Source organism: Magnolia sinica, chromosome 4 (assembly GCF_029962835.1).
Source record: "Magnolia sinica isolate HGM2019 chromosome 4, MsV1, whole genome shotgun sequence".
NCBI classification, from domain to species: Eukaryota; Viridiplantae; Streptophyta; class Magnoliopsida; order Magnoliales; family Magnoliaceae; genus Magnolia; species Magnolia sinica.
Window position 1 is genome coordinate 103,680,351 of NC_080576.1, and position 72,089 is coordinate 103,752,439.

The 72,089-nt window shown below is 39.1% G+C and overlaps 4 protein-coding genes and 1 long non-coding RNA gene across 6 annotated transcripts in view; 2 read left to right on the forward strand and 3 right to left on the reverse strand.

The window, feature by feature from the left end:
- The window catches only part of LOC131243589 (uncharacterized), a 2,692-nt gene extending 1,505 nt beyond the window's left edge, over positions 1–1,187 (forward strand). The window contains exon 2 of the mRNA XM_058243054.1: positions 795–1,187. Coding sequence (XP_058099037.1) covers positions 795–914 — 120 coding nt within the window. The 3' untranslated portion in view covers positions 915–1,187. The remainder of the gene's footprint in view (positions 1–794) is intronic.
- Positions 1,188–18,773: 17,586 nt separating this feature from the next.
- Positions 18,774–21,949, forward strand: LOC131244246 (uncharacterized). Its single transcript, XM_058243882.1, has 2 exons — positions 18,774–19,388; positions 21,827–21,949. Exons 1-2 carry the CDS (start codon positions 18,774–18,776, stop codon positions 21,947–21,949), a joined length of 738 nt encoding a protein of 245 aa, XP_058099865.1.
- Positions 21,950–30,610: 8,661 nt separating this feature from the next.
- LOC131244247 (F-box/LRR-repeat protein At1g67190-like) lies at positions 30,611–44,183 on the reverse strand. The gene is made up of 2 exons (XM_058243883.1): positions 44,099–44,183; positions 30,611–31,859 (listed from the first exon to the last, which is right to left on the reverse strand). The coding sequence occupies exon 2, from the start codon at positions 31,844–31,846 to the stop codon at positions 30,611–30,613; it is 1,236 nt and encodes a 411-aa protein (XP_058099866.1). The 5' UTR covers positions 31,847–31,859; positions 44,099–44,183.
- Positions 44,184–49,873: 5,690 nt separating this feature from the next.
- On the reverse strand, positions 49,874–52,461 carry LOC131244248 (mitogen-activated protein kinase 14-like). Its single transcript, XM_058243884.1, has 3 exons — positions 52,433–52,461; positions 52,027–52,171; positions 49,874–50,116 (listed from the first exon to the last, which is right to left on the reverse strand). Exons 1-3 carry the CDS (start codon positions 52,459–52,461, stop codon positions 49,874–49,876), a joined length of 417 nt encoding a protein of 138 aa, XP_058099867.1.
- A 496-nt stretch (positions 52,462–52,957) lies between these two features.
- LOC131243590 (uncharacterized) lies at positions 52,958–60,277 on the reverse strand. Of its 2 annotated transcripts, XR_009170137.1 has the most exons (4): positions 60,098–60,277; positions 59,861–59,928; positions 58,481–58,570; positions 52,958–53,425 (listed from the first exon to the last, which is right to left on the reverse strand). It is a non-coding gene; the product is annotated as an uncharacterized LOC131243590 (long non-coding RNA). The 2 variants fall into 2 exon arrangements; XR_009170136.1 differs by lacking the exon at positions 52,958–53,425 and having other exon boundaries at positions 58,127–58,570; positions 60,098–60,276.
- Positions 60,278–72,089: the final 11,812 nt, after the last annotated feature.

The window sequence follows — 72,089 nt, forward strand, 5'->3', positions numbered from 1 at the left end:
AATTGGGGAAGAAGAACTTGCCCAAGATGCTGGTTAATGTTGTTTGGACAAAAATTCTAGAGTTCTATGGATGATAGAATTGAGGAATTCCCCTTACATGGCTACAAAGCAGTTGGGAGATTGCACATGCTAAAAGTCTCACATGGTTGCTCCACTTAAACACGTTGGCCCACTTAATTGGACTCATATGTGGGCAACACATGTAAGATGAATATTTGAATTTGATATAAACCGTTCACCATATGGTTTTCACTATTAATTTTCCAATGTCTTCATCTGTTTATGATCATTGATATGAATTGGTGGTACGGAAGAATGAATGGTCCAAATTAGAGTCTGGATGTCCATGTGTCGCTTAAGTTTTTTTCAAATCCCAACAGCATCGTCTTATTTTTTTTTAGTGACACCTACCATGAAATTCATGAAATTGGATGATCCTAACCCTTTTACAGTAGGCTTTTGTTTTTTTCTTTTTTACACAGGCACTTACACCCCCACATGCACCCACGCCCCCACACCACTGTCGATTTTTACCACAATGGGTACTTGAACCCGTGATCTCGTGTTGAAACTCTTGCGGTTCTACTATTGAAGCATGAGTAGGCTATTTTGTTACTTCTACCCATTTTTACGAGCCATAGATCAGAGGGTTAGCATCATCAAACTAAACTTAGGTCCCACTTCTACCCACTAATACCCCTATAATATTGATCATATCATGTGAGATTCAATATTTTTTATTTAATTTTATCTTATTATATTTGATGCATGATTTATTTTTAATTATTTGTTAGGCTTTGGCCCTCCTCAAGGCTTCTTTGGAGTCGAAGACAGTACTCAACGACGTCTTTGGAGCAAAGTTGAAATTGGAGAAAGTGAACTATGATGATTCAGAATTGGTATGGAATTTATAGTAGGGAAGAGCTTGCCGAGGTGCATTGTTGGCATCCGTTGAGCATCTCCCACCGTAAATCAGTGTTATGTGGGAATCCCATGCGCATTTTCTGCTTTGAAATTTCCCAACTAGGAGATGTTAGTTACAAAATATCATCGTTTTTATATATATATGTTTCTAAGCATGTGGGGTTGGAAATGTTTAGGTGTTTGATATCTTTACAAAGAACTATTGCAGTGTGACTCCTTTATTGTAAGAACTTCAATGGAATAGTGGTTGTAAATGTTTCATCTACATGTTGTGGTGATTCCTTCTGCCTATATTAAGGGAAAAAAAAAACAAAAAAAACTTAGGTGTTGTTGGCACTACGGATTTGGGGGGTTTGAGGGGATTCCAAATCCTCCGGCATTAAAGTAATTGGGGTTTCAAGAAGTCCCCTCAAAGAGGGGGTTTGAAATCCAAGGCCAAAGCTCGGATTACATCTAAAATCTTTTCAGGATTTGCATTTATAACATATCTGGCACATTGCCCACTGTTGATATCTCAAAACAATTAGATTTTCAATTGCATCACTATAATTACTTTAATACGAATAATCTGGGTCGTTCAAAAATTGTCCATGCAAGTCAACGGTTAAAAATAGTTGGTTGGTGACTCGGATGTGATCTTGTGCTTGTGGCTCATCTGATACTTTGGAATTTCATCATTTTCAAGCAAAGTATATATTTCAATGTGCTTATTACAACCATTGTGTCAAATATTATATATATATATATATATATATATATATATATATATATATATTAAAGTTGATTTAATAGTTAAATTCAAACCCGTAGATATACTATGCATGCATAGCTATATATATTAAAGTTGATTTAATAGTTAAATTCAAACCCGTAGATATACTATGCATGCATAGCTACTTTTGATTTAGAGGGATACTTTTGATTTAGAGGGGATCCTGAGTCTATGGTATCAAACACAACAGGAGGATTTCAAATCTAGGAAATTTCAATTCGGGGGTTCCAAATCCAACATACCCTTATAGTTGCTCGCACCCAAGCGCACTTTGCAAATCCCGAAAATATTGTAATTCCTTTTCACTGATGCGACCTGGAACAAAACATCTGATTTGGGCCACTTCAACTTACAAGTGTCAATTCATGGATCACGGACTAATAGCCATGGTGTAGGATTAGATAAATCTTCATCATTTATCTCTCTCTTCATGGTGGGGCCGATCATACCACTTGCAAAAACTGAAATCCAGAGGAAATTACAATGGAGCTTTTAATTTGTTTGTTCCTTTGCAAGTGCTTGCAGAAGAAGCTTATTTTACAAATTCTGTCCGTGGGTCCACAAGTCCTTTCACATTTAACCTCTTCTCAACTCCCCCAAAATGAGGCTGATACAACTGCTAGTCATGACGTGGATTTGGACGGTTGTACCTTGTTTTCTATGATCTGGTTCACTGAATAATTTTATAGGCCTAATCTCTTGGAAATCTCATTATCAAGCTCACATACTACACGAGTGAGATGAAATGTAGACATCATGGAGGCTGTACGGTAGGAAAAAAATGGACGGTTATCCAAAAGCCTCCAAATTCATGGAGGTGATCCACATGGTTGGATCAACCTGATTTTGAGGCAGCCAACTTTTATGGTGGGTATATCCTGATGGACAGCTTGGATTCCATACAAAAGCCCTGAAGGGGTCCACGTAGAGCACTTTTGAAATATGTTGTATTCGTATCCCCAATACGTAGCCAAATGATACGGTAGATCAAGGAATCGCCAGAAACTGTCTTACGCAGCGCGATAAAACACACGGAAGCGGCTAGCGTACTGCGTAACTCAGTATGCTAGTGTACTGAGTAAACTATGTGAAGTTCACCATAATTTATATATTTTATCCACTCCCTCCATTCATTTTAATAGATAATTTTAGGACATTAGTCCAAAAATGAAGCACATCCAAAGCTCAAATGGACCACACCAATAATTAAACATATACCATTGAATTTTTTTTGGGGCCACAAGTTTGGATCAAGCTTATATTTATATTTTCCTTTCATCTGTAAACCGAGAGGAGCTGAAAGCTTTTTGTGTATTTGAGACAACCCGAAGAGATTGAATATATAGAGATTACAGCATCTATACAAGGAAGGAAATAAAATCAGAATCATCTACCTATGGGAAACCCAACTATATAAGATATGCTAGCTATACAAGGTATGTTGCAGCCTGTCTAACATCCCCCCTCAAACTAATGCGGGTCATCGACAAGTAATAGTTTGCCAACGAGAAATGAGTGACGTGCAGAAGTTAGGGACTTGGTAAAAATGTCTGCAATTTGATCATGAGATGCAACATGTGGTAGAGAAATGAGCCCAGACTAAAATTTCTCACGGATAAAGTGACAGTCAACTTCAATATGCTTCGTCCGTTCATGAAAAACCGGGTTAGAGGCAATCTGAATGGTACTGAGATTATCAACATGGAGTGGAGTAGGATTCTGCACAGGAATGTCCAAGTCGGAAAGAAGTCCACGTAACCAAACAAGCTCACTACACGCAGCAGACATCGCTCGATACTCGGCTTCTGTGCTTGATTTGGAAACAGTGGCCTGCTTCTTACACTTCCAAGAGATGAGAGAAGTGCCGAGAAAAACACAGTAGCCAGTGGTAGATCTTTGTGTGAGAGCGCAACCAGCCCAATCAGCATCCGAATAAGCACGAAGGTCCAGAGTCGCCGTGGAGGAGAAGAACAGTGATCGATCTAGAGTTCCACGTAGGTACCGTATGATGCGTAACACTGCAGTCATATGAAGAGTCCGAAGAGCAGAAACAAATTGACTGACGACTTGGACAACATAGGCAATATCAGGGCGAGTCATAGTTAAGTAAACCAGACTCCTAACCAAACGACGGTATAAGTCGGGCTGTGCAAGTAGGTCACCATCGTCGCGGCCATAATGAATGTTAAGTTCTAAGGGAGTTTGAACTGTTTTCTGATCTGTCAATGATGCCAAAGCAAGAAGATCCTTGGTATATTTACGCTGGCTGACCAGGATCCCACGTTTAGAACGTGAAATTTCAAGCCCAAGAAAGTATGTGAGATGGCCGAGGTCTTTCATCTTGAAGGAGGATTGCAGAACTTCCTTTAAAGCCGAGATGCCAGCAGTATCGCTACCAGTCAGTAGGAGGTCGTCAACATAGACCAGAATAATGACAATTCCGTGAGCAGTGATGCGCAAAAATAAGGATGGGTCATGACCACTTTGAGTAAAGCCATCACCCGTAACAACATCGTGAAAGTGTTGGAACCATGCCCGAGGTACCTGTTTGAGGCCGTACAGGGCTTTCTTTAGGCGACATACTTTATTGTCAGGGATTAAGGAGCCAGGAGGAGGTTTCAAGTACACGGTTTCTTGAAGATCTCCATGAAGAAAGGCATTTTTCACATCCATCTGAGCGAGTGGCCATGAGCGAATAGAAGATATAGCCAGAAGAGTACGAACAGTTTTCATTTTGGCCACGGGAGCGAAAGTCTCATCATAATCAATTCCGTATTCCTGTTTGTATCCCTGAGCGACAAGTCGAGCCTTGTATCGATCCAATGATCCATCAGACTTGAGTTTGACCGAATAAATCCATTTGCTACCAATTAGCTGTTGGTCTAACAATATCCCACGTATGATTATCTTCCAATGCTGCAATTTCTTCTGCCATAGCCTTCTTCCAACAATCATGAGTGGCTGCCTGAGAGTATGAAGTAGGGATAGAAACGGTATCCAGAGTAGCATTCATGACAGACATAGAGCATATCAACCGATCAGGCGCTCGATGTTCACGAGCGGAACGACGGATCGATGAAAGTTCGGGATCAGCAACGGGTACAGTAGGTTCGGGTTGAGTAATAGGTGGTGGATCTGTACGTGGTCGACGTGAGTAAACCTGCAACGGACAAGGAAGAGTACTTGAGGCAAACGAAATTTCTGGAAAGGCAGTTAGACCAGGAGAGTTGGGAGTGTGCGGAGGAGGAAGAGATGAATGAAAAGCAATGTGCTCAAGGAAAACAACATGTCGTGAAACCCGAACACGACGAGAAACCGGATCATAACATCGAAAACCCTTCCGAGTTTCTCCAAATCCCAAGTACATACATTTGATCGATTTTGGAGATAATTTGTTATGCTCACGTGAAGCCAGGTGAGCATAACAGACATAGCCAAAAACATGAAATGTGGAATATGCAGGAGATAAGCCATTGAGAATAAAGTATGGAGATTTACTGTTCAGAGCGTTGGTTGGCATCTGGTGAATCAAATAGACTGAATGTAACGTTGCTTCCGCCCAGAAAGAACGAGGAACACTCATAGTTGTCATCAGGGTGTTGGTAGTTTCAATAATATGACGATTTTTTCGTTCAGCCACCCCGTTCTGTTGTGGAGTATCAGAACAGGTGGTTTGATGAATAATTCCATGCCCTTGAAAAAATGTACGAAAATCAGTTGAGAGATATTCCCCCCCTGAGTCAGAGCGGAGAGTTTGAACTGAAACCCGAAATTAAGTCTTCACCATACAGTGAAATAACTTGAATTTTTCAAAAACCTGTGACTTCGATTGCAGAAAGTAAATCCAAGTGTAGTGTGTGAAATCATCAATGAATATAACATAGTATCGTAACCCAGAGAGAGACATGATTGGTGAATGTTCATATAGGCTGATACAGCCGGCTGACTGTTCTTGTAGTACTTAGAAAAAATGGAACACACTTACTTTTTGAAAGACAACAGGAAGAACAAGAATAATCCAACTCATTTTTATTAAGAGAAATATTCTCTAACATGCCAGATGAAATTAACTGAAGTAACCGATCGGAATGTGGATGACCCAAGCGAAAGTGCCATAGTTTCTACAATTTATTTGCCGAAGAAATATCTGATGAAGAAGGAGAAAAGAAACAACGAGCCGGAGTGACAGATGGATCAAAATCCAGCACGTACAGACGACCATGCCGCCTACACCTCCCAAGTACCTTCCCCGTCACCAGATCCTGCACAAAACAACAGTTGGGAAGAAATATGACTAAGCAGTTATTTGATGTGAGTTGACCAACTGAAATTAAATTGGAGGACAGGTTAGGGACGTGAAACACATCACGAAGGGTGAACTGGCGATGAGAAGAAGGAGAGAAAGTCAATGATCCAACAGACTGAATAGGGAGTCTAGTGCCATCCGCAGTAGAAATAGCCTGATTGCCGGTGTAGGGACGAATGTCACGAAGATGGGATACAGCACCAGTCATATGGTTGGAAGCACCCGAATCGAAGAACCATGTAGAAGATGGGGATATACCTGACATACCGGCCGCAGAAAGGGCCTGAACGATTTGCTGGAGCATCGCAGGAGTCAACGGAGATAAAAGACCTTCAGCAGAAATAGTAGATGTAGAATCAGTAATAGTCGACTCGAAAGAAATAGTGGCAGCAGTAGCAGAAAGAGCACGACCACGGCCACGACCACGACCACCACGTCCACGGACGGAAGAAGATGCATATGCACGTGTACGGCAGTCTTGAATACCATGACCAGTTCGTCGACAATAAACGCACCATTCTTTGCAGTGAGTGACAACATGACCCACCTTGTTGCAGCCACGACAGGTTAAAGAAGAGGAGCCACGTGTTGGTGCAGTGGTGGACACAGCAAGCACCATATCAGATGATCCCGGAGTCGAGGAAGGAAGTGATAGAACTTTCAGTCATTGTTCCTCAGCCAATAGGTCATTAATAACCGAATTCAATGAAGGAGTAGGGCTACAGTTCAAGAGAGCAGCTCGACAATGCTCGAATTCCGGACGCAGTTTCATAAGAAATTGGCGAACTTACGCACTATCGCGCATAGTTTGGAAAATCCTAAAGTCATTAGAAAATATTGGATCCATCATGGCCATCTCAGTCCAAATTGTGACAATTTTAGAATAAAATAATTGAATACTGTCATCACCCTGAGTAAGATTAACGAGATCCTGTTCCAGACGATATGATCGGGCCGCATTACTTTGTTGATAAATTGTCTGAAGATGGTCTCACATTGCCTTAGCCGTGCGATGAGGTGTGAGGCCAACAGCAATGGATCGATCAACCGAATCGAGAATCCAGGTAATAATCCGTCCATTATTCATTTCCCAATCAGCCAATTTATCGGCATCCGTGGAAGTGGGAATAGTAACAGATCCATCAATTAGTCCCCACAAACCACGACCTTTCAGGAAGTTCTGAAAATAGATGGCCCATAGTGAATAGTTGGTACCGTCAAAACTACACCTTGGGGCCTCTGTACGTGATGAGTTCTTGTCCATTGAGCGAAATTAATATAAAGAACGCAAAGAGTTGTGGCAGAAGAATGTTTTAGGTGTACCGTACAGCAGGAGATATCCAACACGTAGCAGTATCTGGATCTTGGCTGAATAGGATCTTGGCGAAATAGGAACAGCAACAGAAATAGGTCTAGATGGGAGCAACAGCTCTGGACGAGCAACAGATCTGGATGAGCAGAGGTTGTTGGAACAGATCTGGATGAGAAGAGGAGCAACAAATATGGATGAGCAGAGGAGCAACAGATCTGGACGAGTAGAGGTTGCTGGAACTCGAAGAGAACGAGTGACCGGGCGACGTTGGACGATCAGAGGGGCGACGCTGGACGAGCAGGGGTGGTCGGACGGGTGGTCGGACGGGCAGGGGGTGGTCGGATCGTCAACAGGGGATGGTCGGACGCGCAGGGGTGGTCGAATTTTCAACAGGGGACGGTCGGACGACGCAGCAGGGGTGGCCGAAAGACGCAGGGGTGGCCGGACGACGCAACAGGGGTGGCCGGACGCGCAGGGGTTGTCGGATCTTCAACAGGGGACGGTCGGACGAGCAGCAGATGGTGCTAGACGAGCAAAGGGATGATCGGACGACGCAGCAGGGGTGGCCGGACGACGCAGGGGTGGTCGGATCTGATAGGTGGTGTCAGATTTGGATCAGTGAGGCTTTGATATCATATAAACCGAGAGGAGCTGAAAGCTTTTTGTGTATTTGAGACAACCCAAAGGGGTTGAATATATAGAGATTACAGCATCTATACAAGGAAGGAAATAAAATCAGAATCATCTACCTATGAGAAACCCAACTATATAAGGTATGCTAGCTATACAAGGTATGTTGCAGCCTGTCTAACATCATCCATGTCTTTATGATCTTATGAACAAGTTTTAGACGAGGTAAAGTGAAAGATTCACCGGGTGTGAAATCTCATCCTATTCGAGGAGTCAAGGATTCGCTGGGAATTCCAAATCAAAGAAGGGGCAGATCTAAATATGGTCTGAAAAGTCTCAAATCGATATGAATGGAAGATGCCTTGGCCAAACTACGGTCTATCTTTGGAAAGGAAGGAATGCAGGGAACAACTCTTTCCTTTCCACTGGTTCTTGAAAGCTATCAATCTCCACTTCTCCCATATTAATTATCCCTCTTGCATTGGTTCTGCATTGTATGATGCAAAAACCTTATACAAGAACTTCTATAGAGAAGGATTTCCTGCGGCCGAGTTGTCAATTCACTTTGGGGCCTAGAAAGGTTTCAACGGTGGAATTCATTATTCCCACTGTTTCTTATGGTATGATGAACTTGAGTTTTGGATATGTTTCAATTTTGGGCTCAACCCTTAAATGAGCTGGAAAAAAAAAGAAGGATGGACGACATAGATAAATCACATACATTTACTGTGGTCCAATTGAGTTTACTCAATACGATGAAAGGGTAATGAGTAACTCAATGCCCAATCCACCCTGATCCATAGCTCAAGTGGTAGACTGAGTGAAAGATACCTCGTTTCAACACAGGTCTTGGTATCGATCCCTAGTTTGGGCTCAACCCTTAGACTCCATCAAAATCTGACAATATCCAGACTCAATTACAATAATAAGGGGTTTCCAATTACAATAATAAGGGGGTGAAACCCCTGTTAGCAAGATCAAGCACCAAGGGTTGGACTTGGTCCGAATTAGTCTACGCCAGACGCAGACTTGGATTGGGTTAGGTATGCTGGATTCAGTACCGAGTTGGGTTGAGTTCAGGTAAGGTTTATTTGAAAACTAGATCGAGTTGGGACAACCCTAACTTGGTTTAACTCCACTCGATGTCTAGTTATACATATAAACATACATTATGTCCATGCATCTACTTATGGCCAATTAAATTATTATTTTTCCATTCGGGTGAAGTTAGTCATCCGGCCCAGCCCATTTGGTTAAATGAGCCACATTTTCTAGCCCGAACATGTTCAGCTATCCATTTTGCTTGCCCCAAACCTGCCAAAGAAGTAGGTTGGGCCAGCTTACCAGCCGGCTGATTGGATGCATTGCCACCCTTTCATGGGACTCCTTGTACAAAAAATTCTTAGATTGAGTTACTAGGGTTCGGGCTCAATGGACTTAGGTCGGGCTAGGGTCAATCTAGCCTGGCTATGCTCAGCCAGTGGCTCGAATTTCAACCCAGCTCTTTAGCCCATATATGCCTAACCAAGTGATGATGTAGACCTTTCATCTAGATGGTCCAACGAATAAGAGAAGCCCCATTCATTAGAGATCTCACTTTCTAATTGTCCATAAGGTGGGTTGGAAAATAATAGCATCGGACTAACCTTTTTATGGATAGTGACAATCTCTTATAAATGACATTTGTGATGCAACACATTTACAGTGGGACTTCTACATGAACGGTCCATGGATGATCATTTAATGGGACATAACATGCTAGTAGCAGTGGAATCAGCCTTTTGTTTTTAAGGATTTTTACCAAAAAATTACTCATAATCCATTCTCATCCATCTTATCATGTGTGAAATCGGTACATACTCCCTTGTGAAACCCCAAAATCGTTCTCGTTCTCTCTGTTCTCTATGCATCTCTCTTAGAAGGGGTCAGCTGCATGGGCTCGGACCCCACTGTGCTGTGTTTTCAAAATCCACTTCGACCATCAAGTGTGTGATCCAATTTTAAGGGTAGGGTGCAAAATTCAATCCCTTATGTGATTAAGGTGGACCACACGATTGGAAACAGTGTATAGAGTGATACTCATTGTCCAAAATATTTCCCTTATTGTGGCTCACTTGAAATTGAATCATAAATTGTCTTAATTTTTGGGCCTTAGGCCTAAATATTTTTGTGGCATATAATGGTTGAGTGAATTTCATATAATCATCATGGTGGGCACTATAAAAATCAACAATAGACGTCTTTTCCCCGCTATTTCTTTTGGTGTGGCTCATCCAAATCACCGGTCAGCCTTAATTTCTTTTTAGAAAAAAAATCCTGAAGCCTACGGTGCGATTATACATCTAATAGTCGGAGTGGATTTGATAAACACATTACGGTGGGCTCTAGCGTGTCCCATAATTATTTATTTTTTAATTTTAATGTAGTAAGGAGAGATCTTGTCAAAAAGCTGGGAGAGGGACCTCGCCACTGAAATCCACTCTAACCATTAGACATGTAATCATATGTTATGCTCATGGCCAAAAAAATCAGGACTTGTCATTCAGATGCCCCCCCTTTTTTTGAGAGGTCCGCTATGATACCCACTATAATAATTATGTCAAAATACACTCAAACCATGAGATGCCAAAAATTATTCAGGAGGAGACCCAAAATTCAAGACAATCTGTGATTCAGGCGAGCCACACCAAGGTAATCAGTTTGAAGGGTGGACATCACCTTGTACACGGTTTCTAATCATAATATGGTCAACTATTTCCAATCATATGGTTCACCTTGATCAAGGATGGGGCTGGTTTTTGAAACCTATGCCTAAAATTGGGTTACGCAACTCACGATGATTTTAGAAACACATCAAGATAGGTCTACATAGCTTCTAGTTTTCCGCTAAGCTTTGTGACTTGTGCATTACCATTATCAAGTTGAAAAGTCCATAGTCTACACGATCAGTTGGGCCAGGCCAGTCACAAATAAAAGAGCTAACAAAAAGGTGGGTTCCATATAGGTGTAGAATTCTAATGGTCACTCGGATGGGTCTCATGATATAAATGCTTTGCAAAAAGCTTATGCGTATTCACAAATTAGGTGGTCCACAATTTATAAAACAAGTGATGGCAAGGAAAAAAGAGCATGTTTTTCTCACCGGATTGTACGTGTTGGACCACCTACCTTTCGAATGGATCAGCTTCATTTTTGGGTGAAGAAAAAGTGAATACAAAGTGGGCCCCATTCAAGAACAATCCTGTTTGGGAGCTTGGATTTGGAACCCTTTGGATTTGAAATCCTCCTATTGTATTTGGCACCCTAGATTGGGAATCAACTTTAATCCAAAACTAGCTATGCATGCTATATTTACAGGGGCTTGAATTTAATTACTAAATCAACTTTAATATCTCTAATTAGTGAAAGTGTGTAATGTTTAACACAATGATTGTAATAAGCCCACTGAAATATATGCTTTGCCTGAAAATGATGACATTCCAAGTCTCGGATGGGCCACAAGTACAAAATCATGTCCGAGCGACTAACCAACAATTTTTAACCGTTGATTTACACAGACAATGTTTGGATGGTGCTGATCATCATATTAAAGGGTTATATTGATGCAATTGATAATCTAATTATTTTGGGACATTAATAGTGGGTCATGTGCCCAATAGAATAATGAGTCCGGTGACATACATGTTACACATGCAACTCTCAGAGGGATTTTAGATGTAATCCAAGCTCTCATAGTGGATTTGAAACCCCTCTTTGAGGTGATTTAAAACCCTGGATTTGAAACCCTCAGTTACTTTATGGTGCCAAACAACTAGGGGATTTGAAATCCCCTCAAATCCCCCCAAATCCATGGTGCCAAACAACGAGTAATAGTTTCTATGGTGGTCCTATTGGGCAACTAAATTGTTGATCAAATACTTTATCTTGTTGTATATAATTCACATCCTACTTTTATGACTGGGATTAGCAAAGGTTTCAATGCTAGATATTGTCTTTCTTGTTGTTTTATATCATTTGGTTAACTAGAATTTTGGATCCATCTCTATTTTAGGCTCACCTCCTAACATGATATAGTAAAATGGAAGAATGGTTTGAATTTCTAATAAACATCACGGTGGGCTTAGTTACGTGGTGTTGGGTTCACCCTGCAACCCAGAGAGAGAAAATTTGATTAGGTTTGGGTAACAACATGTTCGATTAGGCCATAACTGTGGCCCACCTTGATGTATGTGTTGTATATCTACGTCGTCTATCCACTTTGTTAACTCATTTTAGGGCATAAGCTAAAAAATGAGCCCAAAATTAAAATCGTCTTTAGGTCTTAAAAGTTTTGTTTCAAGCTAATATTTATATTTTCCCTTCATCCTAGTTATGTTGCCTTATCAATAAATTAGATGACAAATAAACATTATGGTTGGCCCAAACCTTAGGAAGTTTTTAATGGTAGGTGTTCAATCACCATCGTTTCCCATGGTATGGTTTACTTGATACTAGGATTTAGTCATTTTTGAGGCCAATATCCTAAAATGAGCTGGAAAAATAGATGGATGGAGTGGATATATAACACATACATCAAGGTGGGCCCCATTATCACAAAATTACTGAACTAAGTGTTTCATCATCGAAACATGGAGACTTTCTCAGAGAGTTGTTTCAAAAATATAAATAAACCTTTTGCGAAACATACTTATTTGTTGAATGAATAGAAACTAAAATAAACTACTTGAAGTATAAATAGCTTATAGAAAATAAATTGCCATCCAATGGTCCCCAACTACTTAACATTTTGTCCTACCTTTCAAATATTATAAATCACAATTACCTTAACCACGGGTAAATGGATTGGAATTCAAATTCGTACCTTGATACTTTTTAAAATGGCATAGTTCTTTCGGATGGACCTGTTGCTCGGTTTCTAGTCTGCCACTTCAATGTTCGTGTTCCCCAACTGGGTGGAATAATTCAGTGGAACTCATATAATGACACCACCGTCTTCTACCGTACAAGGCACATAGTCACTTATCAATATCAATCAGGATTGTCCATCTAGCTGATCTCAAAATTGATGGCCAATCAGGATTGTCCCTATAGTCGGTCTCACAATTGATGGCCCATGTTTTGAGAAGCACACCTTCTGGATTCAGTGGAATTCCAGATCCGTTATCTAGTGGGCCCTTCCTAGGCTTCAGATAGTTAATCAATAGTCTAACTTCAAGTATACATGTGGTCCATGAGATGATCATATCGACCTGGCTGTCGAGAAAAAAGCATCTACATGTTGGGTCATAGATCACCTGACGAGCAGCTCCAATCTTGCACATATGTGCCTTGTTTCCACATGTGAGCTGGATGTGTACTCTTGTTGTGCATGAGGATCCTTGGGGCCTGTTTGGGAGCATGGATTTCGAATGCCATAGAGTTGAAATCCTCGTCCCTGGATTCCCGGTCCAAAAGTAGCTATGCACAGTGTATTCACAGGGTTTGAATTTACTTACTAAATCAGTTTTAATATCTCCAATGAGTGTACATATGTAATGTTTGACACAGTGGTTGTGATAAGCCTGCCAAGAAATGATGATATTTTAAGTCTTGGATGGGCCACAAGCATAAGATCACATCCGAGTGACTAATCAATGATTTTTAACTGTTGATTTACATGGACAATATTTAGACGGCGCATATCATCGTATTGAAAGTAATTATAGTGATGCAATTGATAATCTAATTATTTTGGAACATTATTGGTGGACCATGTGTCCAATAGATGAATAGTCTAGTGACACACATGTTACACATGCAACTCTTAGAAGGATTTTAGATGTAATCAAAGCTTTCACCTTGGATTTCAAACCCCCTCTTGTAGGGGATTTGAAGCTCCCTTGACTTGAAACTCCTACTTTATGGTGCCAAATATGCTTGGGGATTTGAAATCCCTTCTACCTCTCTCAAATCCATGGTGACAAACGATCACTAGGCGTGGACCTAGTAAGTACACATGACACTGTGTACCTCATTCAGAACCGTAGAAAATGTTAGATCAAATGGACATTGAAAGCCAACTCAAATTGGCAGGCAAATTTTTTATTTTTTATATTTTAAAAAGAAATAGAAAAAGAAAAAAATAAAAAGAGGTCGCTTAGTAGACTTTGAACGAACAGTTGGCACTGGTTAGTTCAATGGTCACAAATCAACGATCAAATGTCAAGTTTTGGATCATCCTGTCAAATGTAATTTAACTCTGGAATTATGCGCCACATGTATTTATAATGGCTTAGTGCATGTGTATTGGTCATTATATATTGTTAAGGCATCAAACACCACATATGAGGGATTTATTTATTTATTTATTATTAAAAGCTACGTCCTAGTATCACATTTTCTAACTGTTCAGCTGGAATAAAATGAAGACTCTAAGAAGGTAGCAAATTAGGTAAGGCAACGGCCTCACCCAAGCTAGTGTGGCCTTACCATGGGGTCTACCTTGATGTGTGAGTTTTATTTTGACTAGGTCATTCAATTTTTCATATTAATTTAGAGCATAAGTTAGAAAATGAAGCATATCCAATTATCAAAAGGACCATGATATAGGAAACAGTGGTGATTTGCTATTATTGGGCTACAAAAGTTTTGAATTAAGTTGATGTTTTTCAATCCCTTCGTTTAGGTTTCCGTGAATTTATCAATAAATTAAATGACAAATAAACATTATGAAAACATTATAGTAAGCCTTAGAAAAGTTTTAAAGATAAGAGCATCACCATTATTTCTTATAGTATGGTCCACTTATGATTTGAATCTTTTTTATATTTGGGTTCATGTCCTAAAATAATGTCTAAAAATAGATAAACAGCATACAGACATCCAGGTGAGCCCACCCACCGTCTTGGGTGAGACCGGGTTGCACCTAATCCTCTCCCAAAGAACCCACCACCCTGTAAGTCAGCCTTTGGAAAGCAAATTAGTTGAACAATACTAAACTCTGACTCGGGGACACTTGTTTGTTGAAATAAGACTAAGAAAGTTTCCAATTTTAAGAGACAGATAACCAAGTGTAATTTTTCTATCTAAACACGTGTATCATTCATTCTGCTCTGTCAGTATATCAAAGTTTCTCTTTTGAACGACTATCGTGGAACCCGACCTAGCATTCCTAGGAACTTTCCGTCACGGCCCCACTTACCTTTCGCAGAAACTTCGCATCGCGGTGAGCCCCACCTAGCTACCGGTTGAAGGAAGCTCCCGCGAAAGGCCCTTCCAGACCATCCGCGTCCTGTGAAGGAAGGGTCGAAGAAATACTCTAATCAATGATACAAGAGATGCTTTAAAAAAGGGGCGTGGATTGCGTCCTACCCCCGCCCGGACGGTAATCCGTCCGGGCAGGGCTCTGTGGTGCCCACCGTAATGTAATTGTTTTATCCATGCCGTTCATTGATTTTTTAAGATTATTTTAAGTTATGAAACAAAAAATAAGGCAGGTCCAGGATTAGGTGGATCACAAGGTGGGTATTGAACTTCCACCATTAAAAATTCTTGGGAGGAGGAGAACTTTCGGATCAAGCTGATATTTGTGTTTTCACTTCATCCACGTCTACATGATCTTATTAATAGTTTGGATCGTTCAAAAACATCACGGTGGCCCTTAGAAAGGTTTCAACGGTGGGTGTCATTATCACTGCATCTTCCTTTGGTGCGGTCCACTGGAACTGTGAACTGCTTCATTTTTAAGATTATACCTTAAAATGATATGAAAAGCGATGAGCAGCATGGATAAAATTATTCCATCACGGTGGGCCCCACAGAGCCTGCCCGGACGGATTACGGTTCGGGTGGGGTAGAACGTAATCCCGCATCCTTAAAAAAAGAAAAAGTTCTCAATAATCATTTTGATGTGATGTGGATAGTACGGTCCAACCAGTAAATGGTAAACTACGTAGACAACACATTCAGCGGCGGTAGGAATACAGCCATTCGTTTTCCGCCAAAGTCTCTCATGTATAGAACATCTGAACCGTGCAATAGGTTGGCCACCCCATGATGATCTACGAAGTCCATTCATCAAGTGGGACACAACATACAGACTATCGTATGACTTGATAGGCCTGATTTTAATAATACGTGATGATCAATATTGGCCCAGAGTTTGAACGGAACGGATATTCTACACATGTGAGATGTTGGCACGAAAGGAATAGATGCACGTGTAAGTTCACGTACGGCTACTGTAAGTGTTCATTGCAAAGCATCTGATCTAACATACGCCGCAGGTGCATTGAACGAAAAAGTAATCTGCGGAAAGCGCTGCGTCCCGCCATGAGGAGGAATCACACACCGATGTGAATCCCGGGCACTGATCACGGACGCGGATTGCGTCTGCCCCTGGTGTCTTGACGGGCCGGGTCCAGGCAGGGGCTCTGTGGGGCCCAAAGTTGTGTTTGAGTTTTATCCGTACCGTCTATCCATTTACCAGATCATTTTATGGCTTAAAATAAGAGATGAGGAAAATTCATAGCTCAAGCGGACCACACAGTGGGGATTGAATACCCACCATTGAAACTTCCTCTTGAGAGCCGTATAAGTACTGATGAAGCTGATATTGCTGTTTTCCCTTCATCAAGTACATGTGACATTATGAACAGGTTGGATTAAAAATGAACATTACGGTCGGCACTAAGAAGGTTTCAACCGTTGGCGTCATTACCGCTTCCGCGTCCTTTGGTGTGGTCCGCTTAAGCCTTGGATCTGCCACGTTTTCAGACACATAGAGTAAAATGAACAGTAGAAATGGATGGACAGCGTCGATAAAATCCCAACATCAAAATAGCCCTACGGAGCTCCTGCCTGGACCAAATACGTCCGGCAGGGGCAGGACGCGATCAGCGTCTACTGATTCCCTATAGGCAACGCACCGTAACTTTGTTGTCACCTTGATGTATGTGTTTCATCCACGCCGTCCATTTATTTTTATAAATCAATTTTTGGTATAATAAAAAATATTAGTTATATCCCAATCTCAAGTGAACCACATTACAGGGAATAGTGTTGAATGAACGTCTATCATTAAAAACTTTTCGGGGTCATAAAAGTTTTGGATCAAGTTGGTCTTTGCTTTTTCCTTTCATCTGATTCTGTACGACCTAATCAACAAATTGGATGTCAAATAAACAATACAGTGAGCCTTAGGAGGATTTTAATGGCAGATGTCCAATTAATATTGTTTTCCTGTAGTGTGGTACACCTAATATTAATATCCCTCTTTTCTTTAATCAAGCCCATGGACACCAACCAGCAGCCACCGCGCTGGTGGCAGGGGAGTAGCAAATCCGTTTCCTCGTCCGAGTACGGTACCATTTCTGAGAGCAGAACGCAGGGGTATCCCGGAAGATTCGGTCACGAGACAATTCAGTACGGACAAGACTGTCTTACGAAGGAGACTTGCGGAGACTTAAGATGCAAGCAATGCATGACCGGAATGTCGTTGGGACCACCACCATGATGTCTTGTTGTGTGGAAAGTTGCATGGTGGGGATACACCGTTATGATGCCCCATGACCAGAAGCGGAATGGGTGATGACCCGGCCACCACCTTGTCCTAATGAATGGATTTTGTTGAACCCACCATGGTGAATGTGTTTTTGTCCATATGGTTAAACCGTTATGCTAGTTCATTTTAGACCGTGAACCGGTATTTGAAGCTTTAGGATCACACCGTAAGAAACAAGGGATTGAATTACAACCGTTGAAACTTCCTTAGGGCGCCATTGAAGTTTTGGATAAAGGTGCCACGTGTGTTTTCCCTTTTGTAGATTATGTGACTTTATGAATTAGTTGAATGACAAATAAACATTTTAATGGGCCTTAGGAAGGTTTCCACGAGATGATCCCCATTTGATTCGTGTGGTGTGGTCAGATTTGGATGCTTCAATTTTGGGCTGATGTCCCAAAATAACCGGTGGAATGATAAATGGAATGGATGAAACATACACATCATGATGTCCCACACTGGGTTGCAGACTCAGTCTTTAAGGGCACCAGGGGAACCAAGAGGCTTAGTTCTGAAACTGTCAGGCTCATGGTGATGTATATATTTTATATGCATGAGTAAAAAAATAAATGAAGTATATCTAAATCTCAGGTAGACCACATTACAAGCTAATGATTTTAACTCTCACCATAAAAAACTTGGTGTAAGGGTCACAATTTTTGTTTTTTTTTTTTTTATCAAGCTGGTATTTGTGTTTTCCTTTCATGTAGGTTCCATGGACTTATCTATGAACTTAAAAGGTGTATTGTAAATAGACATCTCAGTGGGTACTAGGGAGTTTTTAATGTTAGATATTCAATCATAACATTTTTGGATGGTATGGTTTACATGAGATTTTGATCTGCTTCTTTTTTAGATGAATTGGAAAAATTGATTGAACATCATGGACGTAAAACAGATGAATCTAGCTCCTTTATTTGCGTCAAGCAGAAAAAGCTCACTTGTTGCAGTGTAATTGGACTACATCATCACACGCACCAAGATTATCAATGATGATGTTGGCCGATTAGGATAGAGGAAAGCACTCTGCTTGTGCCGAGCAGAAGACCGGAATGCAACATAGATATACCAGTGGGCCCCACAGTATCCACCGAAGCTGCGTCCCATTTGCACAAACTCAAATCCTGAGGAAACCCACAAATATAACCTCGAGCCTATTATTCAGTCCAAAGTAGGGCCCATCATTTTGGACGGTCTCAACTGAACAGTGGCAAACACAACCCTATAAATCAACACAAACACAAGACACAAGACACAAGACATAAGGCCTAAGCAACCCACCCAAACCATGGCATCCAAGCTAACCTTAAAGCTTCTGGTAGAAAAGAGCACAGGCAAGGTGTTTTTTGGAGAGGCTGAAAAAGACTTCGTTGATTTTCTCTTCAGCCTCTTAGTAGTGCCAATCGGCTACGCAGCAAAGCTCCTCTCAAAGCAAAACAGGGTAGGATGCACTGCAACTCTCTACAAGAGCCTTGAAAATCTCCCTGTTGCTCACTTAGAACCCCACTTTGACAAAAATGCCCTCCTTAACCCCAAGATTTCCATTCCAAATAGCGGTCCAGATCCTTCCCTTCTGTTGCAAGATGGTGCTTCCACCACATTAAAGCTCTACTCATGCAGCAGCTGCAACTATCACGGCTATGTTACGGAAGTAGAGGGCACCTTGTGTCCTATTTGCAAGAAGAAAATGGTCGTTGAGGTTTTCAATGTTGGACCTACAACAGCAGCGTCGGGATCGGACGGTGGACGAGGGTGCGTGAAGGGTGTGGCGACTTATATGGTGATGGACGATTTGGTGGTGACTCCCATGTCTACCATTTCAAGCATTGCTGTACTAAACAAGTTGAATGTCAGAGAAGTGAGTGCAGTCGAGGAGAGGGTTGTGGAAGTCGGCATGGATGAGGTATGGCATCTCTCTCTTACTCTGTAAGTCTGTGCAAGTCCACCCATCGATTAGTGTTCCAAACCGTTGATTCCGTGGACCTCATGGAGTTTTTGTTTTATCCAGGCCGTCTATCCATTTTTCTAGATTATTTTAGAGCTTAAGCCCAAAAGAGGCAGATCTAAATCTCAGGTAGACCGCACCATAAGAAACGGTAGTGATTGAATGCTCACTATTGAAAACTTCTCGGGGTCACAGGTTTTGGATGGTAAATAAACATTGTAGGGGACTTTAGGAAGTTTTTAATGGTCAGCGTTCAATCATCCTTGTTAGCATTAATGGGCCACACATGATATTAGTCATCTTGGCATTGAATTGAATGAATTGGATTAATCCAATGGGCATAAGGCGGGGGCCATGTAGGTGTGGTGCATACACCCATTTCATACTCCTCTTTTGTTAAAGAGGTAGAAATGGGTAGTGCTCCTCCTTCTCGAGGGAGGCGTGGAGGAGACGGATTTGGCGGTGCCAATCAAAAGCTATATATGTGTAGCCTTGGACTTCTCTTTCCTCATAGAAGTTAGGCGGCGAAATACCAATCGTATAGATTGCGAGGAGTTGAAGGTAAGTGGAAAACGAGAATCTTACATGTGGTATTAGAGCTTGCGATTTCCCTATCTGTTGAAGATGCGAAACAATTAGTCAGCTGTTGTCCCACCACAACATTCCCTTCTTTCTCCATGACTGGCTGATCAGCTATGATCAATGGCACTGTTAATGGCTGACAATGGCACTGTTGCGGGGATGGAGGTGTTTGGATAGGTGTTTTTACGATGGAAGGTTTTATCAATTGGGGGAGAAGAACTTGCTACTGAGCTTAGAGCTGGACCTGCGTATGCAAACTTGGCCTTTGATCAGTTGTGGCAGACTCTAATTGGGGAAGAAGAACTCGCCCAAGAAGCTGGTTAATTTTGTTTGGACGAAAATCCTAGATTTTTATGGATGGTAGAATTGAGGAATTCACCTTACATGGCTACAAATCAGTTGGAAGATTGCACATGCTAAAAGTCTCACAAGGTTGCTCCACATAAACATGGTGGCCCACTGAATTGGACTCATATGTGGGCAACACATGTAAGATGAATATTTGAATTTGACGTAGGGAAGGACGTGAGGTCGAGCAGTGTCTTCCTCAAGAGAATAATTATTCCGAATTCATGGAACTTTTCTGGACTCCTTACAAAGACTTCTCGAATCCATGAGGAAAGAAAGTAGAAAATAGAAAAAATTCTAATAAATTCGAAATTGATTAATTGATGAATAAAAATGAGTTCACAACCCTTTAAATAGGGGTACCAAGTAATGGGAAAGAAATAAGAATCAAACTACAACTAAAACTCCTAGAATTTGCGACTCACTATAAATAATAAACTTACTATTATAGACGGTCGTGATGTCTACTAGTGCGCAAGGTTTTAGTCCAAAAAGTAAGTATCCTATTTGGTTTTTCCAAGCTGTTCTCCTAATTTTTCTAAGCTCTTTTCACATTAGACGCAACTCCTAAAGCCCAACGGATGAAGAGTTATAATCAAACTAAAACTTACTATTTATAGTAAAAACGAAATTAAAATAGGGAAACGACTGTTGATCTAGTGGTATTTCGTAAATCCTCCTTGGGTAACTCGGCGTAGTAGGGTTGGTTGACTAAAGTAGCTCGTTCTACCCCAAAATTATATATTTTACGTCAAATAATTCATTCCGGATTTTGAGATATGCCCAATTTTAAGGTCTGATGGTCTGGATCACTTCTGTCATCGACCAGGCCTTTTTTGATCCATCTTGACCATGTAACTGTCCGCGACCCACTCTACATCAGAATTTGATATAAACTGTTCACCATATGGTTTTCACTATTAATTTTTCAATTTCTTCATCTGTTTATGATCAATTATATGAATTGGTGGTATGGAAGAATGAATGGTCCAAATTAGAGACTGGACGTCCATGTGTCACTTAAAATTTTTTCAAATCCCAACAGCATCCTCTTATTTTTAAGTGAAACCTACCATGAAATTCATGAAATTGGATGATCCTAACCTTTTTAAAGTATGCTATGTTTTTTCTTTTTTACATATGCACTTACATCTCACTTACACCCCACATATACCCACGCACTCACACCACTCACTCCCACCACTCGATTTTGACGACAATCGGTACTTGAACCCATGATCTCGTGTTGAAACTCTTGTGAGTATACCGTTGAAGCATGAGTAGGCTATTTTGTTACTTCTATTTATTTTTATGAGCCAGAGAACAAAGGGTTAGCATCATCAAACTAAACTTAGGTCCCACTTCTGCCCACTAATACCCCTGTAATATTATCATGTGAAATTCAATATTTATTTTATTTGATCTTATTATATTTGATGTATGATTTATTTCTAATTATTTGTTAGGCTTTGGCTCTTCTAAAGGCTTCTTTGGAGTCAAAGACAGTTCTCAATGACGTTTTTGGAGCAAAGTTGAAACCACCGAAGTCAGCGTACCTTGCGCGCCTAGAATTAGAATTTGCAGAATAGTCGATGGAATTTCCAGTAGGGAAGAGCTTGCTGAGGTGCATTGTTGGCATCTGCTGAGCATCTCCCACCGTAAATCAGTGTTGTGTGGGAATCCCATGCACATTGTCTGCTTTGAAATTTCCTAACCAGGATGTGTTTGTTACAAAATAGCTTCGTTTATATATATATATGTTTCTGAGCATGAGGGGTTGGAAAATGTTTAGGTGTTTGATATCTTAATTTACGAAGAACTATTGCAGTGTGACTCCTTTATTGTAAGAACTTCAATGGAGTAGTGGCTGTAAATGTTTCATCAGCTGCATGTTGTGGTGATTCCTTCTACCTATATTAAGGGGAAAAAATCTTAGGTGTTGTTGGTACTATGGATTTGGGTGGTTTGAGGGGATTTCAAATCTCCTAGTATGTTGATCACCTTAATTACTTGGCACCTTAAAGTAATTGGGGGTTTCAAATCCCTGAGAGAGAGTTTGAAATCTAAGGTGAAAGCTTGGATTACATCTAAGATCCTTCCAAGAGTTGCGTGTGTAACATCTGTGTCACTAGGCTACTAATCTATTATTGGGCACATTGGTCTCTCTTGATATGATATTCCAAAACAATTAGATTATCAATTGCATCACTATATTACTTTAATATGATGATCTGTGCTGTCTAAACATAGTCAATGTAAATCAATGGTTAAAAATAGTTAGTTAGTGACTTGGATGTGATCTTGTGCTTGTGGCCCATCCGATACTTGAAATTTCATCATTTTGGGCAAAGTATATATTTCAATGGGCTTATTACAACTATCGTGTCAAATATTATATATATACATTAATTAAAGATATTAAAGTTGATTTAGTAATTAAATTCAAACCTCTGTAAATATACTATGCTCAGCTACTTTTGGTTTCCGATTATTGAGGATTCTGAATCAGGAGAATTTCAGATCCACGCTCCGAAACATGCCCTTATAGTTGCTCGAACCCAAGCATTCTTTGCAAATCCCGATAATATTCCTATTCGCTGATGCGACCAGGAACAAAACATCTGATTTGGGCCACTTCAACTTACAAGTGTCAATTCATGGATCACGGACTAATAGCCATGGTGTAGGATTAGATAAATCTTCATCATTTATCTCTCTCTTCATGGTGGGGCCGATCATTCCACTTGCAAAAACTGAAATCCAGAGGAAATTACAATGGAGCTTTTAATTTGTTTGTTCCACTGCATGTTCTTGTAGAAGAAGCTTATTTTACAAGTTCTGTCCGTGGGCCCACAAGTCCTTTCACATTTAACCTCTTCTCGACGGCTGATACAACTAATACATGAGTCATGACGTGGATTTGGACGGTTGTACCTCGTTTTCAACGATCTGGTTCACTGAATAATTTTATAGGCCTAATCTTTTGGAAATCTCATTATCATGGTGGAGCTCACATACTACACGAGTGAGATGAAATGTAGAGATCATGAAGGCTGTACGGTAGGAAAAAAAAAATGGACAGCTATCCAAAAGCCTCCAAATTTATGGAGGCGATCCACATGGTTGGATGATCCTGATTTTGGGACAGCCAACTTTTATGGTGGGGCTATCCTGATGGACAGCTTGGATTCCATACAAGAACCCTGATGAGCTCCACGCAGCGCACTTTTGAAATACGTTGTATTCATACATAGCCAAATGATACAGTAGATCAAGGAATCGCCAGTACCTGTCTTACGCAGCGCGGTAAAACACACTGAAGCGGATAGCGTACTAACTCAAACTCTGTGAGGCTTACTTTGATTTATTTATTTTATCCACTCCATCCATCCATTTTATCAGATAATTTTAGGGCTGTAGCCCAAAAATGAAGCATATCCATAGCTCAAATGGACCACACCATATGAAACAGTTTTAATTAAACATCCACCGTTGAGATTTTTTGGGGTCACAAGTTTTGGATCAATATTATATTTATGTTTTCCTTTTATCTATGTCTTTATGATCTTATGAATAGGTTCGATGACAAATAAACATCACTGTGGGGCCAGACAAGGTTTCAACGGTGGAAATCATTATTCCCACTGTTTCCTGCGGTAAAATCAACTTGAGATTTTGATATGTTTCAATTTTTGGCTAAACCCCTTAAATGAGCTGGAAAAAAAAGATTGACGGCGTGGATAAATAACATACATTCACTATTGCCCCAACCAAGTTTACTCGGTACGATAACGGGTTATGAGTAACTCAGTACGCAATCCGGTTTCCTCCTACTGACGCTGCATATGTCTTATCCACTCCGTCCATCTATTTTTTCAGATCATTTTAGGGCATAAGATAAAAACTTAAAGGAAGATCCAAATCTCAAGTAAATCACACCATGAGAAAACAGTGGTGAATGAACGCCCACCATTAAAAACTTCCTAGGGCCACTGTAATGTTTACTGTCCATCCAATATGTTGTGTGGGTCACACAGACATGGATGAAGGGAAAGCACAAATATCAGCTTCATACAAAACTTTTGTGGCCCCTAAAATGTTTTTAATGGCTGTGTTTATTCACCACTGTTTCGTGTGGAGTGGTCCACTTGAGACTTGTGTCTATCTCATTTTTGGTCCCATATCCAAAATGGCATTGGAAAAATGGGTAGACCGGAGTGGATAAAATACATACATCATGGTGGAGTCTACATAACACAATCCAGTAGCTAGTGGCTAATGACAGGTTCAGTAGCCCATCCCCTTCCGTCAGCCACATTACGTAGTGTATATAAAATCCAAATATCCAATCGATCCCACCGTACGCAGAACTATCAATCTGATTTAAAAAAAATATTGTATGGACCACACCATGGAAACACTGTAAAATTTCTCCTAAAAGTCTCAAAGTTCAAGCAGCGTGGCTCACCTGCGTTGTGGATCGGGCTGATATTAGTGTTCTCCCATCATCCTGATGACTTACACCTAATGAACGGGTTTGATGAAAGATAAAATCTGCCCAAAGCACGAACCTATGGTTAGCATCCCATCCTCATCGTTTCCGGTGATGTGGCTCACCTGTGCTGCAGAGCTGCCGTATTTTAGGCCTCATCGCCTATAATGGAGGAGAGTAAGTGATGGACAGAATGGATTTTTACGTATAAAACATGGTGGGCCCCATTGGGAGTTTTATGCAACGCGCAAAACAGGTGTTGCTAGGCTTCAACCACTGTAATTGACCAATGGGCCATTTTCTGATGATCGTATTGGCTTGGCTTTTGAGAGAAGGGATCTACATGTTGGGTCACACAGATTACCTAATAAGCAGCTCCAATCTCGCACATGTGCCTTGTTTCCACGTGTGAGGTGGACACGCTTACATAGGGAGCAGATTAGGCGCGGCCCAGGTCTCACCCGACATGGTGAAGCCCTGACCGCGGGCCCCATATTTATATATGTATTGTATATCCACACGCCGTCCATCCGTTTTTTAAGCTCATATTATGGCATGAGCCAAAAAATGAATTAGATCCATATCTAAGGTGGACCACACCACCATATGAAACCTTAGTGATTGACCATTAAAAACTTCTCGTGGACCATAGAATTTTTGGATGAAGCTGATATTTGTATTTTTACCCTCCACCCAGGTTCATTAACTTATCAACAGGTTGGATGGAAAATAAACATTACAGAAACATTAGGGTGGGTGCTAGGAAGTTTTTAACAGTGGGTGTTCAATCACCACTGTTTCCTATAGTATTGTTCACTTGAGACTTGGATCTACTTCCTTTTTGGGCTCATATCCTAAAATGAGCTATAAAAACGTATGAACGGTGTGCCCAGGGGTCATGTCCGTGGCCGGGACCGTCTTGGGTGAGGCCGGGGCCGCACCTAAACCGCTCCGGCCTACGAAGTTGCGAGTTAACTCAGGAAGCTGTGTACTCTTGTAGTGCACGAGAATCCATAGGCATGGACCCAGTAAGTACACGTGGCATCATGTACCTCACTCAGAAACGTAGACAATGTTGGATCAAACGGACATTGAAAGCCAAATCAAATTGAAAGTACAAGAAAAATGGGTCTCTTTAATGAGCAATAAAAATTAGTAATTTCAATGGTCACAAATCAACAATAAAATGTATAGTTTAGTATCTTCTAATCATATCTAGTTTTGACATTAATCTCACTAACTCAGTAGCTCCGATCAGGGGAATTGCATGCTACGTGTCTAATGAATAAGTGCATGTATATTGCTCATCATACACTGCCAGAGTATCAAGCGCAGGATTTTTTATTTTTTATTTTTTACTTTTGCATTACTCGGGCAGCACGTGAGTCTTGATACGCAGGCCCTCGGAATTATTCAAGTGGCACACATTAACTTAAATTAAACTGAAGAAATTGGGAACCCACTGTGTTCGAAGTATGTTGGCCGAACAATCATAACCTATAATTTGTAACCAGTTTTGTTATAATCGTAGAACCAAAAATCTTGGTTGAAGGGTCGTTTGGATTCACGAAAAGCGTGAGAAAAGAAAGAGAAATTTACCACCGTACGACCCATTAACGGCCCTTTTACCTTTTTAAGCCCACTTCTTTTCACCTCACCAGAATAAGCCCAGCTGTACGGACGACTTACCAGAGGTCGAAAATGCCCTTGCTTTTTTCGAAATAACGTGGTTTCTGAGAGCTACGGTCAGATCTATAGGTACGGCTTAGCCATAGATACCATAATCCGTAGCCTTAGAGGGACTGTCCGGGGTGGGCTTGTCGAACTAGCGGCCCCCTCCGCCCGTTGCTGGCCTGTTCGGCAGGGCGGGCGGGCCCGTATAGCTACAGATTATAACCGTAGCTATAGGACTGCTGCAACAGCAGTTTACACTTTTTTTTTTTTTACATGGAAAACTTTATTCTGCCTACATTTTTATCTAATACATATTTATATAAATATGTATATATAAGCATATAAAATTTTTTTCTCTCTTTTTTCATTTCTTTCTTTATTCATTTAATAAGAATATCTTCTAAACCAAAATTAGTTACTTGACGTACCATACATGATTTTGGGGTAGGAGAAGCTACTTTAGCCAACCAACCTGGTTATTTTCCAAGATTTCATCATGTTGATGGTCGAAAATCCATTTCATTCACTTTGCAGTCAATTTCAATCAGTTCGCGGTCAATTTCATTCATTTCATTTACTTCGAGATCAATTTCATGCATTTCACGGTCAATTCCGGCGATTCCCCTTCACTTCATGGTCAATTCCGGTGATTCCCCTTCACTTTATGGTCAATTCAATGCATTTCACGGTCAATTCCCTTCATTTCACGGTCAATTCCATACATTTCATGGTCAATTCCGGCGATTCCCCTTCACTTCATGGTCAATTCCGTGCCTTTCACGGTCAATTCCCTTTACTTCACAGTCAATTCAATTGAAAAGAGAATTGACCGTGAAATGCATGGAATTGACCATGAAATGAAGCGAATTGACCGTGAAATGCATTGAAATGACCGTGAAGTAAATGGAATTGACCGTGGAATGCATTGAATTGGTCGTGAAGTAAAGGGAATTGACCGTGAAGTGAAAAGAATTGACCATGAAATGCATTGAAATGATTGTGAAGTAAAGGGAACTAACCGTGAAATGCATTGAATTGACCATGAAGTAAAGGGAATTGACTGTGAAATGCATGGAATTGACCGTGAAATGAAGCGAATTGACCGTGAAATGCATTGAAATGACTGTGAAGTAAAGGGAATTGACTATGAAATGTATTGAATTGACTGTGAAGTAAAAGGAATTGACCATAAAATGCATGGAATTGACCATGAAGTGAAGGGGAATCGCTGGAATTGACCGTGAAATGAAGGGAATTGACCATAAAATGCATTGAATTAACCGTGAAGTGAAGGGGAATCATCGGAATTGACCGTGAAATGCATGGAATTGACCATGAAATGAAGGGAATTGACCGTGAAATGCATGGAATTGACCGTGAAGTGAAGATAATTGACCGTGAAATGCATGGAATTGACCGTGAAGTGAAGGGGAATCGTCGGGATTAACCATGAAAAGCATGGAATTGATCTAAAAGTAAATAAAATGAATGAAATTGACCGCGAACTGAATGAAATGGATTTTCGACCATCTACCTGATGAAATCTTGGAAAATAACCAAACTGGTTGGCTAAAGTAGCTTCTCCTACCCCAAAATCAGATAGGCTATGTCAAGTAACTAATTTCAGTTTAGAAGATATTCTTGTTAAATGAAAAAAGAAAGAAATGAAAAAAAGAGAGAAAAAAAAAATTTATATGCTCATATATACATATTTATATAAATATGTATTAGAGACAAATGTAGGTAGAATAAAGTTCTCCATGTAAAAAAAAAAAAAGAGCACCCATCTATAACTACGGTTATAATCCATAGCCATAGGGTCCGCCAAATGAGAATGGCCCCGCCGGACAGGCCAGCAACTGGTGGGGAGGTTGCCAGTTCGGCGAGCCCACCCCAGACAATCTCTTTATGGTTATGGATTATAGTATCTATAGCTACGGTTATAATCCGTAGCCATTGGTTTGACCTAGCATTCGACATTACCATGCTGCTTTGAACGTCTACCGTTGAAACCCTTTTAGGGGTCACAGAAGTTTTGGATCATTATGAAATTTGTTTTTCCTCTTCATCCAGGTCTTTGTGACCTTATGAATAGATTGGATGGAAAAATGTTATGGTGGGCCCTATAAAAGTTTCAACGGTGAAAATCAATTTTCCGCTGCTATGTGGTGTGGTCCAGTTGATCTTTGGATATGATTTTTTGTTTTTTTTTTTGATAATGCTCCGAAATGATCTCGAAATATGGATGAACATTGTGGATATAATAAACACATAACTATGGGGCCATGTAACTTTAATCTCTTTTGAACCGTTCGTACAACTCAGAGTTGGAGGAGCATCAGCGCTTGTCTTCGAGCACTAGCCGATCCACTTAAAGGAAAAAGTAGGGCATTTTTGACCTTTGACAAGTCATCTGTACAACTGGGGCTTATTCTGGTGAGGTAAAAAGAAGTGGGCGTAAAAGGTAAATGAGCCATAAAAGGGTTGTACAATGGTAAATTTCTCGAAAACAATTACTGTTTTTTAGAAAACTTTATTTTTAGAAAATTTTGAGAAATAAAATGTTGTTTTTCTTATTATTCTTTTAACAAGATTTTCATATTTATTGTTTAATAGATAATTTTAGTCACTAGCATGTGCCAGATTAGTGCGTGGCATTTATGGGATGCTTAAAGATGAATTATAATACATATAGCACACATGACTTATGTGGGCACTTAAACTGTGGCACACATGATATATGTGAGTTGTTTGAAGTTGTATGATAGTAGTAGGATACGCATTAGGACATTTAACATGCGGGCAGTAAATTTAAATTAGATAAATTGTGCACATTTGCACCATTTGGTACATGTGCCATATTTGGAGAATTCAAGATGGACAATGGCATATGTGGCACATTGGAGCATGTGCGGCACAAGGTAAGATGTTGGTATCGTGTGGCATAATAGCCTATGTGAGGCACAAGAGCTAGTGGGGCACAAGAGAACATTGTTGCTAACATGTGTGTCAAATTGGCACATGTGGGACACAAGAGAAGATAGGTGGTGACACGTGGCACATTAACAAATGCGGGGCTTTTTATAAATGTGGGACGCAAGAATAGAGTAATGGTGGCACGTGTAGGATAGTGATGTGTGGGTGACACGTGAGGTAATTGAATAAAAAGCATATTTAGGTTCAACTCTTGAGAAATCCATTTTACTTTTACCATGAGAAAATGTGTTTCTTAAGAATAGAGGCAAGAAGAGAAATGAGTTGGGATTCTCTGCTTGCCACAAGTAGGGGTTCCCCATTTATTGCAATGTGATTGGGCCACATCATCATAGACTACATTTAATGCATCAGTGCTGACAACATCATTAATAACGTCGACCAATCATGATGCAGGAAAATAAGAAATCCCTACTTGTGACAAGCAGAGGATCAAGAGATATATGCTTATTTTCTAACAAAGTGGAAAAATGGTGTTTCACATGATTTCTCATAAAAGAAGATGTCGTAAAAAAAGATGGACAAACAAAAGAAATTGAGTTTCATGGGAAATAGTATTTTATTTCCTTTCCTTTTGGTGAATCCAAATAGGCCCTCGTTGAATGACAAAGCTCAACTAGAATGATTGAGAAGAACAGAACATCACACCGAAAATCCGTGAATCATTCATAAGGTCCAATTCAAGCTTTCCAACTCTGCATTGTTATCAAAGATTGCATTGGACAAGAGAAAGGTCTCTTCCAACAGAAACAATGGTGGGGAGCAAATATCAATAAATACATACTTGGGATGAACGAAACATAGTACTGCAGGATCCTTGAGTCATTCATAGGGTTTAAAGAGGGTGTCAGACGAGAGTTCTCAATGGATCAAATGTACAACTAAAATAGAATGATCAACCACTCAAATTTAAAACTTAATTAATCATAGGTTAGAATTCTGCAATTAATCTATCAAACCATACTACCAGGGTCAATTGGATTTGAAACACCCATTCATTTGAAAACATACTCCATAACAAATCAAGAAAAGCTAAGTTAAATTAAATAAAATCAAATGATCCTAACCAAAACAAATGATCTTAGGTAATTCATTCGAATCGGACTTCCACATGGAGATGACATCTTCCGCTCATTTGAAAAATGGATGATTTCAAATAATCCACGTACTCAGCAGACATTGGACGATCGGAAAGCTTTCCAATGATGACTAGTTTCTCCAGCTTGAGGCATCTTCCAACGAGCAACCTCACCCATGAAGTGAAAACATAGTCCATGTTAATCCAACCTAATTCCAGTTCCATCAAATTCTTGAAATAAGGACATTGCTGTGAGAACGCGTCAACCCACTCATTATTCAATCTGCATCTTAAAGAAAGATGACGTAATTGAGGTATCATTTCATCAAATGTCTCAAGAGGATAAACAATATCATCGGAAAACTTGACATCCCAAATGCGAAAGCTTGTAAGTCCACCTGACACGCAGAGCATGCCCAATCCATCGTCTAGTAGAATGTCATAAGCAGAACAGATGTATGCAAATTTCGAAGCTGAGTAAGCTATGTCGTTGATGAATAGTAGGCCTGTACAATCTTCAATGTCAACTTTTCTCAAGTGGTTGGTGCCAAACACCCCGACATTTTCTATGAACGAACTCTTAAAATACAAGTTCTCTAGATTACCAACCATTTTTAATTCAAGATTGAACTTCATAAGTTCTATATGTAAACTATGTACTGTGGGGATCGCCAAACTCGCATAATCTGAGCCCGTGACCTGCAAGGAGATGAGTGAAAGATTCTTCAAAACTGGGCAAGCCATGACCAACCCAGCCAAATCTATGGCTGAAATGGTGAGACACGCCAAGGATAGGGTATGCAGGCGTTCAAATATACCAGTAATGGATGTAATTTTTGGAGAATGATAGGCCACAAACAAGAGTTCCAACTTCTTAGAGTTGCAGTCCCGCATGATGTCGGCATATGCTGTCCGAACACCGTACAACAGATGACGCAATGTCTCTCTGGTATGTGAGAGCCATGACGTCACTGAATCTGCGGTGAATCCAGCATGATTGGCATCCATAACAATTGACAGGGACCGTAACCCCACAGTTTGACGCACGGCCTGATCTATATACATCTCGAGTTGATGGGGATGAAGCGAACGGTAACCTGCCCAGTTGTCGTAAATGAAATGAAGGGAATGGTGGGTACGGAAGGCTTGTTGCCAACTCCGAGAAGTAACACACACCATTACCACGTCTCGTGCAGCTTCCACTCGGGTTAGTATGCATTGAATCACGTCTATTGGCAAATTCTCCATACCTGAATAGACGCTGAACCAATGCAAAGCAATCAATGGTCAAGAAATAAATCATATGTTGCATAAACAGAAGTCAAATCAGTTTAATAGCAAGATAAACCTTTTAAACTTAACAATAAAATTCTCCCATCAAGTTATATTTCCATGCAATCCAAACACATCCACTTCAAAAGAAGAAAAACAAAGAAGAACAAAGGCAAATTCACCCAAAATCTGACAATATTCAGACCCAATCTCTGTGTCAAGTAACTCAGAGCATCTTTTTAGCAATCGCTACTTTCTTCAGTAAAATCTGTCTGGTTGTGTAGCTCTCACCCTCTCCTCAGCAACAACCATGTAAAGGACGTTTCTTCCTTGCATTGGATTCAGATTTGATGATATACGGATTTATTGTTTCATGAAATGCAGAAAAGTTTGGTGTCACCTGGGGCAATTACCCCACAATGTGAATTTGGTTTTCTGGTATCATATGGTTTCTTATAGTGGGAATGGAAGGTGGTAGGCAGAAATGTTGCAATCTTATTTATCAGAGCAGGGATTTAGAGTTGAAAAGCCAACGATCGGGCATGTTGTCAATATGTTGATTCATTTTAGCAGGAAGAAAGATGTAAATGGTTTCTCAGTTATTTGCTATATAGATCTGAGTTTGTCCGTTGATTTCAGATTCTCTGTTCATTTCCTTTTCGAGTTTTTGTTGATGAGAGGTGGAATCACATTAAAAAAAAAAAAAAGAAAAAGAAAAAGAAAAAAGAAAAAAACATAATCATCATCATGTAAGACTCATCTCAACTAATTGGGGTCAACTACATGAATCCAGTTCAGCCATTGCACTCTATCAAGGACCATATCCTCAGTTGTCAGGTTCATGCACAAGTTACTATAGCTGAACTTACTGTTTAACTTTGTTACTGAATGTGTATTTATGCTGATGTTAATATGGAAAGCAGGACTACGTAGAAAAAAACTAAAGAATCTCCTACACCTTACATGAGGACAACACTCTTTGCATCATTATAGAGTTCATGGACTGTGAGGTGGCACACCTACAATAAGCTATTTTACTCTCTTCCTAGAAAATCGGCAAATGCATGACTTTGTTGTTCTGGCCAGCAATCAAAATCAGAGCACCGCCTCTGTGAAATGTGTACTTTTACAACCATATAAGAATTTTCCATCTTTCAGCAACCTGAACTTACTACAAAAACTTTCTGAAGGGAACTTTACTACACAGGTATGCATGAGCAATTCCGAAACACACTCAAAACGGGTCCTATCATGGCCAGGTTTATTATTTCAATCCCTTTTGGCCATTCTCCCTGGTTTGCTGACAGAATGATTTGCCTGTCCTAATTTTTAATCTTGCTTCTTGTGATGGTGGTTTTTCAACCCCCCAAAGTTTTCCTTTAATGCTTTAATTTTTTTACTCTAAAAAAACTCTCATACAAAATATTTCGCTGTAAACCAAACAAGTTAGGTAAGACAGTGGCAGAAATAACTCTCACGCAAATTTATGGTTTAAAAAGTGACAAGCCATGTGTTTTTTGTTTTCTACATGTTTCCTATACATCTTGAAATTCATCGAGTTAAAAATGACAATGGATCGCTTCATCGTTAGTTACTTGGTTGCCATTCTTGGATAAAAAATAAATTAGTGCCATGATCCAGCAACTATATGATTTTTTGTTACTAATACTACATTGTTTATTTAAAATGCATCACTTTTAAAAGAGACGTGGAAAATGATTCTCTCCCCAACATTGTTGTGTTACTCCTGGAAGCTCCTACTAACAAAGAGTTGAAGGTGTTCATTCATAGGAATTTTCATACTGCCTCCATCCTTGTAAATTACTCTCAGCCATCTCAAACAGTTCATCAGTTGTATGCCATGCTATAATAACACTTTAAACCAAGTCTTCCCCTCGTTTATTTTTGCACTAGCCAGTCTTGGTGCTGATCACGAAAGTTTTGCCATGTGTATGACAACTTGTCCAATCTTCCCCTGTTTTAATGAAATTCGGACTTCATCACTGAGTCTTGAAAATATACTTTTCAAAGAGTAACTAGATTCATTAAACGTTAATTAAGGGGAAAAGAAGTTATATTACAATAATAAGGAGGTGAAACCCCTGCTAGCAAGATAAAGCACCAATGGATTAGATCTGCCACTAATTGAGAGGGCAAATGAAATGTTTAGCGGACCGATCAGGGGTCTAATATATTTGAAGATACAATACGAAGCTCAAGGATAGGCCTTGTCCCCTTTAGCCCAAGAGCAAAAGTCTCTGTGGGGCACCTCAACCAAGATGGACACCCACTGAAACTGATTCTGGATGATACAGACTGCTTCCCCAAGGCCAAGAGTAATGGCTTATGGTGGAGAATCTGCTATGGCTTGACCTTATTAAGCCCTCATCACAGAGCCCACCTTGTCCAAGAGGAGATCATGCACACCAAAGAGATCATCATCCACCCTAAGAATTGTTACAGAGAGAGGGAATGACGAAAGGATTCTACCTCTATCTCCAATGGGGCCCCTTTCCTAGACTCTTAGCTGACCAGCGAATCTGATAATATATTCATGGTCACCCATGCAACACCAAAGAGAGACAACACAAAATGCCACACTGTCAACACAAACGGACAAAGCAGGATAGGTGAGAAACTTTGCATGCTGCTTGCACAAATTGCAATTTGTTTAGGCAGCTAAAGCCTCTCTTTTGCAGTTGATCTTATGCAGTGTTCGAGGTATCGGTATCGCTGACTGGGGATACATAAACAATATTGATATCACTGATTATATTGCCAATTTTCGGATATGTGGGGAAACATAGGGAAAACGATGAAAATTCTTAGTGCAACTCTAGGACACGCTAAAATTTAGGAATAAAAAAATGCAAAAAGAATGCATACATAATAAGTTTCCATTTAATGGAGCCTAAAAGTAAATGTTATCACTTATCGGTAAGAAATCAGCCCAATAGTAACACAACAATCACTTAAAATCTTATTAAACCAATTAACAAGTAAACAAATATGAATAACGCATTCATCAATTATACATCTATGTATAAATAAGCATATAAACACAAGACACATGCATGATGATCCACCCATCCAACCATCAATCCATATATCCCATCCAATCGTCCAACCATCCCATCCAATTATCCAAACATCCATCCATGCAAACAGTTTTTAATAAACAGATTTTTGGCGATACCGATACATTGGCAATATTGTAGAAACATCGCCAAAACACTAGCAACACAAGCGACACTTGGAATTTACATAGTCGAAAATATTGGTGATGCATTGTTGATGCAAGAGGCACTTGGAATTTACATGGTCGAATATTGGCGATATCGATACATCGGCGATACTTAGCTATATATCATTGATACCTGGAATTTCTAATACTACCAGTGTTATCGATATTGCCAAGTTGGAGATACGGATAATATCGGGGATACTTCGAACAATGATCCTATGCCATTTTTTATTTTTATTTTTTCTTTCGGTAGTGTGAATGGGGAAAAGAGAATAGTTTTAATAGAAAATTAGAGAGAAGAAAAAGAAAAAGATGAGAAAAAGAAGAAAATGTGAAGAAAAGAAGAGAGGAGAAATGGTTGCTTTCATGCTAGCCTCCTCACCTTTTTCCCATCTTATTTTATTAGGGTTGCAGTAATTATTACTGAAATTACATAATCGACCTCCTCGCTTAAGGACTAACTAAAACACAATCATATGGGCTCAAACTCGGGCCTAAACCAAACTCTATAGACTATTTTATGTTGTGGCATACCAAAATCTATAGGGTGAGGAGCAAGGTGTCCCGTATCGGTATCGGTTGGTGTAACGGTGCCCTCCGAAACCGATACGGATACGGGGGCGTAACGGCGATACGGGGGCGTAACGGCCCATAACGGCGCAATTTTTTTTTTTTGCCAAAAAAATATGAAAAAATATGGATTAAATCCGGAATATTTTAAGCATTCCAAATATGCATTCATTTATAAATTGGAACATGTTTATGGTGGTGTAACGGTCCACTCTTTGGTGAGAAGTTGTATCGGACTGTCTAATTAATTTTTTAACCAGGTAACTTGAATTTAACTACAAAATTCATATATTTAATTTTTTAAATATGTAATTTATATACTTAACAACTTGATATCATTTCACCCAATAGTTCTTTAAAAAAATGAAATTAAATTCAGGTAGATGGCGTTGCCAATTTGGGGCTGACTTGGAGGACCAATCTATTCTCCAAATCAGCCTCAAATTCATGTCATTTATTGTCATTATCCCACTTATAAATTGGTGGACATTTATTGGATAGTGAATCCTATAAAATAAAAAATAAATCAAAAGGCCCTATTTTAAAAAATAAAAGTTTACAAATTAACAATTAAAACTATTTAAATAATTTGATTTTGGCATTGTGAGTTAGCAATTGCAGTCCATAATTTAATTGTCAAATTTTAAGTTAATATATGTCTTGTGTACAATTTTTTAAGGCTTGAATTAAGAGAGACTCGGATGTAAAGTGCAGCACACGTGTCAAAATTTTTTGGGCCTCACCCGTGATGAATGTGTTATATCCATATCGTCCATCCATTTTGCCAAATAATTTTAGGGCATGAGCCCAAAAATGAGGCACATCCAAAGCTCAGATGGATTGCACCATAAAAAATAACAATAATTAAAGGATCACCGTTAAAAATTTATTGGGGGCTAAAAAGGTTTTAGATCAAGCTGACATGTGTGTATTCCCTTCATCCACGTCAATGTGACCCAAGTAACAAGTTAGATTGAAAATAAACATTACGGTGGACTTTAAGAAATTTTTAATGGTGAGCATTCTATAACCACTATTTCCTATGGTGTGGTCCACCTGAGATTTGGATATTACTAATTTTTTGAATCCTGACCTAAAATGACGTGGCAAAATGGATAGGCGATATGGATAAAATATACATCATAGTGGGGCCCACTTGAGTCCGATTGGATGGAAAATAAACGTTACCGTGCGCACTACGAATATATTAACCTGAAAATCATTATCTCTGTTGCTATTTCTGGTGTGGTCCAGATGATCTCTGGATATAATTCATTTTTTAGGTGGTGATCTAAAATGATCTTTGAAAATAGATGAACGGTGTAGATGTAATAAATACATCACTGTGGGGCGATATAACTTTGATCTCCTTTGAACCGTTCGTACAACTCGGAGCTCGAGGAGTGTCAGCGATCGTCTTTGAGTGACACGTACCTAAAGCAGGCAGCAGCTAGCTGCTGCAAACCAAAAAAAAAAAAAAAACTGGAGAGAGAGGGAAATGAAAAGAAAAAAAGAGGGAAAGAAGAGAGAAAAGAAAAAAAGAGGGAAAGGGGGAAAGAAGAGATTGAGATAGAGAGAGAGAGGAAGAAGAAGAAGAAGAAGAGGAAGAAGCGGCGCAGGTCGCAGCTGCAGCCGCAGCCGCAGCCGCAGCCGGGCGCAGCCGCAGCTGCTCGAGGAGAAGAAGAAGAAGAAGAAGAAGAAAAGAAAGGAAAAAAAGGTGAGTTTTTTTTTTTTTTTTTCAGGGCCCGTAACGGCCCTGTAACGGCCGTTTCGACCCCGTATCGCGTAACGGGTCCCACCGTTACCGTTACGTATCAGCCGTTACGGCCGATACGTAACCGATTTGGGATACCTTGGTGAGGAGCCCCATAATTGGTTCTCTGCCTGGAAACCCTTGTTCCCTACTTATAAATAAATCCTATCCCAGAGGGTTTTTAGTGAGAGAGCCTTGGATGTCTCCCTCAGGGCATCAATGAGAGGGAGAGAGTAGACATCTCACGCCTCCTCCATCCGATCACATGTCCACACATGTGGGGCCTGCATGGCCAGCTCTTTATGCGCACATCCAACCCTACCCCAAGCACGTTGATGCTCCTCTCCTCTACTCTTTTCTTAGACATATCAGGGAAAGACTTTCTATGTTAGAAGTTCAATATTAGATTCGGCATTGATCAAACAACATCGAGGTACTTTGTAAATTGATTTTCTAGAAACTTGATAATACTTAGATAGGGATTCTTAATTAGGGCAATTAAAAACTGAATTTTAAAAGTTTTATTTTCTTCTGCATTTTGATAATTCCAACAAAAACAATCCTCACCATTGATCCACCCACCACATCACAACCTCATCAACCAATCACCAATACTCACCTAATGATAACCTGAACTCAATATGGAACAAGCAAACCTAAAAACTATCTTTCTACAAGATATTATATTTCCTCTTGCTTCATCTCAACCCTAAAGACTCTTTTACCTCCATAATCCACTTCATATACTCAAGCACGCAAAGATGCTAACTGTAAAAAAAATTAAAAAAAAAAAAAAAACAATGCATGATGAGTTTAATGCTTTGCTTAAAAATAATACCTAGACCCTAGTTTGCAGCAAACTTCACTGTATCACATCAAACAAAAGGTTGACAATACACTTCTACGTTGTAAATTAAGACTAATGGATAAAGGCTACAATGAAGAACCCAACATTGACTTTTCAAAAACATTTAGTTCTGTCTTTAAATCCACTACGATACAATTAGTTCTCTTTCTTGCAGTTTAAAATTAATGGGTCATGTAGTAACTTCATGTAACCAAAAAAAACAAAAAACACAAAACTTTTTTGCATGGCCATCTTCATGAAGAAGTGTTTATGCACAGCCCTAAAAAAAGAAAAATAAAAATGCATGGCCATCTTCTTGAAGAAGTGTTTATGCATAGCCCTAGGCTTCAAAGATGCACTATTATCCAAACATTTTTACAAACTCAAAAAAAGCAACCTATGTCTTCATTAAACCCTGAGAGCATTTTTCCATAGCTTTGTTCTTTCTTCTCTTCGGATGTATTTATCTATGGCAAAGTTGATCCAGCCATGTTTATTCTTCAAAAAAAAAAAAAATGTGTCAATACTACTTGTATGTGTTGATGACATAATCCTCACAAGTGACTCTCCAATGTTGTTAGTTGTTACAGAACTTGGCCCATCCTTTTCAGTGTCCTTTTTATATGAAAAATCTGGGTGACTAGTGCTTTTTCTAGGTGTAGAAGTAACATAAGCTCCTTCTAAGTTGCATCCTAGCCAAATAAAGTACACAATTGATTTGTTACTCAGAATTGGTATAGTAAACAGCAAACCATGCTTTACACCTTTAGCACCAAGATCAAAAGTTACTTTCGCTTAAAAAGAGTTACTTGGGTTTATGGTAAACAGCAAACCATGCTTTACACCTTTAGCACCAAGATCAAAAGTTACTCGCACTAAAAGAAAGTTACTTGACAACCCATCCGAATATCGCAACATTGTTGGCGTTCAATGTCTCAGCATGAAACGTCTAGACATTGCCTTTGCCATCAATTTGGTGTATTAATACATGCATGCTCCAAGGTTTCCAAACCTTGTAGAAGTTAAAGAATACTACGATATCTCAAAGCTGTTAGATGCATGCCTAAAAAGCCAATGATATATGTTGATGGATCTTGTTTATTTATGACCACTTAGTTGAATGGAATGTACTTTATTTTTCATCATTGACTATGCATGCAGCTTATGAATTGCAAGTTAAAGGGATTCCTTATGGAATCTCTCCACTGGGAAAGAATGAAGCTTAGCAATGGCTATCATGACTAAGGGGGAATTGTGGCACCTCAGTTCTCAAGTATCGTAAATTCCATTACCACTTCATCGGGTTTGGGCATCCCGGGATAGTTTTGTGGTTATCCCATGCATAGTGGACCAACGATGAGTTGGGATGGATTAATCTCCACCAATGAGCATCTTGTTTCCATCAACTTACTGCACATGGTAGTGTGAATGTTCACTTGTTTATGAGTACCTATGTTGAGCCCAATTAGACATTTCAATTGGAGGATCGTATCAAATCTCCTAACCGTGAGACCCATCAGGCACGGATTGGATTGGCTTGATGGTGTGTTAGTTTTGACTAATCCTTAGACCGGAGGTCATGAGAGAAATTCATGGTCCCAATATTGTGGGGATTGACACATTTTTTTGCGGTTACATTCGTTGCCGACATAAGGGTGTTGCTGAGTACACACATAAGATGTGGTGGAAGCCTTACATGCCTCGACAAGGAATCCACTAGTCTTTTGGGACTTAATTTTGGATGTATCTTATCGATTGGACCATTAATCGAGTATTATAAAGATGGCCAACCCTCTTAAAAGATTTCAAAAGGTTTTTCAGACTTTTTCAACCGTTAGGTCTTTTGTTTTCACTATTGAAGTGTTTGATCAAACTACAATATCCAAAGGTTGCTCATGGTGGTCCACCACTCATGCTCACATGGGATTCTGGGCCAAGGATGCACAACACATATAGTAGAAGGATTCGGGTCAATTTGGGCGCACAGATGGGCAAGATTACATCCTTTTGATGATGTAGGGAAACCGAAGTCTGTAGAGCTTTGGAGCACCATACTAGCATTTCATACGAAAACCAGGAACTCTTTGTAACTAGATACTACCTCCAGAGGGAGAGATTGATAAAATATCTTTGACATCCCCCCTTGGATGTCCCTACCCAAAGAGAAAAAGGAAAAAAGAAGAAAAGAAAAGAAAAAATGGAAGAGGAAGAGATAGATCCATTCCTCATTCTCCCTCCTCTCTCATTCATCCCTTGTATGGGTGGACTGGGTCAAGTTCTTTCTCACATTCATAGCCTTATAGTGCTGGTGTGAGAAGGCTTTCAAGGCATTCCTTCACTAGAAATAGATCAAGGAGAGACCATGATGTAGGACAATTAGTCACTTGCTCTAAAAGCTCAAACTGATAGAGAGTGGGAATCAATCCCTTTATCTCATAGCTTAGGCTTCACATCGCATGGGTTAAGATCTCGGCGGAACCTCCTCATGGGCCACGAGATCTCCCACTTTGATACCACTTTGATGCAAGACAATTAGTCACTTGCTCTAAAAGCTCGAACTGATAAAAAGCGGCAATTCAATCCCTTTATCTCATAGCCCAGGCTCCACATCGCATGAGTTAGGACCTCGGCCAAACCTCCTCGTTGACCCCACTTCACACGGGCTACCCACCCCAAGTGTGTCCCCGCATCCCACAGGCTATCTCACTTGAGCTCGGTGTGAAAATGCCCCTGCATTAGTTTCTTTAGAATACTTGAACTTGTAAACGGTTAGTTGGGTATGTACTCGAGTCCCCAACTGAGTGGACTCCTCCTGTTATTTTCCTTTGGATGACTATATGATTTGCTTTGGACATGTTATTAATTATGCACTATTAAACTCCGAATTAATGACACGTTTTGATTTATTTTTTTACTATTATGTCAGATATCAGTTAATTGTGACAAAAACTACACTTCTACGTTAGAAGTAATACCCGAAATATCAAGAATCGAGCACGTACTCGACCCCTAAAATTCGAGGTATTAAACAAGGTACCGAGGGTCATCCATCTTCCTAACGAAGTATAAAGGTGCTAGCCTCTAGGTATTAAGTACAGTGGTGCCATATGCCATTGGCATTAAGAGTTATCTCTCTGCCCTCGCCAACAGGGTATAGAGGCACCAGCCTCTACCTAATAAAAAAAAAGTGTTGCTATGTCCCCTTGTCCTCCTCTACTTCCTTTTTCGGTGCTTCGTTGGAGATGAAAAATGGTGCTCCTCTACCTTAGCCGTGACTGCCTAGCTTCGACCCCAAATTGCCTCCTCTCTTTAGCCAATCTTCACCCCATCTACATGGAATCCCCTAGCTAATCTCCCGCACTACCCCCACCGAAATTTGTTCATTTCCCACCCACAATTTGATCGACTTTGAATCAGCCCATATTGCTCGTGTTCTCATGAAAATTCTGGCGGCACTTATCTCGTCTCCTCTCGTCATGGCTAGATCAACTTCAATGACTTCACCCTACACAGGAGTCTCATGCCTTAAAGACCTCTTCAACCAAGAGTTCTAATGGAAACCCCCATAGAAGAAACCATACTTCTAGCTCTTCAAATTTCTAGATTGTTCTCTTCTACTTTGTTTGTGGTTCTTATGCTTAGATTAAAGGTGCCTACGTTTGAGTGAGTCCTTCCCATCAATTGGTTGCGCCACTAGGGCCAACAAGGTTGGGTCGGGTCAGGACCACCTTATAAGTTAAAGCAAATGTATACACATAATGACACAAACACACACATGGCAAAGAGATTTTAAAAACAGAGGCTTTGACACATAGCAATGTCTATTTTGGCCCAAAGACAAACAACATCCTCCTTTATGCATTTTCCCAAGTGGCACCTTTCTTTTTCAAGGATGGGAAAAAAAAAATCACCTTGTTAATTTTTTTAGATGGAAAAACTAAAAGTGGTTAGTTCAACAATTTTTAAAAAATGACAATATTACCCCTCTACCAAATCCCAAAATTCCAAACCTAACCTTAACCTCTCCTCTCTTTTCTCCCAAACACTAAGCCTAACCCTACCCACTTCGAACTTCCAGTTAAAAAGATCTTTTTTCCAGGTCAACAATCAACTAAAATTACTATTACATGGTTCCATCAAGTTTTGCCAATGGTTATATAATCATAGGGTGGCTATTTGGGCCAAAAGTGAAGCGTGTTGAATGTCAAAACTCCAAAAACAAATTTTTTTAAAAAAATAAATAAAAATAAAAAATCTTATTACAATCATAAATACAATCTAAGTAATTTATATGTGCCAGTGTACCAGCTAACACACTTTGTAGTGTATCAAACTAGTCTCTACACTACAGCGCATTCATGAATCATAACCTACTATATACACTTGGGCCTAAGGGCTAGGTCGGGCCTATATTTTTTTTGCATGGGCCCTGTATTCAGGCAGCCCAACCCATTGCCCTCCTTACCAATGATGAAACACTTTCCTATGTAAATTGCCCCCATTTGATTTTACCATATTAATATAGATTGTCCATTCCCCAAACATCTATCAGATGATATAATCATTTGATCAAGTGACTTAAGAGGGATGGACAATCAAAGGTAGACCCACATTATAGATGGTCCACGTAAATGTTTAGACCTCTCTAGCCATACATTTCCCAAACCACAAATTGGATAGTTTATTATCCGATCAAAGTGATTTGAGAGGGATGGGCAATCAAAGATAACCCCCACAAGATGGATGATCCACATCAATGCTTAGACGTCTCTAGTCACCTCAATATGGATTTTCCATTTCCCATACCACTAGTCTAATGGTTAGGTTCATCCCATCAAAGCCAATTGAGAGGGATGTGCATCAAAGTTGGGCCCACATGATTGACGGTCCACATCAACGCTTAGACTTCTCTAGCAATGTCAATATGGACCATCCATTCTCAAAACCATTAATTGATGGTTCGTCTTATCCGATCAAAGTGATTTGGGAGCGATGGGCAATCAAGGGTGGGTCCCACATGACGGATGGTCCACATCAAGGAGCATACCATTTCTAGTGTAATCGATATGCACTATCCATTTCCTAATTAATCTCTAGTCCAGTGGTTAGCATTGTCCAATCAAAGTGATTTGAGAGGGATGGGCAATAAAAGGTGGGCCCCACATGGTGGATGGTGGATATCAATACTTAAGACCTCTCTAGCTACGTTAATATTGACCTTCCATTTCCTAAGCCACTAATTGATGGTTAGGCTCATCCAATCAATGTGATTTGAGACGGATGGGCAATCCAAGGTGGATCCCATGTGATGTACGGTCCACATCAATGCTTAGACCTCTCTAGTATACTTAATTAATATGGATTTGTCCATTTTCCCAAACTAGTAATCTGATGGCTAGACCCATCAGATCGAAGTGATTTTGAGAGGGCAAGGCATTAGGGCGGGTCCCACGTGATGGACGTTCCACATCAAGGATTAGATCTTTTCTATTGTAATCAATATGACTCGTCTATTCCATATCCATTGATCGGATGATATGGCGCAGCCTCTTTCCAGTTTACATAGAGTCCTATTATGATTCTGAGGCGTGGGACCCACATTCTAATAATAGAACCCATTGGCTTGAGAGCACAAACTTCCAACTTGTGGCAATCACACCGATCGACATGAAGCATCAGTGTTTTCTCCATTCGAGAATCCACATTTGCATGGAATCAAAGCAAATACAAAAGAGGAAAACGATCATCTATACGACATCATATAAACTACCATTGTATTATCAAAGATTGCGTAGAAAGAAAGAGAGATTATACCTCAGGTCTCCTTTCTTCTCTCTTCGGTTCTCAATCTCCGGTTTCGTGTCAGAAATATAAAGGTGAAATCTTGTAATAAGAAGGAATAAGGGACGCGGATTTGCGTTGCGTCCTACCCCGCCCGTCTATATCCCGAACGGGCAGTTCTGTGGGCGGTCGATGTATCTGTTTATCCAAGCCGTTCATCCCTTTTCTCATATCGTTTTAATGCAAGAACACAAAAATGAGGCAGATCCAACGCTCAAGTGTACTACACCACGGTTGCATTAAATGCAAGAGTAATCTATGGTGGGGTCCACTTGAGCGTTGTATCTGCCTCATTTTCGTGTTCATGCGTTAAAATGATATGAGAAAATGCATGAACGGCTTGGATAAACGGATACATCACCGTAGACAACAGCCCGTTCGGACGCGGATTTCCTGCGAAAGGAAGTTCCTGCGCAAGGTTGCTGGGTGGGGCCCACCATCATGTTTCTGAGAAATATACTCCGTTTATCCGTTTTGTGAGCTCATTTTAGTACAAAAGAAAAAAAAATGAGGTAGATACAACACTCAAGTGGGCCACACGAGAGTAAACAGTGGAGATTCAGTGAGAACCGTTGAAACATTCTTATGACCATAAAAGCTTTGTTTCAGGCTATTTTATTTTGTATTTTCACTTCATCACTGTGGTAATGACCTTATAAACGGTTTGGATGGCATATAAACATCAAGGTGGACCCCAAGAAGGTTTCAACGGTAGGCATTTCTTTTCCCAATTTTCCTTCTGGTGTGGTCCACTTTAGTTTTGGATCCAACTCATTTTTTGTCAGTTATCCTAAAATTAGCTCTCCAAATAGATGAACGGAATATATTTCTCAGAAACATAGTGGTGGCCCCACCCAGCAACCTTGCGCATGAACTTTCTGCGAAAGGCTTTCGCAGGAAATCCGCGTCCAGCCCCGTTCGGTGCTAAAGAGGATTCCGCGGACGCCTCGCACGAAGTTCCTGCGCAAGGTTGCTGGGTGGGACCCACTACAATATATGTTAGAAATCCATTCGGTCCATCCGTTTTAGAACTAATTTTAGGACGTACAATAAAAAGCAAGGATGATGGAAAAAAACTCAAGTGGCTCACACGAGAGGGAAAATTGGGAAAAGAAATTCCTACCGTTGAAACCTTCCGGAGCTCCACCTTGATGTTTAGGTGCTATCCAAACCGTTTATAAGATCATTTCCAATGGGATGAAGTGAAAACAATAAAAATATATACTGACACAAAACTTTTATGGTCATAAGAATGCTTCAACGGTGCTCACAGAGTACCCAATCTTTACTCTCGTGTGTCCCTTATTAGCGTTGGATACATCTGAATTTTGGTCGCACGTCCTAAAATGAATTGCAAAACGTTCGGACAGTGTGAATCTCTCAAAAACATCTCGGTGGGTCCCACCCAGCATCCTTGGCAGGAACTTCCTGCAAAAGGCATTCGCAGGAAATCCGCGTCCGTCCGGATTCCGCGTCCTCAAAACTGAGGCAGATCCAACACAAGTGTACCATGCGATCGTGTTGCAATTCGTGATTAAACTCTTACTTTTGAAAACTTCGGGGGGCCACAGAAGTTTTGGATCGAGCTGATATTCGTTGTTTCCCTTCATCCAAATCCACGTGACTTTATGAATAGGTTGGATGGAAATGTTTGTGGGCCCTAGGAAAATTTCAACGGTGAGCATCATTATCACCGCTGCTTCCTGTGGTGTGGTCCACACCGTCCATCACTTTTTCCTGCTCATTTTAGGACATATCCCAAACATTAGATTCGACTCATTCAAACATCAAACCTGATTTTAAATAACGTAAAAATGCTTATATAACTTGAAAAGTAATATGGAAAATTAATAAATTTATTCCATATACGGCTTGCATAAAAAATTAAGATGTAACCCACACATATAGGAGAGTCTATGAAGACCATACACCATGGTTAAAATGGAGCAATCAACGAAGTAAAAATAATCACCTCTATTATTTCAATTTTTTACTTACGCTATTATTTACATTTTTATTATTACGAGAGTTGTTAAATTTAATTTTTATATTAATTAGTATTTATTAATTTTAATACAAAATCAAGGTGACCCAAACTTGTGATACTTGTTTATTAGTGAGTTTGGTTTAGAGTCCCAACATCCCTTAATTAGACCCATCAAACCCAAGACATCTATAAAGGAGTCTCGGTGGATCTTCTTCTACCAAACCCAAACCCAAACTTAGGTTCATTTATAAATAAATTTGATAGGGTTGACTTAGCCTCAACCTAGCCTCACCCATTTAATAAAAAGGTCTAGATATAAAATTTGGAACCATACCCATTTACTAAATGAGCAGATTTGGTTTTGGCTAAACCCACCTCAAATCCAACCATTTACAGCCTGACAGCTTGGAACATATGGTTTCCTTTTATATATATAAATGTGGGACCCACAATAATGTAAACTTGAATCCACTCCGACCATCTGTTTTACCAGGTCATGTTGGATCAAGGCCCTTGATGAGGCATATCCAAATCTACAAATGGGTGGACCTTCTGCTACTAGACTCAAACCCAAACTTAGGCTCATTTATAAATAAAATTGATAGGGTTGACTCAGGATCGACCTAGACTCGCCCATTTAATAAAAAGTCTATATATAATTTTGGAGTCATGCCCATTTACTAAATGAGTTGATTGGGTTTTGGCTAATCCTACCCCAAATCCAACCATTTACGGCCTGACAGCTTGGAACATATAGTTTCCTTTTTTAATACATAAATGTGGGACGTACAACAATGTAAACTTGAATCCACTCCAACCATCCGTTTTACCCGGGTTATATTGGGTCATGGCCCTTGACTAGGCATATCCAAATCTTAAGTGGGCCACACACTAGTGGGTAGAGTGATACCCACCGTTGAAACCTTTCAGGGTCCTTGATGTTTAGTTGCCATCCATGTTTCTCAACCGCCCACGTTGCTATTTATGGGTTTGTTTTGTTCTATTATTATTATTATTATACATGTAATATTCTTACTCTGGACAGAGGGGTGAGAGTTTGGTGCCTCTCATCTAACTTTTCTTTTTAAAAAGTCTCGACCATTATATACACCCTTGGAATCGTTCATTTGAAGCGAGATTTGACGATGACCCATTGTTCGCTGAGCTCTATCCGGAGCCCAATCTCATTACAGATCTCTTAACGGTAAATAAAAATATATTTTAATAGCATATGCCAATTCATGATTTAAAATAGTGTGTATACAAGTCTTATATAAAAACTAACCGGTAATTTTGAAGTGTATATTATGTGCTTTGTATTGATCAATTTATTTTGATATCTAGATGACCCATTTGATGGATCCAAATGTGATGGACACAGATGAGCACAAAATAGTTGTTTGAACCGATCCATGGTCGGCCTGTACACTGTCATTTTCAGGTAACTTGTACACGTGTGTCGAGTATTTAGTTCACGATTTCAATGGTAAGTTAGGTGTATACCTAGGAAACGAAGAACATGGACATGTTAGATCTATGAACAGATGTATATATGAGCAAATATGAAAACCTTGTAATTAGTTTATCGTGATCAGGGTGGTCCAAAATCAAAGTGAGTGATTGGATTGCTTAACCTAGCAATATTGAGTTGTTTCAATGGTCAGTTTGTTGAACGGATGAGTATACTAAGATATACAGAGGCCTAAAATTATTATGGTGTATAAGAGTGTATAAGCATGTGTAGGTATGCATTCTTTATTACATCTTTATTAAAAGAAAAATCCAAATGCTAAGATACATGTGAAAAAGCACTCGTGTATCTACTTTGTGTAGAAATTCTCGAGATATTACACAACTAATGTGATTGACTAAAGCTCTGAACATGAATCATTTGTTCATGACACACTCACACTCTTGTACAGGGTAAGGGTACGTAAGGTATAAATTGACACCAAGTTGGCTCTCAATGGTGAAGATTGTCTATCTTGATCCAAGTTAGTCCCCTCACAAAGATAATCATACATCTCATGAACTAATGTCCACAAGTGTGTCCCACTTTCATGAACCACGACTCTCCCAAGTTAATGATCATCTTGTCCAATCTTACATGCCTAATGACTACTAAAGGAATCACTCTTCAACATACCTAATAACCATAACATGAGAGCAACACTAAATCTAAGGTATATCGCATTGTGACACCCCTTGCTTTCGACACTTGAGTGCTACCATGAGAACCTAATTTAATATGAGGGCAAACTCAATTTATATAAAGACTTGATCTTCCTAATGTATGAGTCAAGAATCAAGTCCTTGTGGGTCGGGATACATCATCGATCATCTGTAATGTCTCACAGTGTGTATGCTCCACGCTAGGCCCTGAGCCTTGAAAGCCCTACTTATAAGAGCCAAACCACAACAAACTCTTAAGAAGAAGATTTCCTATTATGGCAGGGTAGATCGCCTCAGATCAACGATCTGGATCAACGATATGATCATTCACAAAACCTAGGAAACTAAATCTATGGCCACCTTAGAGGTTGGGCACAATTAGCCAGGTCCCAAACATTAGATTAGACTCATTCAAACCTGATTTTAATTAACGTAAAAAATGCTTATATAACTTGACAAGTAATATGGAAAAATAATAAATTTATTCCATATACAGTTTGCATAAAAAATTAAGATGTAACCCACACATATAGGAGAGTTTATGAAGACTATATACATCATGGTCAGAATGGAGCAATCGACTAAGTAAAAATAATCATCTCTATTGTTTCAGTTTTTTACTTGCACTATTATTTACATTTTTATTATTACGAGAGTTGTTAAATTTAATTTTTATATTAACTGGTATTTATTAATTTTAATAAAAAATCAAGGTGACCCAAACTTGTGGTACTTGTTTATAAGTTTGGTTTAGAGTCTAAATATCCCTTAATTAGACCCATTAGACCCAACCCGTATATAAATGAGTCTGGGTGGATCTTCTTCTACTAGACCCAAACCCAAACTTAGGCTCATTTATAAATAAATTTGAAGGGTTGACTCAGGCTCAACCCAGACTCAACCATTTAATAAAAAGGTCTAGATATAAAGTTTGGAGCCATACCTGTTTACTAAATGAGCAGATTTGATTTTGGCAATACCCACCTCAAATTCAACCATTTACAGCCTGACAGCTTGGAACATATAGTTTCCTTTATATATATATATATATATATATATATATATATATATCTGTGTGTGTGGGACCCACAACAATATAAACTTGAATCCAATCCGTCCATCCGTTTTACCGGGTCATATTGTATCAGTAAAATTTGAAAAACTCGATTGAATTATTCGTCATTAAAAATATTGGCGACGGATACAATCTGTCACTGATTTTCAACTGATCAGAAATTAGCGACGGTTTTGGTCCGTCGCTAAAATATCCGTGAATCTTTATAAAAAAATAAATCGTCAGATTTTTTTTACGACAAATAGTCATTCAAGAAATAATTCACACGATTGTTTAATAAGAATCCTATTCACAAAATTGCTAAACTCAATTCAGTAAAGAGGAAATGGCCAAGTGGGGCTAACCCAAACAGCAATTCCCATAGTTTCAAGTTGGACATGAAACAAGGAATTGCAAAGAGTTTGGTCGTCGCTATGTCCCACCTCCACCATGGTCAAATTTCTACATATTTCATTGCAATATAGCAGACTTGCAATCCGGTTCAACCAACTGCCCAAAGCTCTCTAACATGTTATTAACTGGGATTGCTAGAACTACTGCCCAAAATTCCCAACAAATTTTGTAGTTGATTTTTGCCACTGCAATTTACAATCAGAAGAAAGGGAAGACTGACCCTGGCAATGGATTCCGGTGGAGTTCCAAGCAAATCAGTCGTGAGATCCAATTGATGCACCGCATTCTTTCCAGGGAACAATGGTTTCCCTGTAAGCATTTCTGCAAATATGCATCCTATGCTCCAAATATCGATTGGAGTGTACTGCAAAACACGAAAAAAATAAATTTAGAATCTTAAAGCCTAACGGCCCACATAAATTTATCCTCTGCAACTAAAATAACCGCAGTTTGGCATGAACCTTTATGGACCAAACATATAATTAAATGGAGCTTCATAAAAGAAATATCCCATGTCATACAAACTATAAGTTGTAGTGTTCCTAATTGCATTGGGACACCTAGTCTAATCCATTAATCTAGACTATTCATTAGGTCCAACACATTTCATGGGCTACCATGCAAACATCACACTGATCCCACAATTATTAACCACTCGATCGATGGCCTTTAGTATGTATAGTTAAGATTATTTACACACGTCCAATAAACAATTGGATCCATCTATTTGTCAGGGCCCATCATTCATTGCTTATGATCCTAAAGAATCACTTTTATTAGGAAATCATAACTATCCTATCCATGGTTTGAAAAATGGATGACTATAATTCATTTGATCAGTGCAATTTTAGCAGCGTAGTCCATGAAATGTGTTCTGGAGTTGATGAACAGTTCAGGTCAATCAATAGGACTGTCCAAGTCAACCAATGGAACTAGGAGAACTATAATATAGTGCTCTGAGAGCACTAGAGCACTTCTCTTTACTATTTGTGCACTATCCCTGCTTTAGAGCATGCAGAGAGAACATATAACATGCTTTTCATGAATCAACATAGCATGCTTTTAGCAAATCCATGTGCCATGGAAAATGCACATCCTAATGTTTGTGTTCATCTTTCCATGCTAGATTTGAATATTTCCACATGGTACAAAAGTACAATAATCAGATGGGTGGTATTAACTGATATTTGCATCCATACTTTATGCATCAGAGTGCAAGAAATCACTACCTGTGTCATCAATAGTCATCAGTGCATTTCTACTATTCCAATAAATCATTTCCGTTATTATAGAACGTCACTGAATGTGTTAGCAAACCTTGATTGTTTAGAAATATCATCTCCTAAAGATCTGATGCTTTGCAGGTTGAAAGTTCTCCAGTGATGCATGAGGGTATTTTTACATAAGTTTTGAATATAATCTCTACATATGCAATTAACTTCCTAAAAGAAAAAAGAAAAAAAGGCAAGTGCATAGCTAAATATAGCGACTATTTTCAGAAAAAGAAAAAAAGACAAGTGCATAGCAAAAATATAGTATCAGCATAAGTTTTAAGACCTGTCCAATGTTCACCCCTACTTTACAGCAGTTTGTTTCATGTCAATATTCCGTACAGGTCTGGCCCACCTTTCAGTGGCATATGTATTGAAATGTTGGGACCGACAGTGGATGGGTAGACCTAAAATCCTCTCCATCAAACAATACAATTTATCCAATCAATGGCGCTCTTCCATTGCATATCCCATTGGCCATGTTTTATTTTTAATCCTCTCCACTTGGTTATTCGCAGCTCTCAATTAGAGTTCGCATAAATTCTACGAAAAGGAAAATTTTGGGGCATAGCACATCCAAGATGCACCCTCGTAATGGATGTTTGCAGCCTAGTGTTGTTTTGATCCAAACAGTGGTTGTTCTGGTGCGTTTGGATGCTCCTTTGCAAACCCTGTTCTCATCTCCCACTTCTGAAAATAGGTGCTAAAATGCTGACTTGACAAAAACCAATTCAACTAGCCTTTTGCCGAGTTGATGATGCAGAAAAATCTGACCCATGCAAGGTCCAAATTACAAATCAAGTGGTCCCCAGCTGGACCACCCTTGTGCTTTGGAAGTGGACCAATACAGACAGTAGAAATATGTATCCTAGTAGATCTACCAATAACAATGTAAATGCTTATATATATATATATATATATATATATATATATATATATATATATATATATATATATATATATAGTACTCCTTTTGTTCCAAGGTCCTCTTTTAAACCATCACCTCCTCTTTCCCATTCTCAGCAAATGCTTCCTCATAACCACCAGCAGCAGCAAGGAAATCCCAGTATTTCACTAGCATATGGTCCACTGGTTGTACCCGATCCCACTTTCCAGCACAAAATATTGCGTAAGCATCAGCCACATACCTTTCGTACAAAAAAAGAGACCAATGCTATGTTATTGGTAATGGAAGAGCTATGCCGATTACCTTCTCAGACTGTGACATAAAATCCACGGCTCTTATGCATATATAAGGCTATGGTTTAGTTATACATGGTTAATGTGCTATTATTATCAGAGAAGTGACCACATATGCTTTTCATGTATGTAATTAAACTGTCCGTTCGAGATATTTACGACCCACCCATGATGTGTGTGTGTGGAATCTGGTGCGTTGTTTTGATTACTCGTTTTCACCATATGTACCAAGAGTCATCCCGGTACCAGAGTCAATGGGACAAACTGCAGGGAAGAATTGACAATCACGCTAAAACCTGCATGTTCACCTTTTCTTTTGGCCCACCTAAGTTGTGGAAATGATTGAGTTGTGTCTATTCATCTTGATGGGGCACACTAGATGAATGGTTTGCAGAAATCTGTGTAGATTAGTCAGGCAAAACTACCAAGTAATTAAAGATAAAGTTTTAGTCAAATAATATCCAAAATAACCTCAAACACAATCCACATGTCCTGACCAAATTTAAAAAGTATGTTCTTGACTTAAGAAAAGTTTTAAATATGAAACTGGACTAAATATCATTTTGGTTGTGTTTGGATGCACCATTGCCCTGATAGTCATCCACTCCCTATGCCTGGTGGGCTGGAAAATAAATCACTTTCAGAGAAAGGTACAACAATAAGTGGATCTACATCTGAGGATAAGAATCATATCCGCATTCAAATGCACTTTCAGTTAGATGATAAGCAGAAGAGGCAAATAAATCACTCAATCAAATACATACATCAACAAGATTTTACTGTTTATCCATTCATCTAAGACATTTATAAAGCCAGACTACGTATACCTGAAAGGAAATAAATCGTCAAAGATAAAACTGAATATTTCTAACTTAATTAGTTGGATGTCATATAAACATCACGGGTCGGTGAAATCGACGACCACTAACTGCTTTCGACTGCCAAAGGAGAATGAATCTCATCAGAATGAAATACACAGGGCGGAGTCCGAACTGGCATCCAAAAAGTAAAATTCTAAAATCCCATTATGAATAGGTGCCGGGATTCACGCTACATCGTTACTCAAAGTCACCCTCCAATAAATAAACCATGCAAAGAACATATAAGAGATGAAAGAGGCTTTATACCTGAGAGATGGAACCTAAAACCATGGTCAAATCACTGATGATACATATTTCCAAAGACTCCTCCATATTACACACCTACTCAAAAGACACCAACACCATACACTAGTTAAGACAAAAGATTCAGAACATTCAATTCAAGTACTGAAACTTCAAATTTCTGCTTTCATTTGTTCTACATCCACTTCCTTACTTTCTTTTTTCTTTTCTTTTTTCAGTTGAAAGATAATGAAAACATTATTGTGAAACAAATTTGGAAAGAAAGAAAAACTAGACAGTCAGAACACCACTTTTCATGTCGTGAAAGGCATGCCACAAAACAGAAATAATAGGAAAATAGATGAAACACCCCAAGCTTATGAACTCCGTAATGTTGACATCGGGTGCAAGAACAAGCTATCATGAGGTGGGTCCAATTGCACAGTTGCTCTAGCCCAAAAATTGCTACTTGACGGACATCTAGTGGTTTGTTGAAACAGGACCATCTGATGTTTTTCAATTTTTACTGTCCAATAGATGTCTACCAATGCACTATTTTTCATGGTGTGGCACACCTTATGCTTATTTTGACCAATTGTTTTGCTCTTTAAACATCATGACAGATTACATAAACAGATTACAGAACCATCATGACAAATTACATAAACTGTAAGGCCCGTATCCTAATCCGTACCGTTCCTTAGACTCCCGTGATCCTCTCCATCGAATTCTGGCAACCCGCGACTTGTAGACAGCATTTGCGCGCGACCCTAAGTCGCATCCCGCAGATCTAAGTCGACTCGACTCGAAACTTGTACCATAGCGACTGCGTCGTCGCCGCGGTTCCAACGCCGCGTCTTGCGCACCAATACGATACCTGGGCTTAAAGTAGTGGGCCCGCGTATATTTCGAGGAAACGCCGCGCGTTGCGTATCCCGAGAGAATCTCTACCCACCTATCACATCAATCAATTAAGTGCAAGTCAAGTACAACCCATCACTCCACCCATCACACTCATCCCTCTCTTACACAAGCCATCTCCAAAGTCAACTCTCTCTTAAACAACCATCCCTTTTCATCCTATCATATCCCCTTTCCCTCTCATTCTCTCTACCATTTCCGAGCAACCAAAGAGAGAACTGTCCAAGCATTCCAAGGAGAGCCAAGTGTGTGGCCCACTCCTTACCCCAAATCTCTCATCCTAACCCTTCAATCTTCATCATCTTCTATCAAAGGAGAAGCCAAGGAGCTTAGCATCCCAAGGAACCAAAAAGAAGTGTAATCGGTGGGTGAATTTTCATTGTTGGTAGAAAAGGGGTTTCTACCATTGATTTTGGTGATTTGAGGGCCCACATGTGGTGGGACCCAATTGATGTATGCACTGTATCTTGCAAAGAGAGCTCATAGTGGCGGAGCTCCCTTCACCGCTTGATTCTCTCTCTCTCTCTCTCTCTCTCTCTCTCTCTCTCTCTCTCTCTCTCTCATGATTTGCTGGCCCACTTGATGTGCATGTGTGATGGATCCGGACCATCCAACAGCAAGGGCACCCTTGCTATCCAAGTTGTCGGACGTCCAGCGATCACACCGGATGTGACGAAGGAAAACACAAATATCAGTTTGATCCAAGCAGGTGGGCCACGCTGACGTCGACCCCACCTTGATGCATGATGCATCCACGCCGTCCATCTGTGGGGACCACCGTGATATATGTATTTTATCCCACCGTCCATCTGGACGGTGGGGACCACCGTTATAGAGCTGTTGTATTGACGTCAGCAAGCTCTGTGGGTCTGATCATGTGGTATGTGTTTTATCCCTGCTGTCCAAATCTTTGGGACAGTGGGGCCCCATGTGATGTATGTGTCTGTCCACACTGTCCACACGTGGACAGGGGGACCTGCTTGATGTGGGTGTTGTATCCACACTGTCCATCCGAATAGTGGAGCCCACATGATGTATGGGTCTTATCCTATCCACACCATCCAGACATTAGGACGGTGCTAGCTGCACCGTGATACATGTGTTTTAACAACACTGTCCATCCATGGGACCACCATGATGTACGTGTTTTATCCGGCCATCCAGTCCAGCTGGACGTGGACCCCAGTTGATGTTTGGGTGTCATCTGCACCGTCCAGTTCGCTGGACGTGGACCCCACCTTGATGTGGAATGCCTCCCCACCGTCCACTTAGTTTCCAAATCATCTTAGGGCCTGGGCCTCAACAGCCAGGCCCAGCAGACAGCAAGTTCACCTGCTGCTGGACCAATGTCCAGTAGCAACTAGGCTGAGGCCCACCATGATATATATGTTTTATCCTTGCCGTCCATCAGTTTTCAGGCCCACTAGAGGTATGTGTTTTATCAGGCCCACTTGCTGATTGATGAGGCCCATTGTGAATATATGAGGCCTGCCGTGATGTGTGTGTTGTGTACACACTATCCATTTGGTGGGGCCCATCTTGCAGGCCCACCATGTTGTATATGTTCTATATTCATGCTGTCCATTTATTTCTTGACCATATGGGCTGCCCCATCAGGCCCATTATGATGTATATGAGGCCCATGTGTGAAGCCCAATGTGATGTATATGAGGCCCTTGTGTGAGGCCCAATATAATGTATGTTAGGCCCATGTGATGAGGCCCAGTGTGATGCATGTGAGGCCCTTGTGTGAGGCCCATTGTGATGCATGTGAGGCCTATGTGATGAGACCTAATTGTGATATGTGATTCTACCTTGATGTATGTGATAATGTTTATGATGCCCATCTATCTCCTAGTTAGCATGAGGACCATGGACCCCCATTATAGGGTAGGTTCTAATGGGCCAGGCCTTGGGAGCAATGATGGTTAAATGTCTACCTTGTAACCCTCCCTAGGGCCCATTGTTAGGCCCATTCTCATTGATTTGGGCCCCCATAGTGTTACCTATTTAGTCTTAGTGGGCTAACCCAAACCGTTGGGCCCCCACTATTGATTATGCTTCCGCCATGCCTTGTGGACTTTTCCAAGTTATAGAGCCCACCTTGTGCTTATTGGGCCCTTGGGAAACCCAAATTGCTACATGACGGCCCACTCCTTACTCTTAAGCCCATACTTGATATGAGTAAGCCGTCTAGGCCCATCCTTGTTATGAGGAGAGTACATCATCATCATATAACATGCTTAGTATAACTTCATAATACATGCCCATATGCATCATATGTATGTTTGATACGAGGAGTGACTGATCATAGCATATGCCATTGGGCAGATTATTTATGGGACTCTGATAGGCGGAGTTGCCCCACATGAGCGCGCAATACACACATGATTGGTGCATGACTGCATAGCATGATTCATGCATCTCGCATTGTGTGATGTGATCATTATGCGCCCTAGCGACATTAGGGTCGTAGCCTCCACAGGCATATCGTGGATGACAGTATTGGATATTGAAAATATTTTGGTTCTAGCATATGGACACTATGAATGTGTATGGGTGAAAGTCCCTAAACCGTTATGGTACTAGGAGGATGCTCCAACGTCAAGACCGAGTGGATACATGAGCGCACGAAGGCTGTATACCAGTAGGTCGTGTCTCTCACTGTGTCGTGGTTGATTGGAAGGGGGTGTGGCCTTACCCGCTAGAGTGAGAGGGGCAATGTTAAGCTGAGTTTGACCAGCTTGAGGAATGGGTCCTCTATTGACGAGCCGTTGACAAGCAGATAGTGAAGTCTCTTCACTCACCCAATTGTACACTTAGATGGGGCGGCAAGCTGGCATGGAGTGTATTAGACTCCGGTGATATTCCAGAGATGAGCTGTACTGATATGTGGATACAGCTGGGGACTAGTATGATTGCATTGCACCTTACATATGTCATTTGGCCATATAGGCCTTGTATCGCATAGCCTTGATATGGCCGATAGCATTCATGTCTTGCATCGCATAGCCTCAATATGGTTGATACCATTCATGTCTTACATCGCATAGCCTTGATATGGTCGATAGCATTCATGCCTTGCATCGCATAGCCTTGGTACGACTGATAGCATTCATAGACTTACCAGTATGATTCCGCATTACTCTGATATTACATACTTGACATATACATTTCGCACACACTTACAACACCATCTAAGCTTTTTATAAGCTTATGCACGATCGTTGCGTACAAGTGACGCTAGGACGCCACAACAATACTGAGCTTGGAACGTGCGACTATCTTCTGGAGCTTTTGATTATCGATATTGTATTTTCCTTATGCATTGTACTTAAAGCTTTTTATTATAGTGGATATGTGGTGATGTTTTTTGTTGTCGTTGTTGTGAGTTATGCTTCTTACGAGATAAATGTACATTGGAATCCTCCTTATAGGATCCCGGGATCGGAACCTGGTATATGGGTGTCAGGAGCTGAGAATGGGGTACTATGGAGGCTGTTGGCGCCGAATTCGGTGATTAAGAATGTTGTGAGCCCAATTTCCGAGTTTGGGGAGTGACATAAACAGATTACAGCCAATATATGTAATAACAATTAAACTAAATGTTTGTACATAGTAGATAATCCACCATAAAGTGTGTGTGTGTGTGTGTGTGTGTGTGTGAACCTCATTTAAATAACTTGAATGCTTATGTGAAGCATCTAAATCATTTCCACCGTTTGGTTTGTGCTTCATAGACCATTCCAAGGTAGCCTCAAGATCAACTTTCTCTCTCTACATTAAATGAGAGCTTGTCACACCATATGCAGGACTCCAAACTAATAAAAAATATTGAAGTAATAAAAATAATTGGAAGCATACAGAATGTGGCTGAGGTAAAACAGAAGTTGCGTGAGAAATACCGATAACAATTGCTACAGACAAAGCAAAAGCATACTTCATTCGGGAATGTGCAGAAGCATCAACCTTAAGAATGTGGCACCCATTGAGACTACAGAAAGTTTGTTCATCAACATTCTGAAGTATCTGTTAACTTTATATATCAAATTCAGCTCATTCAGATTTTGTTCCCTCATCATGTGCAAGTTCTGTGTTCACTCACACTATGTAGCTTACTCAAGTTTGAAATATATTTCATCCCTATCTCAATGATGGATTTGGGGTACTGTGCAAACTAGCTAGTAGAGCTTCACATTCTCAAGTGCTGCATTGAAATGAATGACACCCTACCTCATCAAGCAAAAGGAGACTACTATCAGGTCCCTCTCCAAATTCTTACTTTGTGTCCACTAGTATCAGACCATATTCCAAAGCCACACACTGCAAGTAACAATTAACAAGGCACGATGAATGATAGTGGAAAGTGAGATTATGAAGTTAACTTTAATAACAGATTTGAGGCTACAGTTATATGCTAATGGCAACATCAATATTCATGTCATGTTGATAAGGAAAAGAATCCATGTGCTACTCTAAGGTTTCCAAGAAGAGAATTGTTGCCTGCAACCTTCTCATTCATTAACTTGTAGACAAGTCATTCTACTCATTACCCAACAGCCTAACTCAGATGGAGTTAATAAAAGTGATCACATACAAAATATTTTTTTACTTAAACCAAGTAGTAACCACCTATGTGAATGTTGGTTGGGATCACTTGAGAGATCATTGGATATGCCCATATAATATAAACCCAAGAGATAACACATCATAAACCCACATAACTAGGCTTCACAAGTTTTAGATGAGAGGAGAGGATGTAACCATTCTACCTTTTGGGTTTGATTGTATAGATGGAAGCTGGTTTTTCTGTGAATTTTGATTTACCAGTAAGATCAGTAGATTTTTTATTTATTTTTTCCATTTGTACAAAACCATTTTCAAGCTGAAAATTAGTCTTATTTTCTCCTTTCCCTACCCTTTTGGAGGTTACCATTTACACCTACGTTAACAATCATTACATTCACTGCTATATTATTGTCAATCTTGGAAACAGTGGCAAAACCATGGCTCCCAATGAGAAGCCAACCTTGCACAAAAATCAGGCTATCCACTCATCAAGGCTGCTTGCTGCGGCCCACCTGACCGTGCAGCTTCAATGTCCCATACATGTGCCAAGTTAGCATGCGTGGGGCATGGAGTGGTTTATCAGGCCAAGTCCCATACAAAGTTCAAGGAAAATGAATGACCTGAACAACTCACTTGCTCTGCAATGAATGTAATTCCCCCATGATTGAACATTTCATACATCTCGTGCCCAGGATAGGATTGAAAGGCTACCAGGTTCTTTGATAGGCATAGTAGACAGATATTGCCCATGATGCTGCAAGCAATAATAAAGAAACCCATCATGCCACATTAAACATGTATAGGGCTGAAACACAATGTTGATTACCTAGTCACAATAGTTCAGAGCAGAAAATACAGTAATAAGCCTACCATCATCATGTTCCATCTTATAGCACTCATCTTTCACTTCACAGATCAAACAATTAGATCTGCCATACATACTTCATGGCAGAGAGCATATTTATCTAAAATAAGAGCACATGATATCACTAGTCAGGTGACCATACAAACTAAGAATAATATAACTGAATCATAAAAAGCAACCTTGATGCAATAGACTTCTTGATGCACGATGGTTACCAATGGATGGATAGCCATGAATCATGATCAACCTGAAATCCAAATCTCAATTCTTTGAGAACAGATTAATGCAAAATTTCAAAACAAAAGCATAGTCCGAAGACAAATACCGCCTTCTCTCAGGAAATTCAACAAATAGCTAATGTACAAACCGTATCCCCAATTTTGAACTGAATTAGAAGAGAATATGGGCGGATTTACCTGCAAGAACCTGACGCTCGAGATGGAGGGGTTATGCAAAAACCATATCCCCTGATTCTCCTGAAATCAGCAAATCCATCCCGGATCCACTACCAGATCGACAATGGAAATGAGTGCAGCGGCAACGGGTGCAGCGAGTTCCTGCCGGCGACAATGGGGTTTGAACGGTGCTGAAATGTTTTGATTGGAAATGGGTTAGGCCGGCATTGCTCAGAAAGGTGGAGAGAGAACAAGAGTCACAACGAGTGAGGGAGAGAGCGAGCGCGAGAGCTGGAGGGAAAGCGAGAGAGGAAAAGACATTGAAAGAGGGTTTCAGAAATGCCCCTTTCAACATCAGTTTTTGATTCACATCCGAACAATGTGTTAACGCCAAATTATATAATAAACTAAGTTTTCAGCCATACATGTAACGGCCCATTTACCAAATGGTTAAGATCGTATAATATGGGTACAAGGTAAATATTAACCATCTACAAGAGGACCCACTATTTGGATGGTCTGGATAACTATATATCATTTCCACTAGTGACCGTGTAAATCACCACCATTTTACATTGGACCCAAACCTAGCACATTTAAAACCAAAACTAACACCATAAGGCGCACAACGTGAGCTTTTACATGGTGTAAGCATGTCTTTCATTGTGACGGTAGAGCCCATGGTTCCAAAATCTAGGCAGTTGATTACTTGATTCTACATGTGCATTGGCTATATATAAAGAATTTCATCGATAGATTGATCTTGAAATTTATATTCGTGGCCTGCAATAGACGGTTAAAAACGAAAAAGAGCATAATGTCCTATGATCGGAAGGTAAAATATTCATAAATGCAAGGCCATGGTTTGGTGATCCAAACCGTTGATATGATGAGACGCACTGTTGATGATCCAAAGAACGAGGTAGATCCAAAGTTCAAGTGGACCCCACCGCAGAAAATAGCGGGGGACAGTGACACCCATCGTTGAAACCTTCCCAGGGCCCACCATGATGTTTATTTGAGATATAATCTGTTCATAAGTTAACAAAATCTTGGAAGAAGGAAAACACAAATATCAGCCTGGTCAAAAACTTTTACAGCCCACAAGAAATTTTCAATGGTAGACGTCCAATCCTTACTTGTTTTTTTATTAGGTCAGCAAGTTTCTGTGCAATTTTAATCTAAAAATTTGTCCCAATTTGCAAATCTGATCTATTCAATCTGTTATACTTGTCAGGATCTTTAATTTGACTGGTCACTCATCCCAATCGAGTTCCGGATGAGAAAGATATTGGACAGACAAAATTGCTCAACAATATGATGGGCCATATCTTGCGATTCAACAATCATATTTGAATAAAATTTAATATAAACATATGAAGTCATTTACTCTTCAATTTGGACTAATCGGACTTTCCAAAATCTATGGAGATCTAGACAAAATGAGCGTGCTCATATAAAGTGTTTTGGACAAGTCTGATGCATTTTAGATCTAAATGAGTTTAATTTTGTTCTGTCCTAATTAGCACATTCCGGACATACCTGACCGTTCAGATCAATTTTAGGATGGCTTGATCATAAAAATTGATCAATCTCATCATTATAAGTTATTCTTGCAATTACACTTCATTATACTAGGGCATCATTTTTTTAAAGTACCCGTGGACCTGTGTGTATGCATAAATAATTGGAGGTTCATTTTTTATACAAGTGAATTTATCAATTTATTGAAACTTCTCAAAATTTTCAAGAAGCTAATTTTTTTTTCCTAAATCACAATTATTATTTTTTTTCAACTTCTTAACTTTCTTTTTTAAAATGACAAAATTTTCTCAAAATCTTCGTGTTTTTCTAAATCTCCAAAAAATATAAAAATATATAAATAATTAAATAATTAAAAAAATTAAAATCTTAATTTTTCTCAAACATTGTCAATTTTTTTTTCAAAATTACAATTATTTTTAAACTTCTCAATTTTCCTTTTCAAAATGTTTTTTAAAAAAATCAAAATCTCAAAATTTTTTTCTTCAAAATTTCTATATTTTTCGAACTTTTGCATTTTCTTTATCAAAATGTCTTTCTTTTTTCAAACTTCTCAATATTTTTTTGAGACTCTTTTTTTTTTTTAGTATCATTTTTCTTAATAAACTTTTCAAAATTCCAAAATACAAAATCTCATTTTCTTTTTAAAAATCTCAATTTTTTCAAACTTATCAATTTATTCAAACTTCTCAATTTTTCAAGATGCCAATTTTTTTAAGTCACATTTTTATTTTCTACTCATTTTTTTTTCAAAGTGTATTTACAAAAAGTGTATATATATATATTTCAACATTTCAATTTTTTTTTAAAAAAATATCCTAGGCTCCACTATAATTTTTATTTGACATCCAACCTCTTGATTACGTCATACAAACTTGGATGAAGGGGAAAAAACAAATAACAACTTAATCCAAAACTTTCATGGCTCTCGAGAAGTTTTTAATAGTTGGCGTTCAATTAACACTGTTTCCGCAGTGCAATTTTGACATAATTTTTTTTGCAATTTAGAAATCTGATCCAGTCAGTCTATTCTACTTTTCAAAGGCTTCGATTTGAATGGTCACTCACCCCAATTGGGTTTCGGATGAGAAAGATATTAAAAGAACAAAATTGATCAACAATATGATAGGCCATATCTTGTGATCCAACAATCAGATTTGAGTGAAATTTAATCTAAACATCTAATCAGATTGTCCAAGATCTGATCAAGATCTTGACAAATTGATCATGCCCATTTAAAGAGTGTTTTGGATGGATGTAATTTGCTTCGGGTCACAATGAGTTGAATTTTGTTCTTTATCCTAATTAGCACATTCGGAACACATTTGACCTTTCAGATCAACTTTAAGATGGCTTGATCATAAAATTTGATCAATCTCATCAAACTTAATCCGGATTTTTTTTCAAATCTCAATTTATATATATATATATATTTCAAACTTTATCATAATTTTTTCAAACATGTCAATTTTTTTCTTCAAAATCACTTTTTTTTTTCCAAATTCTCATTTTCTTTTATCAAACTTCTTAATTTATTTCAAAATATAAAATCTCAATTTCTAAATAAAAATCTCAAAGTTTTTCAAAATCAAAATTTTCAAACTCGTCAATTTTTTTAAAATGCCATTTTTTTTTTAACTTAAGATTTTTTTCAACATGATTTTTTTTTGTCAAAATTTTGATTTATTTTTAATCTCAATTTCTTTTCAAGTTTACTTCATTTTTTAAATATCTTTTTCTTTCAAAAACTACAAATTAGGGGATTTTTCATGTGATATTGCGATGCATTTATAAACTATTTTTCATGCAAAAATAAACATAAATTCCACTCAATTGATTAAAAAAAAATTAAAACTAATAACAATCGATGCATTCAATTAATTCATTAAAAAAAAAATCATATTGAAGTTTAGGGCAAAAGTTGTTAATTCTATTAAACACAAGTATTTTTTAAAACTCATTTTTTAATCATTATAAAAAATGTTAACTAAAATTTCTTTTTCAAAATGTTAATTTTCTATCAAATTGTCCATTTTTTTATCTTAAATTTTTTTTCAAAAATTTTAAGAAAATATTATTTTGGTTATTAAAGTTTTTAATATTTTTTTTTCAAAATCTCTTCTTTTTTTTTTTTTTTCTTTTTTTCCCAAAATCCTTTTTCGAACTAAACAATTTATTCAAACTTATCAAAAATTTCAAGACGCCAATTTTTATTTTTTTTTCAAAAGCACCATTTTGTTTTCAACTTTACAATTTTCTTTTTCAAAATGAAAATTTTTGTCAAAATCTTGGTGGTTTTTCAAATTATTATTTATTTTTTTCAAAATCACAAATTTTTTAACTTTTCAATTTTCCCTTCAAAATGTCAGTTTTTTCAAAATCTCAATTTCTTTTTCAAAATATATATATTTTTTTCAAAGTTGTAAAATTTTTCACAAATTTTTTAATCTTTTCAATCTTCTTTTTCAAAATATCATTTCTTTTTTCGAAATCTATTTTTTTTTACAAAAATATTAATTTTATTCAAACTTACATTTTATTCAAAATCTTAATTTTTTTTAAATCACAGTTTTTTAATAAAAAAAAACTTCTCAATTTTTCTCAAACATTGTTAGTTGTTTTTTAAACTTCTCAACTATTTTTATTTTTTAAAAAAAACTTCTCAATTTTTCTCAAACATTATTATTTTTTTTTTAAAATTATCAAATATATATATATATATATATATATATATATATATATATATATATATATATATATTTCTCAATTTTCTTTTTCAAAATGTCAATTATTTAACAAAATCTTGATTTTTTTAATCTCAATTTTTTTCGAACTTTATTTTCTAAAATCTAAATTTCTAATAAAATACTAAAGATAAGTTTAGATATAAGTTTAAAACCAAAAAAAATTTATTAATAATTTCCACTTAATTGATAAAAAAATTAATGCATTCAATCAATTGATACAAAAATAATCTTAGATACAAATAAATCATTGAAATTCTTCTTTTTTTTTTTAAACCTCTTAGCTACAATAAAGTATAACTTTGCAACAAATTCTACAATATATATATATATATATATATATATATATGGGACCAAAGTGATTTAGGATGGACCATGATCCATCGCAAAAGCAAAAACAATCCGTCGCTAATTGTTTTTTTAGTTTGGATTTTAGGCAGTATTTAGTTCGTCGCCAAATCTTAATTTGCTACGGACCAAATCTGTCGCAAACTCCATTTTAGCAACGTGTTTGGTCCGCTAAATCCCGCCACTTTGACATAATTTTCATAAAAAGGTCATGCACGTTTGACCTTTTCTATAAGCGGCAGACTAAATCCGTCATTAAATCAAGTTCTTTTGGCAACGGACGAAATCCGTCGCAAATTTGCCATTTTGGCATAGTGATCTTCTTTCATTGAATATCTACTTGATAATCAGTCACCATTTAAGCTCCAGTACTTGATTTCTTTGGATCTTTAACATCTCTTATCTTCAACTTCATCCTCCAATCTTCATTTCTTCAACTCGTATTATTTTTTAGGCCTTAAATCACTACTTTAAGCTTGTATTTGACTTCGGCTTCAAAATCATTCTACATGTAGAAAACATATATAATTAGTTCCATTTAGTACTTGAATTGCATGGAAAAGTAATGCATAAGAGGAGATAAATATGCAATATTTATATCTCAACAACCCACAATTGCACAAGTGTTGTGCGTTAATTCTAAACAATTTCCACTAGTGTGGTCCATCCGTGATGAGTTTTTCCCTCAAACTTAGGCAGATGGCATGAAATTAAAACCCTTTTCATATGGACGACTTGGATTTGTTATAAGACTATCCAGTAGGTCCTACATAGGGTATCGTGTGGGTTTAAAAGGTGGCCCCACGTAGGGTATCATGTGGGGTTCAAAAGGTGGGGCCCTTGCACGGTAAAGCCATTTAGCATTTTCTTTCTTTCTTTCTCATTTATCAAAGCAGGGGACCACACGAAGAGCTTTTTTTTATTATTTTTTTAATAAACTTTGTATATTGTATAGATGAGACAATGTACAACCATTCGGACGGGGCCACGAAGGACAGGAAAGTGCAACCGGGCCCCGACTATCATATAACAAAATAAAATACAAAACTGGAAAGGGAATAGAAGTCGCGGCAGGGAAAAAGAGACTGAATTATAGCAGTCTCATCAGCAAGCACTGAAGATAAGGGGCCTGAGAGGGGCTAGGTGGACTAGAAGGGGCGATTACCCAACTCCTTTCTTGATTTTGTGATGTCTAACATGGACCATGCCGGCTTTGTCCAAGACCAGGTTGCCTCTAATAAGACAGGGTAGATCCGATGACCACACGAAGAGCTGGGGACCACCACAAAGAGACGAATCACCATTGACAATTGGTAGTTATATGGATGGTCAACCCACTCCCGACAATGAGGACTAACTCTAGCTAATCTCTGTAAAATGATGGGGAAGTTCTAAGCAGAAAAAGTTTTTTTTTTTTTTTTTGTTATTTTAAAGTTATTCGGTCACATTTTTAAATGTAGAAGCTATGACACCCAAAGGTTTTTTTTTGTGTTTTTTTAAAAAATTTATTTTTCTTGTTTGAATGGTTAGAGTTTGTGGAAGGGAGGAGGATGTGGTGTTTGTATGGATGGTGTATGGTGTATGTGTGGTGAAGATTCTGGTGGTCCCATGTTGGAGGGAGATATATATATATATATATATATATATATATATATATATATATATATATATATATATATATCTTCTTTGAATGGTTAGAGTTTGTGGAAGGGAGGAGGATGTGGTGTTTGTATGAATGGTGTATGGTGTATGTATGGTGGAGAGTGTGGTGGTCACAGAAAAGGACTATAGATCGCCGATATTATATATGGATCGCCAATATTTACTATGGATTACTGATACACAATGGCTATCAACGATCCATAGTTAATATCAATGATCCATGTTAATTATCGGTGATCCACATTTAATATTAGCAATCCAATCCTTATGCATTTAATAAATTATGGATGGTGTCTTTGTACGAATTGGTGTGGTTATACTTAAATCTAATTTTGTCTTTCAAGCACTATAAAATCCTTATTCGTAACAAGAAAACCTAGTCCTTGCTTAAATACTCCAATATAAAGGTCACCATGAAGTGCTTACAATTTCTACTTTATTTTCAAGGATGCGTTCAAGAAGTTCCCTATCGGAGGGAGATGTTTAGAAGAACCTAATTCAAGTATTTTCTTGATTTCGATGAAAGAGGATGGAGGGAAAATGGACCATTAATACACTATCTGATGCAGAGGCACCTCAGTGACCTTTGCATTGACTTTGGTGGCACCATTTTTTGATCCAGTGAGATGAACTTTGCCTTGATTATGGGTCTCAAGTGGGGAATACCAAATGAATCAAAGCAGAATGATCAAGGATCATACAAGAGTATTAGGAATCAAATTTTTAAGGATCAGTCTCATATTATAAAGAAGGATTTACTGAAAGTATTTTAGAACAATCCAAGGAGGTAGTACCAATGACACAGTCTCTGTACTGTTGACGATGTTGATATGCGTAGAGAATTTAATAATTAGATTGCCTAAAAAGAGCACATGCAAAGATAAGTATATAAATCTACGAAATAATTATGATACATTTGATAATCACTCATGGAGTGTGGGGTACTAGATTTTGAAGTAGCGAATATTGTGATTAAGGAGCACCTTTCTACAATTTCCGCAGATGCGCATATGCCCTAAAGGTATTTTTTTTCCTATGAATTTTTGTAAACTATTATGCCACTATAATATGCCTCATTTTAATATTCCTTATTTTTCTCATCCAACGGTTTGGGCATATAAGGCCATCCCCGGCCTATGCGACCCAAAGAGTTGGACCACCAGATGTAGTTCGATAAGAATCCCATGATTTTTGAATTGGACAGTGAGTAAGGTGAGAAAATATAAGGCTCTATCAGAAGTTTTTACAAACGGATAGGTAAGTTAAAATATAACCTCAAACTTGATTTGTTTATATTGTATTTCAGTGTTTCTAACATTACATGTATATTGTTGCAGCTTAGGATTAGCAGCGAACTCATCCCCATAACAGATGATGAAAAAACTGTCATTGTTGTATGAAAGGAAGAGGTCAAGAAGAGAGAGGTGGTGAATGAGAGGAGTATGAAGAAGATAGTTAAAAAGATGGAGGCGGGTGGGAAGAAAAAGAAGAATAAGGGGAAAGAGACCCTATTAAACTCAAATAGTGGAAGGAGAGTCAAGTAAAGAGAGTAGGGGAGAAGAATAGACTCCCGCTTGAAGAAGTTATTGGAAAAAATTTAGCAGTATGTGACGCAGGGATGAACGTGATGAGGTTGATCACTGTCTTCCTCAAGGATAACTACTCTGAATCTACAGAGCTCCTCTGGACTCTTCACAGGGACTCCTCGAATCCATGAGGAAAGAAAGTAAGAAAGTAGAAATAAATTCCAATAAATTCGTAATTTGATTGATGAATGAGATAAACAAGTTCACAACCCTTTAAAAAGGGATACCAAGCAATGAGAGAGAAATCAGAAGCAAAATATAACTACAACTCCTAGAATTCGCAACTCACTATAAATAGTAAACTTACTACTTATAGACGGTTGTGATGTCTACTAGTGCAAAAGTTTTTTAGCCAAAAATAGTAAGTGTCCTATTTGGCTTCACAAGCTGTTCTCCTAATTATTCTAAGCTCTTTTCACATTGGGCGCAACTCCTAAAGCCCAACAGATGAAGAGTTATAATCAAACTAAAACTTACTATTTATAGTAAAAATGGAATTAAAATAGGGAAATGACCATTGATCAAGGGGTATTTTGCAAATCCGGCTTGTGCAACCTGATATATCGGGGTTGGGTGGCTAAAGTAGCTCGTTCTACCCCAAAATCATATATTTTATGCCTGATAACTCATTCCGGATTGTGAGATACGCTCGGTCCTGATCACTTCTGTCGTCGACCAGGCCTTTTCTAATCCATCTTGGCCATGAAATTGTCTGTGGCCTGCTCTACATTAGTCCCCTCCACTTCAAAGGAACTCGTCCTGCTCTGGTTCATGATACTCGTTCAGGTCCGCGTCGTTGAAAGTCTGTGAGATTGCCATGTCATCTGGAAGATCAACAACATAAGCGATGTCATTAATATTTCAGATGATTGGTACCAGTCCAATCTTCTTATTCTTCAACTTGTTGTACGTCTTGGTCGAAAATCTCTCTTTGAGCAGATGGATCATAACGCGGTCGCCCACCTCGAACACTTTTTGTCGCTGATGTTTGTCCGCGTGTTCCTTGTACTTCTTGTTCGATGCATGTAGCTTGGACTGCTTGGTCTGCACCTCACATGTATGCCCACGATCATGTCTGTCATATGTTTTACTGCAATGCTCATGCTTAGGAGCTTGGGCAGAGGGACCAAGTTAAGTGTGTGGCGACGCACTCGTTTGTAGATAATTTGGAACGATGATTTTCCTGTCGAGCGGTTCACCATGTTGTTGAATGCAAACTCTGCTTGAGACAAGGCCAAATCCCACTGCTTTAATTTTTCTCCTTACATACAAAGAAGAAAGTTTCCCAATGTGCGATTTACAACCTCGGTCTGCCCATCAGTCTGTGGGTGGTAGGCGCTACTTAATTGAAGTCGTGTATCGAATCAAGTCCACAAAGTTTGTTAAAAGTGGTTAATGAACTTTGTGTTACGATCATAAGTACTGGTCTTGGGGACCCCATATAGCCATACGACCTCCTTAAAGAATAGATTCGCCACGTGTGTTGCGTCGAGAGTCTTCTTGTATAGGATAAACACGTACTAATTGTGACCAGTAATACCGCTCTTCCACAAGAGCTCACGTCTTGTCTCACCTAAGGTGTCCAGTGAGGCCACCTCCATGTAGCTCCTGAATAATCTGTTCCCTCAGAGAAGTTTGGGGGATGCACAATCGATTCCCTTTGAAGATGAAATCGTCTGGTATGTGAAGGTCATTAGGGTGACCTTCTTAGCACTTCATCTAAGAATCTTTAAAGTCCTCGACCTCGGCATATAGCTCCTTGAGACAGTCGAAGCCGACCACCTCATTGCTCATTGTAACAAGTAGAGATGCATGACGGTTAAGTGCATTAGACACCTTGTTCTGCTGCCTTAACTTGTGCTTGAGAATAAACATGAATTCCTGTAAAAAAAGCAACCCATTTAGCATGTACACAATTAATATTAGTCTGACTATTAATAAACTTTAATGCTTGATGGTCAGTGTACAAAATAAACTCTCTTTGAATCAGATAATGTCGTCAATGTCACAGCGCCTGAACAACTGCGTATAACTCAAGCTCATACATCGACCACTTCTTTCGGGCTTCTCTCAGCTTCTCGCTATAGAAGGTTACCGGCCTGCCTTCCTGTGATAATACTTCAATTCCAACATATGAAATGTCACACTTAACCTCAAACAACTTGTTAAAATTAGGAAGCACCAAGACCAGTGTTGTGGACAAACAGTGCTTGATCTCATGAAAGCTCTTGTTAGCTTCATCGGTCCACTGAAATGGTCCGTTTTTCATGCAATTTGTAATAGGCGTGATTATTGTGCTAAAATTTCACATGAATCGACGATAGAAGGTCGCCAACCCATGAAAACTCCTCACCTCGTGAATGTTTGTCGAGATCGGCCATTCCCTAATGGCTCGCACCTTTTCCTCATCCACACGGATGCCCGTTGACATTATAACAAATCATAGGAGCAACAGGCTATCCATTAAAAAGGTACACTTCTTCAAGTTGAGGTACAACTTGTTAATTTGTAGGACCTGCAATACCTGTTTAAGATGTTTCCTGTGCTCCGTCTCATCGTGGCTATATATCAGTATGTCATTAAAATATACTACCACAAATCGGTCAGTGAACAGTTTTAGAACTTGATTCATCAAATGCATAAAAGTACTTGGTATGTTTAATAGACCGAAGGGCATGACAAACTACTCATATAACCCTTTCTTGGTCTTGAATACCATTTTTCACTCATCATCGGGTCATATACGAATCTAATGGTACTCTCTCCTTAAGTCTAGTTAAGAGAACACCTTAGCCCCTTCTAGCATATCAAGCATGTTGTCCAACCGCGGTATTGAGAACCGATATTTAATGATAATTTTATTGATTGTCCGGCTATCGACACACATACATAGCTCCCATTTTTTTGTGTTAATAATGCTGGTACCGCACATGAGCTCGTGCTCTCTCTCAATAGACCCTTACGGATCAATTCCTTCACTTGCCCCTGAAGTATCTCACACTCCTTTGGACTCATCCGATAATGAGAGCAGTTTGGCAGGCTAGCCCCAAGGGCGAGGTCGATGTGATGTTGGATGTCCCTCATGGGGGCAATCCATCGGGTAAATCTTGAGGCCAAACTTCTTTGAATTCGTTTAGCAATAGTCTTAAACTTAGAAAAATATTTGAGGGTTTTGATTCCTCACCCTTCACCACTATGGCATATACCTTGCCGATTTCCTTGGATTCCTCCATGAAATCCCGAATGGTCAGGAGGGAACTCCCCTCCACTTTAGAGGCTTCAGGGTGGTTTTCTGGTGCCATATGGGTAAGGATTATTTTTCAACTATCCTTGACGAATACGTATATATTATCTCGTCTTCGATTGGTCGCATCATGGTCCGACTGCCAAGGTGGACCGAGTAATATATGGCATGCTTCCATGTCGACCACGTCACAAAGTATTTAATCCTTATAATTTCTGCCAATTGAAAACGAGATAGTGCATTGTTCAGTTACCTTGGTCTCGTTTATTTTTTTAATCTAGCCAATTAAGTACGGGGAATGATGTTTTGTCGTTGGTAGTTGCAACTTGTCCACCATCACTCTTGAGACGATGTTCTTGCTACTTCCATTATCTATGATCACGTCACAGACCTTTCCATTGACAGTGCACCGCATACGGAATATATTGCGTCGCCATGGATGTAATTCTTTCTGTGGGGTATATAGCAATCGCCTCACAACTAGAGATTCACCATGATCCTAGACCGTCAACTCATCGTCATCTGCTCCTTCCTCAGTAGCTTGCTCATATTCATCAAAGCCATGGTCTTTTTCTGCGACCTCACCTTTAGTACCCCATTCGTTTATGACCAAGTGTACTGCGAGACGTTGAGGACAGGTGTTTGATAAGTCGCCCGGTTGGCCATAGTGGTAACAATTGTTCGACCTTCGACAAACATAAAGATTTAGAATCCTACTCGGGCCCGCTATTGTGGGTGTTACACGTTTAGGCCTAGATGAGCCGCTTCTCGTATCACGGTTTGCGGTTGTGGGAGGTTGAAGACATTCTCCTACTGGTTCTTTTCTTCGTGCCAGCACTGGATCCTGCACGGGACCCGTTATGGGGGGTCGAATTAAAGGATAAGCC

Coding starts and splice junctions, on each gene's coding strand:
- LOC131244247 (XM_058243883.1), bottom strand. CDS start 31,846: ATGGAGAATTTGCCAATAGACGTGATTCAATGCATACTAACCCGAGTG.
- LOC131244246 (XM_058243882.1), top strand. CDS start 18,774: ATGGCATCCAAGCTAACCTTAAAGCTTCTGGTAGAAAAGAGCACAGGC. Junction 19,389..21,826: donor TGGAAGTCGGCATGGATGAG/GTATGGCATCTC, acceptor ATTATTTGTTAG/GCTTTGGCTCTTCTAAAGGC.
- LOC131244248 (XM_058243884.1), bottom strand. CDS start 52,461: ATGACTCTTGGTACATATGGTGAAAACGA. Junction 52,172..52,432: donor GGTACATATGGTGAAAACGA/GTAATCAAAACA, acceptor TTTGTACGAAAG/GTATGTGGCTGATGCTTACG. Junction 50,117..52,026: donor CTGAGAATGGGAAAGAGGAG/GTGATGGTTTAA, acceptor CGTGTTTTGCAG/TACACTCCAATCGATATTTG.